The following is a 65951-nucleotide window of genomic DNA, read 5'->3' on the forward strand; positions in this document are numbered from 1 at the left end:
CCCGAGAAATACCTGCCCGGCCAGTGTAAAAAGTATCCCCAGTGCTGTCGTCCGCATAGCAATGAATGTTGCTAAGCTGCAACATATCATTGATATGCAGAATAAACAGGGTCGGGGATAGGACACAGCCTTGTGGGACACCAGCATTCACAGGTTTCAGGTCGGAGCATGCTCCGTCGATGACGACTTTGATGCTCCGATCAGCGAGAAAGCTGGAAATCCAGTTGCATAATTTCTCAGGGAGCCCGTAGGCTGGAAGCTTCGAGAGCAGTGCTCTGTGCCACACCCGATCGAAGGCTTTCGCTATGTCCAAACTTACCGCCAGCGCCTCCCCCTTGGACTCAATTGCCTCTGCCCACCTATGTGTAAGGTATACAAGGAGGTCACCAGCTGAGCGACCACGACGAAAGCCGTACTGAGAATCGCTGATCAGCTGGTGGCCCTCTAGATACCTCAGGAGCTGGCTGTTAATAATGGTTTCCATTATTTTGGAGAACAAGGAGGTTATAGCTATTGGCCGATAGTTGGACGGATCAGAGCGATCGCCTTTTTTAGGGATCGGATGTATCGAAGCGATCTTCCAGCACTTCGGAACAGTGCCGAGCGTGTAAAGGTACCGGAAAAGGCGCGTTAGGACCGGAGCCAACTCAGGAGCACAAGTACGCAGCACAATTGGAGGGATGCCATCGGGTCCGCTCGACTTATGGATGTCCAAGGAAGACAAAGCTTTACGGATAGCACGTTGCCGGAATATAACTTCGGGCATCGTAGTATCACACCGCAATAATGTCGGTGGTTCCTTCCCAGTTGCGGAACGACGGACGTCAAGGTGCGCGTGCGCTTTTGTGAATTTATTCTTGATATTAGAAGTATCGTGTTTTTATCTTTGCTCTATAATAAACAATCCAGTCGCGCTACAACCCTCTTATCTACAGATCTTAGGCTTGCGATATTTAATTAGTTTTTTAAAGAAATTCTAATTAGTTGACAAAAATTGATTTCTGGGAACATACATAAAATCTGTAAATAGCCGAGATTCAAACGCACGACCACAGAGTTGGAAATCACATACAACTCAGGTTTTTAATTTTTAAATTAATCCGGATACAAGTTTACATAATTAGGAATAATCATTAAAGCTTATAGCTAAATCGAAAATTAAATCAAAACCCAACAGCGAGCTTAATTCCAGTGAAACAATGCGGCATTATTGTGGTAAATTATAACTTGTTTAGATATGAGTCAAATTTTGGTTAAATAAATCTACATTTTGACTGCGGTTATCGGGTTAACATATAGTTTAAATACAGGCGAAAATATTAAATGCGGTGTATCTGGAAACAGGAAAAAGTTTTAAGCATCTTTAAGCATTGACAGATTTTACATGTATAGACAAATAGGGAAAAAAGTTCTCTTTCTCAGTTTCGCACTGAAGAATGTTTAATTTATTAGGTGTTAATTGATATACTGTAAGCATCGTAATTGTGTAGCTCCGTAATATTGAGTGCTAAAAAATAATTTCGTACACTGTTCTTGAGACTGCGACGTCACAAAACACAAATCGAAGTGTCGTCCGTGTAGTGGAACTACCGATTTCACACAATATCACGTAAGTTCTTGAATTTCAACAAAAGTATCTCCAAAAAGTGATAATTAGAGGTTAGAAATTCACCAATCATATTGAGCATAGACAAAAGATCAATGACATTGACACTTGTCACAGCAACAGCTAACTAGTGTTGCCAGAGCAAGTAAATAAAAACTACCACTAATTACGTTCCATAACACGCAGATTTAGTTTACAAGAATGGAAGATCAGTTTCAACTATTGTTTGATAAAATGAAGAATGAAATCTTGAACCAAACAATAGAATTGAAAGATTCGATAACAAATAATATAATGGAGAGATTAGACGAAAAACTTCAACCTATTATAACAGAAAATAGAAACTTAAAAATAAAAGTAGAAAATCTCGAAAAGGAAGTAGAAAGTTTAAAAAGAGGAAAGAAGCAAAACAATTTGATAATGTTTGGAGTAAATGAAGGCGAAAGGTCTACACAAGAATTAATACAAAATACAATACATATTTTCAAAACTGACCTTGACATACAATTACAAGAACATGAGATAAACAAAATATATCGTCTAGGAAAGGGAAAGTCTTCTGGAAAACCAAGACCAATTCTGATTTCCTTTACGAGCGAATGGAAGAAGAATGAAGTTATGGGAAAGAAGAAAAACTTCAAAAATGTATATGTTACAGAAGACTACACAAAGGAAGTAATAGAGAAAAGGAAAACGTTGCAGGCGCAGCTAAAAGAGGAGAGAGAAAAGGGAAATATCGCGTACCTGAAATTTGACAAACTAGTAGTAAAAGAAAAAATACTAACATAAATAAGGAAAAGCGCAAAAGAGAAACGTCATCATCCCCACAAAACAATGCTCAATCAAGGAAACAACAAACTCTAATGCCGCCGATTAACAATAGACCAAATGCTTTCGACGTAATGAGGATTAGAGCTAATTCTCTTTCGTCTTTTCCCGCTAAGACAACAACTAACAAAGAATAACAATTAACTGTCGGTAAACGGAAAAATAAACAGCTCAACATGAACCAACATAAAATAACAAAACAAAATACTTCCCCAAGCCGACTGGTCATCGTGGGGAAAAATGACCACGACCCTCTAAAGGAAAAAAATAACACTAACATGAAAAATAACACTAACATGAAAAACAAAGTAAATGACATCCACATAGCAACTATTAACTGTCGATCTCTTAGAACACCTGAAAAACTCCAAGAACTAGAGCTGGCAATAGAAGAGTTAAAGTGGGATATTATAGGTATTAGCGAAATGCGCAGATTTGGAGAAGGTATAGAAAACCATGGCAAATACGTACTACATTATAAAGGGGAGACGCCCGGGCTGTATGGAGTTGGATTCATGGTGAAAGCAAATCTAGTCAACAACATAGAAGAACTTAGTGGATTCTCGGAACGTATTGCAATCCTTAATATAAAACTGCCCGTGAACGGAGATAAAGAAGAGAGATGGTCTATTATACAGGCATATTCACCAACTGAATCTGATAAAAAAGAGGACGTAAAAACAATTGAGGAATTCTATGAAAATCTCCAAAACGCTATTGATAACGCACACAAAAACGTCATCGTGATGGGAGACTTTAATGGACAAATTGGGATTCAAAATAGTGGGGAAGAAAATACCATAGGAAACTATGGGTATGGAAATAGAAGCAAAAACGGAACAAGACTAGTAAACTTTGCACTGGAAAACAGATTAAGTATTCTAAACAGTTTTTATAAAAGGAAACCATCAAAAAAATGGACATGGATCTCACCCAATGGACAATATAGGAATGAAATCGATTTTATTATGTCTAATAATAGAAAAGCCTTCAAGAACATTTCGATCATAAACAATTTAAACTTCCACACAGACCATAGGATGGTTCGAGTTGCGATGTCAGGAATGTTCAAGAAAACAAGACGATTTCAAAATAAACAATTAGCGGTACAATACTCAGGTGACCCTAAACTATTACTTAATAATCTTCAAACATCTCTAGATGCCGCGGAATTAGAGAAGAAAGAATATCCATCGATACAAGAAAAATACAACCTATTACTAAATCAACTAAAAACAGTAACCAGAAAAACAAACAAAAGTATCAAGAAAGAAGTCTCACTTACAATCAAACAATTATTACAAGAACGAAAAGAACTTTTACGACAAAAGGAAATTAAAGGAAACCGCCAAAGAGTAACAGAAGTAAGCAAAAAGATCAGTGAACAACTTAGGAAAGAAAGAAAAACTAAAAGATCTAATACAATGAAAAGTTACATAGAAAAGACAGGAGGAATAAAAAAGGCATTGAAGGAGTTAAACTACAAAAAGGACTGGATACCAAGTATGAGAAAGAAAGATGGCAATAATACAGGTAAAAGACTCGAAATATTAAAAATCGCTACAGAATTCTACCGAAACTTATACCGAAGTCAAAAAGAGAAAGACACTATAAAAGAAAACGACGAAATAACTAATGAAGAATATATACCGGAAATAATGAAGGAAGAAACCATAAAAGCAATAAATACACAAAAACTCGATAAAGCCCCTGGATCTGATCTTGTTACAAACGAACTTCTAAAAGCAACGTTACCAGTAATCGCTCCAAGACTTACAGATATATTTAATGAAATTATCAAAACGGAAAACATTCCAGAGGATTGGACAAAATCTACAATTATACTACTACATAAAAAAGGTGACAAAGGAGATATAGCAAATTACAGACCAATCAGTTTAATGTCCAATATTTACAAAGTGTTTTCAAAAATAATATTATCTAGAATCACAAACACACTTGAAGAAAATCAACCCAAAGAACAAGCTGGATTCCGTAGACATTTTTCAACAATAGACCACATACACGCCCTTAGACAAATACTCCAGAAATTTAAAGAATATAACAAAATTTACTACATAGGGTTCGTGGATTTCAACAAAGCATTCGACACACTTGAACATAGATTTATCTGGGACGCATTAAAAGATCAAGGCGTACATGCAAAATACATACGGATACTGAAAAACGTATACACAAAAAGCACCGCACAAGTAAAACTAGAATCTATAGGCGAAGAATTTCCGGTTGAGAGAGGTGTACGCCAGGGAGACCCAATTTCACCAAAAATATTTGCAGCAGTTCTGGAAATGATATTCAGAAATCTGGATTGGACGAATAAAGGACTAAATATAAATGGCGAAAATCTGAGTCACCTACGCTTTGCAGACGACCTAATCTTATTTTCGGAAAACCCGAAAACCCTAAAGGAAATGTTGCAACAGTTAGCGGAAGAAAGTAAGAAGGCAGGCCTGTCAATGAACTTAACGAAAACAAAAGTAATGTCTAACTCCTCACAAACAGAGTCCATAACAGTAAATGATGAAGAAATAGAGTATGTAAAGGAGTATGTGTATTTGGGACAGTTAATATCTACTGAGGAATGTATGCAAAAAGAAATAGAAAGAAGAATAACTAATACTTGGAAGAGATATTGGTCACTCAGTGAAGTCATGAAGAACCAGGATATGTCTATGAGGAACAAGAGGAGAATATACAATATGTGTATCTTACCATGCTTACTATATGGGTGCCAAACATGGGCATTGACAGAAGAACAAGCAAGGAAAATAAAAGTTTGTCAGAATGGAATGGAGAGAAGCACAATAGGAATTAAAAGAAAAGACCGAGTTAAACTAAAATGTATCAAAAACAAAACAAAATTTAAGAATGCATACACAACATACAGGTGCTTAAAGTGGAGGTGGGCTGGACATATGATAAGAGAGAAGAAGGAGAAATGGACGAGAATAATAACAGAATGGCAACCACGAGATAGTAAAAGAAACAGAGGCAGACAGACTAGAAGATGGGAGGACGACATCAAAAAAGTGGCGGGCCCAATATGGACGCGCATAGCGAAAAATAGAACAGAGTGGAAATCTTTAGAGGAGGCCTATGTCGAAAGACAAGCTGAAATGTAGAAACGACCGTTTACCGATACCGGATTTATGAAAAGAAAAGAAACTGTTAAAAGTTATAAACGTATTTGTAAGAAAAATTACTGTAAAAATAAGTTCAGCAATAAAGGCTATTTTATTTTATTTTATTTTTTTATTTTTATTATCTGGAAACAATTATCTCTTATTTCGGCCAGAGGCAATAAGAAATTGCGCATTTTTGGTGGCGGCTGTTGACGGGATGTTCAACTTTCAACTGTTTTTTTTTTTTAGACAATTCACACCAATTGACCTAGTCCCATGCTAAGCTGGTGAAGTGAAGTTGTATTATGGGTACTAGGCAACGGATATGCATACATATTATAGATAGATAGACATATAAATACATAATTAAACACCCAAGACCTAAGCACAACACCAAATGCTCATCACATCGATGTTCGTCTCAGCCGGGGCTCGAACCCGGGACCCATGGTTTCGCAGTCAGGGGTACTAACCACTAGACCAATGAGTCGTTGATCGTGACTTGAGCTTTTAACTAAAATAAATTTAGGGTTAGTGGGGTTACGACTTAATGAAGGGTTCTTAAATCTAAGTGACACTTATGTTACCTATAAATAACTTAAGTGTAGGTCGATTAAACTTATCGGAAACGAGAATGTGATATTACAATTTATGAGTGTGAGAAAAGGTAAAGGGCTCATTTTGGCTTCATGTGTGCGATGATTGCTAACATTTGGTTTGCGCTACTAATTATTAACTAAAATATAATATGTATTTAACATAACGAATGTTGGGTTACATAACTCGCGATTCTTTATAATATTAATAGTTTCATAAAACTTCAGTTAATATGAAAACGTTTGGAGTTTGAAGTAAGCTAACATCGGGTATCCAATTATCTTTTTATAATCTTCAGGTGATTTGTTCCAATATACTAGGATTCATTAAAATACAAAGCTGGCGTTTAAATAAAATATTATCTAAACAACGTAAAACGCATGCAGTTCACTTATTCTTTTGCATGTACATATCTGTTTCATGATCATTTGTCAATCTAATAGGCAAGTTAGATCAGCCTCCTGTGCCTGACACACCGTCGATTTTTTGGGTCTAAGGCAAGCCGGTTCCTCACGATATTTTCCTTCGCCGTTCGAGTGAATGTTAAATGCGCAGATAGAAAGAAAGTCCAAGAAAGTATTTCTAAGATTAATTGGTCGATAGAGAAGAAAATTGTTGATAAAAAAAATTTTCAAGTTTAATTTAGGTATTGAATATTGCAGTACTTTTACATTAGGCTAAATCTCATGTCTTAGCTATCGTAATGATGCTGACACCCTAAATGCTCTGTTCGCCGACGTAAGATAAGTCCTAACTAGCAAAGCTTCGCATTCTTTGAAGACTATGTCTATATGTATACTTTCCTCAAACTATCAACATCACACGATGACAGGATATGATTTTGCCAACATTCAGTGTTTTCGTCAAAAATGCATCGCTTTTCTGCCGTGTGAACAGGACTTTTGCCTTTAAAGTAAAACAGCAGCGCACTAAAACCTATGTCTGAACCTAGCTTTAATTAAGTACCTGATGAGATTTTAAATCATGGTTTTCTTTTATAGAACTATTTCCATGAATAAAATCTTGATAATTTCTAATTCCTGGTAGATAGTACCGGTGACCCCAGAGCTGGTGCTTTCCTCGCTCAACGAATAAGTATCGCACTACAGCGAGGAAATGCTGCCAGCTTTAAAGGTACACTGCCACAGACACCAAACTTAATAAATTTGTTATATTTTTCTTTTTATTATTTTTTAATTATTTCTATTAATACTTTGTAGATTAAATTGTAAATACTGTATATTTGATGGTTATGATTACTAATAAACATATAGTATGACAAAAAAATAATAATTCCTAAACGATACATTGCTAAGTAGGACATAAATTCTGGCAACGCTTCATAGAGCCTCAAACGCTCACATTAGGTAATCCCACATTATTGTTAGGATTTAAGCTAATCACTTACTCCATGGCAATCAAGTATTGCAAATATAATTTGCCACAAAGGATTTGTTTAATAAACAAAATGTCAAACGATTGTATCTTTATTAAGCTCGTGTGTGGAGTATAGTCAACTCTGGGTCGGTGCTGCCAAATGTTTTGGAAGGTACTGAGAGGCGAGATAAACAGATGACCGAGAACAAATGACATTGACGAATCTTGACCATCGCCATTCCGTTGTCTGCCTTCTTCTATAGATTGCACAGCAAAGAATCCTCCTACACTCGTCTAGAAGTTCGCTGGAGTTTCTCCCCTTCATTGTTGGGAACACCAATTGCGATGCACGATTTGGATTCGCATTTCACTTAACATCAGGCAAAATGCAGGCAAACATCTGCCTAGTATAAAATAATTTAGAATAAATAACAAAAGAGCAAAACCAATCTACGGCATTTGCTGTTAAAATTTTGTGATCTAATAAACATGATAACCAACTATATAGATATATTTACTACGATTTGATTGCAATATAAGTTGAAGTGTAACTTTCCTTAGATAGTTTAAAAAAGTTAACAATAACATTTCCAAAACTTAATTATGAACATTGAAGTTTCATTTATATATATCCTAAAAATTTACATTAAAAATTAGGTAAAATACAATGTAACATTAAGGAACTATCATATGCTTGCATTGTCAGGTTTTAGTTTGTCCACCGTTGGACATAGGCCTCTTCCATCCGGTTCCACGTGTCTGTCGTGAGCCAGGCGCGGCCAGGTGACTCTGATGATGTGATAAAAAAGCTAGTTCAAGATAAAAATAACATATGTCTAAATAAAACTTCATTAACGGAAGTTATTTCATTATTTAACTCGAGGTTTGGAGTGAGTTAAAGAGTAGCATCAAGAGCATTGTGATATAAAAAATTTTCTAATAAATTTCCATTTTAATACTCTAATAAGACAGATGTTTTATTTTTTTCAGTTAACAGCAATTTCAAATCACACGTCCTATTTTCAGTGAAACATGTTTCATCTCACGATCGGACCGTCGTCAAAGTTGGAACCCAACTCAAAGGTACGTGATTTGGTAATATTCGTCCTGATATACACAGCTTTTACTAAAACATAAATATCCTTATATTTTGTCGATCTGATGCCGCTACATCGTCTGCCGCAATATATGACCCACTTTTGACAAATGGACAGCTTATATAGTATAAACAAATGAATATATTTTGGTTACACCTATATTTTATTTCCTTGTTACATTATTTTGCACTATTTAATTTATTTTTGGTAGATTTGTCGAATCGCGGCTCCACTTCCTATTTCACTTTTATATGCCGAATTTATCTAAATAGCTTAAGAAACTATGAACCTTTTATGCTAACTGATAAATTTAATTAAACAAATTCAATCAAACTAGTATTGTCACAATAAATCTTCCGTTTTCGTATTTATTTGTAGTTATTATTGTAATTTAATTCAACGATACGGTGGATATGGTCAGTATATAGTAAATCGAACCGTACGATTTTTATTGATTTTTCTTGATAAAGGAAGCAGAAAATTTACCACATCCTAATAAGGAGAATTGCTGCAAAAGCAGTGTGGCCTAGTAGCTTATGTTGGAGAAGCGGATAAGGCTCTGCTGTTACCGCATCCCGCCTAAGGCGATTGTTGGTGGCACCTTAGGGTTTTAGTGGTATGCACAATCGCGAGTCCCACATAACCCTCCCGCACTAAGCAGTCGCGCCGCGATAGGGTATTCGCAATGCATTTGCACAAGTAAAAAAAGTAGCATAATTGGCTTCAACCTCTGGAGCTTTGAGGTCGTAGGTTCGACCACGGCTATTCACCAATGGAGTTGCTGTCTATGTGCGCACTTAACACTCGCTCGTACTGTGAAGGAAAACATATCTCAAATCCAAAAATCGACGACTCAACTGATATCAACTTGTCTAGTAAAGTACCAAATAAAAATAATCAAAGAAACGGATTTTGCAAGACCTATGTAGAGATGTAGCCACTGGATTATTATAATGATTACCAAAGAAAAATTATCAATGAAATAGACACTGAAAAGTGTCTATTTATTATCCCATAAGGTAGTACGAAAGTTGTTTATTTTATTAGGGTTTAATTCAAAGTCGCGACTTAGCGCAGCTTAACTTCTGTATGTCAATAACGATTTTGACATAGGCAGGGGACAGACGGTCAATACGTATATATATAGTGATCCTCGAGATCTCCTCAATATTTATTGATGTGTAAACGCAAATTAAGTTTGGTGGCGGTTGTTCTATGGATATGTTGAGATATATGTTAAATCAAACACTTTGTTTGAAGCTGGGTAAGAACTGGCTGTTTTAAATTATTATATAAAGACAGGTCGTGATATTGAATGGCGATATTTATTGACCGTCTGACCCCGCCATATAGAATCAAGATTTATTTCGTATGGCAACATTCAGTAGTACGATTTAGACATATTTAGGACTAAGTACCCTGAACCAAGTTCATGATAATAAGTTTAACCGCTGCGTATAATGCTCGCATCACGCGTAAGTGTCTGTAATAAAGCGCAGGCGAAAGTTATTGCTGTTGTATAAAACTAGGAATGTCTTAAATTACCATATTATTGTTATAATAAATACGGCTTTTATTCTATGATTTTTCTTAATTTTTTGGTTATTTATAGAAATGTGGACAGCATTTTTACTCGTATTTTTTTATAGAACAGAGGGGTGAGTTCGTCCATGATACCTCTTCATATTACATGTGCAGGAGCTCATGTAATATTAAGAGGTATCTATTAGAGGAAACTCTTTGGTAATTTGCATACATATTATATCGTCATAGTTCGTTATTTAAAGTTGGCGTTGCTATGGTCTTGTTATGTTTTTATATTGTCACTTATTAATAAACTGGACTGCTGCACGCGACTACCGCTGCACACTTATAACCCAACAAAGGTTATGGGCCCAGTCATAGTCTAGTAAATTAATTAAAAAAAAAGGGGGAACTAGAGTGCTTAACCTAGTAACGATGGCGAGTGTGCGGATAGAATTACTAAGCCGTGATAATTACGACTCATGGCGAATCCAGGCCCATGCTCTATTGATCAAGAGCGATGTGTGGGGCTATGTGGATGGTAGCATTAAGAAGCCAGCTGAGCCAGCAGAGGCGTTGCTTTGGGAAGCGGCGGATGCAAAGGCGAGAGCGGAGATTATTCTCTCAATTAGTCCAGGTGAGCTACGACACATTAAGGGGACGAGTACGTCGCGAGAATGTTGGTTCAAATTAGAAAGCATCTTCGCGTCTTCGGGTCCCGCTAAGAAAGCGACACTGTTAAAGCAGCTCATATTACACAAGATGTGTGAGGAGGACGACATGCGTGAATATCTGTTAAGCTTCTTTGAAGCCAAAGAAAAGTTACTAGACATGGACATAAATATAAATAATGATCTTGCATCTATTATTTTACTCTATAGTCTGCCCCCAAGTTATGAGAACTTTAGATGTGCGATGGAGACTAGAGATTCATTGCCAGACCCCAATTCTTTGAAAGTTAAAATTCTTGAAGAAGATGCCTCTAGGCGACAGCAAAGGAAGGAGACAGAGAGGGGGTCGTCAGCAATGTTCGCTAGGAGAAAAACCACGAAGAGTTCTACATCTAAAAATCCGCAGAATTATAAACCGGATCAAGCGTTTAAATTTAAATGTTACAGATGTCATAAATTTGGGCATAAAGCTTCGGAATGCCCGTGTAAAGGAACAAGGCAGGACTCAAAATGTGTTAGTGAGTTAGGTGCTAGTGAGAATTTTAACTCATGTGTTCTATCTGTTTCAGAGTGTAACGGAGTGATTGGTTCGGGATGTGGAGGAAACTGGCTCATAGATAGTGGGTGTACATCGCACCTTTGTAGATCGAAAGGAAAATTTGACACCTTGACAAATTGCAGTAGTAAGTTAAGTTTGGCCACCAATGTGAGTACATTTGCAAAAGGTAAAGGAACTGTGAGTTTGAATGGGGAGGTTCCGATAAAACTATCAGACACTTTATATGTTCCCGATTTGCGATGCAACTTAATTTCCGTATCTAAAATTACAAGCAAAGGTTTTAATGTAACTTTTAAGAAAGATTCAGCTTATGTAACCGATTCTGAAGGGAATATTAAGTTCATAGCAGATCGAAAAAACAACCTTTATTATATGCGGGAGGGCCATGCTTCTGTTTCTGCGATTTCCGAAACTAAGAACGATTTACTATCCTGGCACGAACGTTTAGGTCACTTAAATGTGAAGGATTTAATAAAAGTATTAGGTCATGTGGGCATTAAAGTTGATATGTCAAATATAAATATTTTATACGACTGTAAGTATTGTGTGCAGGGTAAGATGACTTCTTTCCCATTTTCCAAGTCGAGTGGACCATGTGACGAAAAACTGTCCATCATCCATTCCGATGTAGTTGGGCCAATTCGAAATGAAACTGTCGGTGGTGCAAAATATTTTGTCACGTTTATTGACGATTGTACTAGATGGTGCGAAGTTTACTTACTGAAGAGTAAGAGTGGTGTTCTGGAATGTTTCAAAGAATACAAGAGCTATGTTGAGAACCTTACCGCTAAGAGAATAAAGTATTTACAAACTGATAACGGTGGAGAATACTGTAATAATAAGTTTGATCAATTCCTGAAACAAGAGGGGATAATAAGAACACTGACTATACCTCAAACCCCACAGCAGAATGGCGTAGCAGAACGAATGAACAGGACATTAGTTGAAATGGCTAGGTGTATGTTACTTTCATCTAATCTCTCAGCAGGTTTTTGGGGAGATGCTGTATTGGTGGCATGTCATATTAGGAATCGTTGTCCCACGAGTAGTTTGGGTGGTACAATTCCGTACGAGAAGTGGTTTGGCTCTCCAGTGAAGATTGAGTATCTTCAGAAGTTTGGAGCTGAAGTTTATGTTCTAGACAAGAGTCCAACCAAGGACAAATTTGCTGCCAGAAGTGTCAATGGAATATTTATTGGATATCCAATGAATCAAAAGGGATATAAGGTATGGATACCAGTAGACCATAAAACCATTATAGCTAGGGATGTGAAATTCTGCAAGACGAGGCTCGATACTAATGATGACAGGAAATCGGCAATTACTCATGATCCTTTTCAGCTAGATCAATTTTCTGCTGATGTTGATACACCGAAGCCGAAATATGTAGAGGTGGACGTAATACCAAGTACATCTTATTCAGGAACTCGAGAAATGATCGTGGAGACGACTGATTCACCCCTTGGTTCACCTTCTCTATGTCATGAGGAAGATAGTGAAATAGCGCAAGCTGATACAGAGGTAACGTATAAGAGAGGTCCCGGAAGACCAAAACTTCAGAAAGGCCAAGTTGGCCGACCTAAGAAGGTCTATAAAATGATACCCAATGATAATAATGGCCGTGCAGAAGAAACTTTACCTGAGGATGTTGCGTTGACTGTGGAAACTTCCTTAGGGGATGCCCTAAGTAGCGCTGAACGTGCTCTATGGGAGGAAGCAATATTGTCTGAGGTCAAAAGTCTTGTAAAAAATGAAACATGGGAAATTGTTCAAAAGCCGAGAAATCGAAAAGCGGTAGGATGCCGATATGTATTGACAACGAAGCTTAACGTTGACAAAACCGAGAAGAAGAAAGCACGGTTGGTAGCCAAGGGCTACAGTCAACGATATGGCATCGATTACCGAAACACTTTTTCACCTGTCGTCCGACTAGACACGGTAAGACTGCTTACAGCGCTCGCGGTTGAATTAGACATGGAGATACACCAGTTGGATATCAATACTGCATATCTGAATGGATATCTTGACGAGGAAATTTATATGGAGGTTCCAGAATTGTTGACAGAGTGCTTAGGTAGAATTATTAAAGAAGAAAGAGACGAAAGCTTAAAAGAGCAGGCTCGTAAGATGTTAAATGATCTGAAGACAGGTGGAGATGTATGTCGATTGAAGAAATCACTGTATGGCTTGAAACAAGCTGGACGTCAATGGAACAAAAGACTTGACAATAAATTGAAGTCAATGCATTTTAAACAGTCTTTGAAGGAACCGTGTCTCTACTATTTGGACGGTAACTCCATTGATACGTCTATATACTTAGCGGTTTATGTTGATGATTTACTGATAGTTTCACGCAATAAAGGTCTCATACAATCTTTCAAAGATGAACTTTCCAAAGAGTTTGATTTAAAAGACTATGGACTGGCGAAATATATTTTAGGCATTGACATTGTCAAAAATGAGTATGCCACGAAACTGTCACAACAAAAATATATTAATGATTTGATGATAAAATTCGGCATGGAGAATTGTAAAGAAACAGTGACCACGCGGATGGAGGTGAATTTTAGACCCGATGGTTCACAAATTCCGCTGGAGAAGGAATGTCCATATAGAGAATTAATCGGAAGCTTGATTTATCTTTCAGCAGGAACTCGTCCGGATATCACACACGCCGTGACAAGATTAGCAGCGTTTTGTGATAATCCTGGACAGATACAGTGGAATGCGGTGAAAAGATTACTTCGTTATCTTAAGAGGACAGCCGATTATGGACTGATTTATCGAAAAACAGGTAAGAGCTTAATTGGTTATTCGGATGCTGACTGGGCAAATTGTCCTATAGATAGGAAGTCATACTCCGGGTATGCTTTTTTGTTAGGAGGGGCTGCGATTTCATGGAAATCCCAGAAACAGAAACGCGTAGCAACTTCAACGTGCGAAGCCGAATATATTAGTTTAAATTTGGCGATAAAAGAGGCAGTTTACCTGAATAGTCTTATGAAAGAGATAGGGTTGCGCGATTTCGGGAACATAGTGTTGTACTGCGATAATCAAGGTGCCTTATTTCTATCGGAGGATCCAGTCTTCCACGCCCGAACTAAACATTTCGATATTCAATATTATTTTATAAGAAGTGTTTTAAGGGAGAATACTGACATACAATTATCGTATGTGTCTACCGAGGAGATGGCGGCGGATGTGCTAACAAAAGCTTTACAAAGACAGAAACATTACCGCTGCATCTCAATGTTAGGTGTAGATTAAGATTGCATGTCTGTATATTTTTGTAATGACTATTTAGTACATATTTGTTGTTAAATGTGTATGCAAATCAAGGGGGTGTATTAGAGGAAACTCTTTGGTAATTTGCATACATATTATATCGTCATAGTTCGTTATTTAAAGTTGGCGTTGCTATGGTCTTGTTATGTTTTTATATTGTCACTTATTAATAAACTGGACTGCTGCACGCGACTACCGCTGCACACTTATAACCCAACAGTATCATGGATTCACACTAGCAGAAATCTCGCTATTGCGTTATCGGCCTTTTAGGAATTGGTACACTCTTTTCTAGAAGGTGTCCTAAGTTGAATTGGTTTGGTAAAGGGTCTGTGACGCCTCAAGTCATCAAGCTCTTTCCCGATTTTGTTTTATTTGTATTCCACTTCTATTGGAACATTCAGAACCGAGACTTAACTATAACTCCCACATAACACACAGGAAATAAAAACCAGTCTACAAATTTATTATCATCCAATTCTTAAACTTCAAACGTAAACACGTAGGAAATGTTTTGACCTACTAGGGAACTTTTTGGATGAAAGCCAGTGAAAATCAATACGAAATTCTATATAAGGATTCCTTCAGAGCGCATTTATAACCTATATGAATAGTTATAGAATAGCGATATGTTATGAAGTGCGTTTGAATCCCTAGCTGAACCAAAGCGTAGTAGTAAGCGTAGTAGCTGAACCGTCGTGACGCGCAAGCGTAAATTATTGATTATTGATTAATTATTGATTATTGATTATTGATTATTGATTATTGATTATTGATTATTTATTATTTATTATTTATTATTTATTATTTATTATTTATTATTTATTATTTATTATTTATTATTTATTATTTATTATTTATTATTTATTATTTATTATTTATTATTTATTATTTATTATTTATTATTTATTATTTATTATTTATTATTTATTATTTATTATTTATTATTTATTATTTATTATTTATTATTTATTATTTATTATTTATTATTTATTATTTATTATTTATTATTTATTATTTATTATTTATTATTTATATTTATTATTTATTATTTATTATTTATTATTTATTATTTATTATTTATTATTTATTATTTATTATTTATTATTTATTATTTATTATTTATTATTTATTATTTATTATTTATTATTTATTATTTATTATTTATTATTTATTATTTATTATTTATTATTTATTATTTATTATTTATTATTTATTATTTATTATTTATTATTTATTATTTATTATTTATTATTTATTATTTATTATTTATTATTTATTATTTATTATTTATTATTTATTATTTATTATTTATTATTTATTATTTATTATTTATTATTTATTATTTATTATTTATTATTTATTATTTATTATTTATTATTTATTATTTATTATTTATTATTTATTATTTATTATTTATTATTTATTATTTATTATTTATTATTTATTATTTATTATTTATTATTTATTATTTATTATTTATTACTTATTATTTAATTATGTCAGCATTGGTACGATTACGATCCGGACTTAAATGGTAAGGTTGTATCAGCGCAACTTGGGGTCCAATAAACATTGGAACTTACAAAGTACAAATAAAGAGTACTAGCGTACTAGATTTAAAAATAGAGCGTTAAACCTACTAAAGTTAATATTAAAGAAATTGTATAAACAATTAGTAGTCCTAAAGATCTAACGAAAGAATAAAGTAATAATTCTTAATGGGTGGATAGATAGTCCCTATTTGCTGTAGATAATTTCTCTAAGAATCTCTCCACCGTATGCGACAAGAAACTCACAATAATTGTTCCATGTGACTCGTGTGAACATGAATTACCTGCATAATTCGCCAGTATTTCGGGTTTTATCTAACTATGACGCTAATTATGAGGGTATGATATTTTCTACCTTACCAAAGGCGATGTGATGAAATATTTGGAGAGGCGGGAAGACCTTGACTTTGTTTAGCAGTAACAATTTAGTTTTTTCTTTGAAATATTAAGTATTAACTGTCGTTTGTTTAATGTTAAAAATCAGTTTTGTACTTATGTGTTCTGTGAAATATATTGTTTATCTATGTAATCTTTTTGGGCTTTGTATATTGTCTAAATGTATTATTTTATAATTTGTATATTAGCTGTAAGATGACTAATAAAAAATAAATAAACAATGATTGCTTATAGAGAATACATACTCTTTTAATACTCTATTAATGAAAGCTGCAAAGAAAGCATCCAAGTTTAAAAGTTGTAATGAGTTACACATTGAATTGTAAATCATCTTTGGAAAATAGGGAAATTAAATCGTTTCGTAATATCATAATTATACCAGACTATGATAACTTTTTGATAATTGGATATGTATAACAACTTTCCACCAAATCATGAAAACTTCTACTGAGCTTTTCGGTGCGTACTAATTACTATATTATTTAAATGAAGGATTATATTATTCAAGAATTGATTAACATAAGTTAGAGTACTTGAAATAAATTTGGTAAACCAAATTATAACTGTATTCAAAAAAGGAGGTTATTGGTTTGACTTTCTTGCTGGATTTTGATAATATTTATTATATAAAATATTTCGTTATGTATGTATGATTTTTAAAATAAGTAACATTTCTCTTCACTTGTGTAGATCGTGTTAGCGGCGCAGTACAACTTCGTACCCTGTCTTCGGCCAGATGATGGTAAGACCTGTAAGGGACTTGATCGGTCCTGAGGGTAGGGGATCGGCCTCGAGATCTGGTGCCATTCACTCTGCTAGTCACTATAAACTTTTCTAAACTTCAAATTCATATTCGCAATACACGGACCGCACAACCAGTTCCTGAGCAGTCGGTCTAGACTGCAACATGCGGTTCGTCTATGGCCAGTTTAACACGCTGAGATCCAGAAAGTTTAGAAATATTCAAAAAAGGGATGCTTTGGTTACGAAGTGAAAGACGATTTTTTACCTGTAACTATCTAAATATGTACAACATGCGGTTCGTCTATGGCCAGTTTAACACGCTGAGATCCAGAAAGTTTAGAAATATTCAAAAAAGGGATGCTTTGGTTACGAAGTGAAAGACGATTTTTTACCTGTAACTATCTAAATATGTACAACATGCGGTTCGTCTATGGCCAGTTTAACACGCTGAGATCCAGAAAGTTTAGAAATATTCAAAAAAGGGATGCTTTGGTTACGAAGTGAAAGACGATTTTTTACCTGTAACTATCTAAATATGTACAACATGCGGTTCGTCTATGGCCAGTTTAACACGCTGAGATCCAGAAAGTTTAGAAATATTCAAAAAAGGGATGCTTTGGTTACGAAGTGAAAGACGATTTTTTACCTGTAACTATCTAAATACGTTCATAAGTGTACATTGTGTTACCTATATGATTAAATGATTTTCGACTTTTGACTTTTGTTTGTTTCCTTAGCTGTCCCGGGATTCCTAAGAATCCGTCTCCAATACCTCATTTCTAGAGCATCTCGCCTTTCTTTTCGCGCCTTAATTAGCCATACGCCAACTTCTTTTCAGTCGGGAACAGTACAAGTTTTATCAAAATCCTTTCAGTAATTCGTTACTTGAGATATCCACACATTTCTGGATAAATGAAATACCTAGGTAAAAAATGTTGACACGAATTCGAAGTCGATTTAATTTTTCTAAGTAAATAACAATAGATCGGCTTAAAAAGGTCACGAACTAGCCTAGTATGCTTGAAGATTATTTTATTATTATTATTTCAATAATCGGGCATTACATTTCTATGAGTTGCAATCTTAATTATACATTTATATCTACTTAATAATAAATTTATGACCTTATATATTGCGAGTATATAAGGGCAATAATATACATTATTTAAAAAAAATACATTTCGGATGCTTTGGTAATAATTTCTTAATAATTACCTAAACTGAATTGTTTTGTCGAGTTTTATTGATATTATAAAGTTCAGTAAGCCCGGATATAAACAAATATTTTACTTTATCCGGATTAATTCAACCCAAACGACCTTTGCATATAAATTCGACATCGAAAGGGTTCGAATGTTGTATTGAACTTTGTGATATTATAAGGGTATATTTTCTTAACTGACCACTTTTTGTTAATCTAAATCTACAATTTTGTATGTTTATGTATGTGATCTACCTGAGGCATTCTTGGACATAATTTTGGACTAAAAGGCAAGTTATTTTAATTATACTCTGATTTTAATTCCGTAGAATTCTGACAGCTATTATTTTTTGACATGTCAGAGATTACAAAACTTTTCGGCCGGGCTCATTCTTCAATTTTAATACGAGTCTGAACATCTGAGTCTTTACATACATTGTATTTGTTAGTGAATGTATCAATTTTATTATGTGCGGTGCTCCACATTAAACGTGGTTTTACGGCGAGTGATAATTACGTCCCTTTTCATCACAAACAGTAAAAAACGCACAAGTAAAGATAACATTTTATTTTTTTTAAAAGGTTTACTAAACCTGGAATTAGTAGGCAGTGATGGCAGCAAAAGAATTTAGTAAAGTTAATTCGATATATTGAAATATATGTTATTTTTGTATTAGATCACTTGAGTAAGTAAATATTTAGATTTACCTTTTTGTAGGTTAAACATAAAAAATACGTAGCATGTTATTTTTTATTGCCCTCAAGTGGATCAAATTTGTCCCTTTTTTGGTGATATTATTATTATTGTAATTAGCTTGCTTACAATAGAAGTATCTATTGAACATCGTGTTCTATAAGAGGTGTCATATAATCAAGCACTTATTTTTAATAAATTTTATTATGTCCCGTTTTCTTTAACGGGAAATTAGCTCAGATATACATGTCTATTGTTGCAGTTTAATTAGGCATTTTACTGTATTCATGACTCCTAGGCTTGAGATGAAAGATAGATGAAGTGTCCCGAATGAAGACAAAGGCTTAAGGATCTTGGCAATTTACTCTTTTGTTCTAACGGACAGCTGATTAATTATATATGTATTATTATGAAACTCCAAGGAAATAGTTTAATATTACTGTTTTTCTATAGATAAGGGAGTGTGGGTCCCATGGGACCATTTCAGTGGGTGCGTTGTCGGGCTCTGAGTGAGGAGTATACTCTTTCTTAAAACAATTGGAGGTCGTATTGGGCAAGTCTGTAATCATAAGTATGCCAAATGAAACAGCCCTGCCCTGTGGGCAGCTAGTTTGTTCCATTTGGCATTTCCACCCGTATCACCTCGACGTCTGCCATTCCACACCGGGTTTCAAAAGCAGTTTCTGCCGCGCACCACCACTATGTGAAACCAGCTGCCCACTGAAGTATTTCCGAACCAATTCGATTTAGGGTCCTTTAAGAAAAGAGTGTATCAATTCTTAAAAGGCCGGCAAAGCACTCGCGAAACCGCATTGAGAGTGTCCATGGGCGGCGGTATGACTTAACATTAGATCCTGCCCGTATGCCCCCTGTTCTATATAAAAAAAGTCTAATCAGACTGTTTTAACTAAAGTAACTATGCATATCCTTCTCTATCCATCACAGAGGAAACGTAGATTAATGGATGGAGATGGAGTAATTTAGTTGAAAAAATCCAAAGAGTTTTAGTTTTTATGAATAACTTTTAAATATTACGTTATGTGGATTCGAAACGGTACTGTTTGGGTCTAATCATTGCTATGCAAATAAAAAATTAATTAAACACACATACAACAATTAAGGTTAAGTTACTAAAGTGCAGTTTTCTATAAAAAATATATTCGAAAAAAAAATGGTGATTTCGGTTCCAAAAGATACTTTATTTCTCTATAAGTTACATTCACTTAGTAAGAAAATTTAGAGTAGGTTAGTTATGTACATCATATTATGAAATTATTTGATAATGAGCTATATAAAATAAAAGTATTAGTTGCTAACAATATATACAATATTCAATATTTTTTACAAAAGTTCGGGTAGATCGATTTAAGGGCGAGTCCCTTAAATCGACCTACCCGCACCCATTTATTTATTTAGTTATTAAGCTTACGACATCACACACAGTACTAAATCTACTAATTATTTTACAAAATCTTACATCTAAAATGTGTGACAATTAAAGTAAACATAAGTTTCACAACAAAAAAAAATAGAAATTAAAAAATACAAGTAAAAAATATACAAGATAATACAAGCACAATAAAGTTATAGATATTTGTTGGCACTTAAAGCAAAAAAAAATAATTCATCAGTAAAACAGCGAATTAGGTTCTAGAAAGGCACCCCACAATGCTTTCTCTAAAACCGATCAGCCCACTACCGAATATATCCAGCTCCGGATAAGCTGTGTTCAATCCGTTAAAATCGCGAAGAATTCGAACGAGTGGTGCCTGAACTCCTAGGTTGGTTTTGGCAGAAGATAAGATAATGTAAATCGGCCTTTAGACCCAAAAAGTCGACGGCGTGTGTCAGGCACTGGAGGCTGATCACCTACTTGCCTATTACATTTAAAAATGATCATGAAACAGATTCAGAAATCTGAGGCCAAGACTTAAAGAGGTTGTAGCGCCATTGATCTTTTTATATTGAGAGAAAAAGACATTAAATAAATCTATGGATTTTAGATGATCAAAGTAAATTTCAAGTTAAAACTTCAATATGGCTTACTTTCTTCGTATATTTTTGTTTCTGGTATAAAACTACTCTCATAAAATGGGTTTATGTTGACAATTCACTGAATAAATTGAATTAACTTAGCTCCGCCGTTTCTGTAGAGCTGTTACATAGCTCTAAATTATATTACCTCAAAGTTTGTTACACTGAGCAGTTACCTACGGTCAGTTGGGGACAGGTCAAGTCTAGTCGAAAACATTAGTGGGGTACACTGTAACTCCAAAAGCTATCCAGACTTCTGCACTTAGTTATTGTGCAACGCGATTACATGATTATGAAAGCGCTACGCATCAAAAATTTCGAAATCGGGTACAAAACCTCTATATTAAAGTCGGGATCGCTATAGGAATTTACAGAGACCTGTGTTTGTCTTTGTCCGTCAATAATAACTAATATAGGTAATAACTGAAATGTCAAAAATCTAAAATGCACCAAGATCGGAATGTTATACCTACTACTTGAATATATTTTGGTTGCATATTTGAAATTACCCTTCAAAACAAGTGCTTAACAAAAACTTAAGGGGTTTTGAATCAATATTTATAGTTGGGTATTTAAAGTTGCTAGGAGGAACATTCTAGGAGTTGACATCACTGTTTTAACCCCCTATCTCTAGTCCTACACAATTTAATCGTTCAATTTTCCACACGAAAATTACTTGTGAGTACGTAGTGCAGCTGAATTAGGTGTCCCAATACCAATAATTAATTTTGAAATAGGTAGAAGGTGCGTCTGTGTTTTACATTAAAGTTTTTAAAATAGGTATTTATAATCTGAATATACGTTTAGAGTAAGTGCTTTGGTTCAGGGAGTTGACAATAAAACAGGAGGTATATCGGTTGATTATTGTAAGCATAATTTTAACTATTCCGGAAATATTTTTTTTTATAAAATGGGGCAACCGGGCAGGAGGCACAACAGATGTTGAGTAATACCGCCCATGGACACTCGACTTGCTAGAAGGCTCGCAAGTGTGTTGCCGGCCTTTGAGTTTTGTCTAGAATGTCTTAAGCTATCATTAGTAAAGCATCCTCTTTGGGTTAGTGGTTAGTATATTACGCCATGAGATCTCAAGTTCAGTGAGATGTTTGACTCTTTTTTTGCCTCTAATGAGTACGTAAAATTGTCCAGTCTTGTCTCTTGGGTCAGTTTCACTATAAGTATGGAATAGGCTGTGCACTTTCACACGCTGTGGGGATAGCAAGTACAGCAATCTGTGAAGAATTATATATGACGGAGTGAGTAGAATAAGAGATCTAAGTATGGTATAGATGATCGATGGAAAAACAGGGAAAGATTGGCAAAGGACTCGGAAGGAGAATTATAACAAAAACGAGAAAGCAAGACCTGAATTTTAACAAAAACCGCCGATTAAATTTCAACATTAGAACCTATTTTGTGAAGGTTTCTGCTTGATCGAACCGCTCAATCGTACTAACCGTACCAACTTGTACATTTAATTAAATTGGCAGCTGATAGTAATGCTATTGCTTCGACATATTATAATAAAAATATAAACATTTAAGCTATTTTTTTCAACTTGGAAATTCCTTAATTGCCTCTTTTATTTTTATTTCTAAAAATTTCCGCTCTAATTTCAAGTTGGCTTAGCGCCAAAGTTTTTTAATTAATTCATGTGGTAAATTGGTAATCTTATTTTGGTCAATCAAAACTGCTTATAAATTCTTCTTTATTAACAAAACCACTTTTCTTTGCTGACTTGGGAATTTAGGAGTGGTGGTTTCCCGTTGCCACTCCCAGACATTTAAAAAGTTATTTAAGCCTACCTCTTCGATGTCTCTTTGCCGACTGACATCACATCCCACAAAACAATTGTCAAAATTTAAGGAAGCTTACCACGAAACTTCATCAGCAATTAAAGAAAAAGCTTTTTAACCGGATTATGTATTATTATAAATTTACAATTATTTAACATAATTTTAAATTTATCCGACGTTTCGCGTGCTTTACAGCGTGTGTGGTCACGGTGACTGAAGACAAAAGGTGTTGGATGTCAAAAAGTATCACAGCTGTAAAGAAAGTTGCATTATCTGTATTTATTTCCCAGGAGTTGGTATCGACTAAAAGATGGAGAGTTTTGGCAAAAATGGCTCACGGTGTCCTGTATTTTCGCGGATTGTTTTTCTTCAGATTTTAATTTGGATATTGTGTTTGACAATTTTAGGCCGTCTTCTCTATTGAAATTGGGGTGTTTTTTGATTTCAATGGCTTCGCGTACCAATCTTGAGAAGAATCTTTTTTCTTTCGCAAGTACTTTCGGTTGGTCAAAGCGTATAGGTATAGTGATTAGGCCTATCTAGTATGTGTTCACAGACTGCTGATTTTGTGTGTCGTCTATGTTTTAAAAGTTTTTTCTTTAAATGTGTAAAGGTTATGTTAATCAAAGACAATACTATATTTCTAACTATCTGACCCTGCTAACTTCGCTCCGCCTAACAGTCTAATAATATCGTGTTAGCTTTAGTTAAACTTAATTTAGGATTTCATTAAGGTAATAACATTACTACAACTGTTTTACAAATACAGAAATGTTTTATTGCTTGCCATTGCGAAAGAAGAATGGCAGTTTTACACATTAGGCCTCTTCTCTCTAGCGCCAATATTGCGGTACTGCATGTTAAAGCACTTTCTGATAAACAACATTTTTTGATGAGGTCACACATGGCTTCGATCAAGATCAAACCCTGTTTATGCATCTCCTCATTTACCTCAAGATCAGAATATATTGAACTGACGCGAATTCAATGTAAAATTATGCGTAGTTTTGTCAACAGATGGCACCACATGCTGTTTGCATTCGTAAAATTTATTTATTTATTGTTTTTCGATAACTTTCCAATATTTTATTACTTATTTTGCTATTCGGAAAATAGATTCCACGAAAAAAAGAGATAACTAACATCGGTCCAGCCGATCTTGAGTTATAAGTGGTGTAACTAACATGAATTTGTTTTATATATTTATATTAAGAGCCTGTCAATCGTAACGTGTTAAAAATTTATAATTATAAATAACTGCTTCAAAATGTCATGAGGATAATAGTTACTGTTGGTAAATATAATAAAAGAAAATTTGATCACAACTAAGTATAAATAAAATAAAGCCTGTAATATTAAGAGTCATTTTAATGTATCACAAATTTCTTATAATTATCTAAGAGGTGACTCACGTAAGCAACGCAGTTACAGCAAAGTTTTTTCTCATCATTTGGTATTCTCTTAAAATTTGTTCGTTTTATGTTTGCGTGAATTTTTTTTTTTTTAAAGACAATTCACACCAATTGACCTAGTCCCATGCTAAGCTGGTGAAGCTTGTGTTATGGGTACTAGGCAACGGATATACATACATATTATAGATAGATAGACATATAAATACATATTTAAGCACCCAAGACCTAAGCACAAATGCTCATCACATCGATGTTCGTCTCAGCCGGGGATCGAACCCAGGACCCATGGATTCTCAGTCAGGGGTACTAACCACTAGACCAATGAGTCGTCAATTAAGCACTTTGTTAGGTAATCTTAAAATTATGAGAAGAATCTTAAGAGTATGGCAATAAGTGAGATGCCTTGACGTTATTAAAATCATTCTCCAGCGCCGGTATTATGTAACTATCAACAGCGACAGCGATTGGGATCCTGTCATCAATGTTGAGTTTCATCGCAAGGACCATCGGTGAAGTTACAGAGTATCGGCACAGGTAATTTTTATAACAAACCACATATTAACAATTTAATTAAAATAATATACAGAAATAGGAAAAAAACATTGATTGCCAATCGTGCAGTTTGTACCGTCGTACGTGAGTCAATAGTTCCCGATTTTGCCTTATAGTATATACAATAATGCAAAATTTAATATATTTATATTATAGTTAAATCCTAAAAATAATTTATAAAGCCTTAAGACACTAGATAATATATAATGATGAGCACAATATTTGGTAAGACTAAATTGCTGCTAGCACTATTAAAGATTATGATTTCTCCTTTATAATATAAAGACCAGTCACCACTCCACCAGTACATACAATCTGCTAACCAAAATAATACCAGTAGTATAAGATCCTGATATACAACGACCTTCACCGAGATGCTTATTTAATTAAACGTATTTTATATTTAATTTAATATGTCAATAAATATAATCCATATGGGTTGCCTAGCAAATTTCAGTCCAGAGTATGTTTAATTAATATATAATTTTTTTTTTTTTTTTTATAATTTGCATGTAGTAAATTTTTTGAATTTTTTCAATCAATATTTTTAATCAGCGTAGTATTATATATGTATCACTATAACCTTCTTTTTTACTAAAGATGTATATACTTTAGTGTCACATAAAAATATACACAGAAATAATTAATTGATTAAAAACTACCTAACGTTTGCATATTCTATGGGCTTCATACTTTCGATTGGTATAGAATTTATCTAATAATCATACCGGTGAAATGTTTAAAAAATTTTTTTTTTTAAATTAATTAAACATACTCTGGACTGAAATTTGCTAGGCAACCCATATGGATTATATTTATTGACATATTAAATTAAATATAAAATACGTCTCTTTAAATAAGCATCTCGGTGAAGGTCGTTGTATATCGGGATCTTAGACCACACGTTTTACATGCAACAACCGCCATCTAGTGATCGGCATGAAAATTAACTAATTCATTAAACACCATTCATCCATCCAGGGATACAATTTACATTCCATTTTATAAATTAATGTATATTACAACGAGATATTCTTATTATTTCATTATTTCCTTGACGTATTTGATTATGTATTTTTAGTCACTCTTCTTTTTCATTGTTCGCGTCACCTATTACTTTTGGCCTGTTTAGCTTTTCTAATGTCTTGTCCTTAACAAGGTTACGACTTCTGTAGTTTTGGAAATAGAAGTTGAGGAAGAGAAAAGCAAAGAAGAGTGTATTTCCGCCAATGAAAATTGCAACTCCCTTCGTCGGCGGGCATTCAGTCTTGTTGACTGCCACAATGTAGTGAGCTATTATGCAGAAGAACTGCAGCTGTAAAAAAAAAACAGGTATTTAATTTTGCGATACAGTGGGAATAAGAATGGATAAGGAACAATATTTTATTCATGTATCAGTCTGCAATCAAAAAGTTTTTTTTTAATTTCAGGTCAAACGTACAAACCTACATTTTACGAATATTAACTTTATTTTATTGTATCACACATGTTTGCACAGATTTTAAGTAGAATAACAGATCTTTAATTTACTGAAGTCTTGTTTTTAGCAACATTATTTATTATTGTCTGTTTATACCATTTTATGAAAATGGCTAAATATCATTCAAGCCGCTAGTTAAACGGCGCTGTTTAGTAAAGAGGCTAAGCTGTTGATTGAACGGCTACTTAAGCTAGTTGGCTGCGACATAGTCTATAAACATTATATGAAGGAACAGATGTAATCTGAGTTCAAGGTGAAAATAGTGCTGTAGCGCCACAGGATTATGCATTATTATTTAAATACTAGTAGACTCGGCCAAGCGTTGCTGTGGCTAAGATTTTTGTTATATTACATAGTAGTAAACTATTCAAGAGAAACGGCAAGAGAACACCAATCCACCATGCTTTTTTGGTGGTTATGCCATTAAATTGTAGCTTATGTGAAACGTTGGTATTTATTTTGATAAGGATCAATACCTCTAGGTACAAATAAAGAGCCTTTTCTAGCGGTGGTGTTTTAATAAAAAAAATTAATAAAAGGGCGCTTATTGTGACGTAACTATAAAAGATAGAGACACGCTGTGGCATTTTTTATAGATAGTGATGTGTCCTGAAAAATTGTGCTACATTTTTTTGTTCTATCATTAATAGTTTTCGCAGCGCACTCTATTGAAGGAAGTTTTTTGTTTATTTTTTTACACCTTGGGTTAGATTATTCAAGTTTTAGTAAGCATCCCCAATTTTTGAATGAAACCTAGCCTATGTAACTCGGGAATAGTGTAGCTTGTCAACGGTGAAAGAATTTTTGAAATCGGTCCAGTAGTTTCGGAGCCTATTCATTTCAAATAAACAAAAAATCAAATCTTTTCTCTTTATAATATTAGTATAGATGAATCTATCTCAAAAAGCGAGCAATATAAACATATTGAAAAACCTTACCAATTGAAATTTTGTCATATACTTCTTCCAAAAGATGTATTTGGTGACTTTAGGGCCTAAAGCTGCTAATCCATAGTACGTATACATAAATACGTGTACTAGCGCGTTCATAAATCCAATGAAAAACAATGTGTATGATGGCCAGTATTTTAAGTACATCCATGTTCCGATCATCATCACAGAATGATGGTACAGATGTAGAAACGTCACTTGGCTATCTTTCTTTCGTAGAACGAAGAATATTGTGTCCAGTAATTCCGTAACCTTTGCAGCGAAGTAAATCCAAATATCTAATAATATCTGTAAAAAATTGCGTGTTTTATAGCAATAACTCTTAAAATCCAAGTTTACGCAAGTTGTATGGATATATTAATGAATATTTATACTTTTTGAATTGTAACATCTGTTCTAACAGTGCAAAATTTTAAACCCATATTTATCGGTCGATAGTTTTTTTGTGATCAGGTAAGTTTTTCACGTATAAAGATGTTTAAAAATAATGTATTTCTTCGTCTGTGTGTTGCATGTCGCGTGACGGTCGGCCGCGGAGTAGGGATAAAGGGATAAGGCGGCGCCTATAGTTCGCAGCAGCTGACTGTGTAGTGTATAGACTATTATTTAATATGTGTATATAATCTAAATAATAGTTAAGTATTATGTATGTCGTACTCTCTAAGACACAGAGTTCAATAAATATATTAGTTGGAGACTTAGTCTACTTTTATTATTTCCCATTATCATTCTAATTTTATAAGTATAAAATTAAGATTGATAATATGATATAAATGATATTAATTATGATTGATTTTATACCCTTAATGGAATATTATTCCTAAATTTTTTAGTTAAATGTCTATAATGTGAAAAAAAGTTTCATTTTTACCGTGTGTACGAGCCAAGGCTGTACATTTTGCTCTTTTGTCTGGGGAAGTATGTACGAGCCAAGGCTGTACATTTTACTCGCTCAGGCTTCCTTAGTTTTATAAGCTTAATTATTCCCTATGTAAGTACGTGCCAGGGCTCGTACATTCCGATCATCTACAACCGTGATGATTTCCTATATAAGTACGTGCCAGGGCTCGTACATTCCAATCATCTACAAGCGTGATGTTTGTCTGATGTAAGTACGTGTCCTGGCTGTACAGTTTGTTCACATATAAGCATGACGATTTCCTACATCGTCGGAGTCACGCCCCGAGAGTATAGCCCGACGCAGGCACTCTCTTCGACTGTTACTATGCAGTCATTCGTAATTAACTAAGTCGTAGGAGTTTCAACCCGGGAGCATAGCCAGACGTAGGCACTCTCTCTGTTTGTTAGATTGCACTTATTATATAGCAATTAACATAATAGTTATTAATCCGCTCATATTCTATTGTATAACGCGAGTGATAAATATAGAGTAAGTTCAATTTATTCTATTATTTCGAACCCCTGATGATCCAGGAACCGTACACCGTGGTTTCATAAAACCACACAATCCTTTTTTTACAATAAGTATATTATGTATATAATGTACCTAATTACTTTTAATGCCATACTCCTAACTAAAGTGCTCATTTGTCTTGTCTTGCTTGATGTAATTAGAGTAACTTGGATGTTATAGGGATGGGGCTGGTTACTTTTAACTGTATTTTTTATTGATGCTCTCTAAGACTTAAGAATTTATTTTTATGAAAATTAACGAATTTTCAATGCCCTAAATTATTAATAAGTTATTACGACACACCGTGAAAATTCAGAAAAGTTAACTAACCAATGTATGTATGGATTCATTACTAAAGCTTAATTAAATTAATTAATAAAAAAATATTGACAGAAAAAATTTAAAACTGTCATGGGTAAATAACAATTATTTTATGATTTTTTTGTCATATTTGTAAAAATACAGATAATATTTAGACAAGTTGACGTCAAAATCAGTCAAATATACGTTTGCCCTTGGTTATGTGTGCTTTTCTCATTTGTGGGATGACGCGATTAGCTTAGATTAAATGGCGTTAATAACTATGTAAAAATGTTTGCCCATTTAAGTGTCGAATTCTCTACCAGTTTTTTCAGTCCAAAATGAAAGTTAATTCATCTTTTTAAGCTCAACATAGAACTCCACGCCAGTATCAATATAAGGATAGCTTTACCGCCCAAAAGAGCAGTGTTGGCCTTGTGGCTTCAGCATGCGACTCTCATCCCGGAGGTCTTAGGTTCGATCCCTGGCTGGACTTTCTTTCTATGCGCGCATTTAACATTCGCTCGAACGGTAAAGGAAAACATCGTGAGGAAACCGACATGTCATAGACCCAAAAAATCGACGGCGTGTGTCAGGCACAGGAGGCTGATCACTTACTTGCCGATTAGATTAAAAAAATGATCATGAAACAGATTCAAAAATCTGAGGCCCAGACCTAAAAGAGGATAAAGCGATATACATTAGTGTAGTTAAAATATTAAGTATGATTTTTAAAGGAACTCCGATTCGAGGCCCGGTACGAACACCAAAGGACATTTCTGTCTTTGTATTTAATTATGCTCATACAGGGAAGGAAAATATCTTGAGGAAATAAGCGCGTCAAACTGCTGAACACATATTTGCCAACAAAGAAAAAATATTAAGCCTAAGGCAGTTGTTCCACCGCCGACGATGAACGAGAAGCTAGTCGAGCTAGAATTAGAAACGAGTTGTTCAATCGGATTAATTATAAAAATCCGCACAATCAGCCATATATAAATAGGCATACAAATGTCATATTAATTTTTATAATGTCATATAATAAGACCATTAGAATGTCGTAATAATAAGTTATTTAGAATTAGTGTCAAACTTATGGTCATATACTCGCCCACGCTATTTTTTTTTTTTTTTAGACTATTCACACCAATTGACCTAGTCCCATGCTAAGCTGGTGAAGCTTGTGTTATGGGTACTAGGCAACGGATATACATACATATTATAGATAGATAGACATATAAATACATATTTAAACACCCAAGACCTAAGAACAACACCAAATGCTCATCACATCGATGTTCGCCTCAGCCGGGGATCGAACCCGGGACCCATGGATTCGCAGTCAGGGGTACTAACCACTAGACTAATGAGTCGTCAATAAAGGGTCCTTGCCGTTAAAAATTAAATCACCTTCCCCTTGAAAGAATTACACGGTAGTGATCTGTTACTAGCAACAACTATAGCAGCGCAAAGCGAGTAGTTCCGATAGTTTGTCGCTGGGCTATAAGTGTACGAGTGAGACGGGCGATTACTCGCGCTACTCGCTACTACACTAATGCTATCATAAAACACATCATCATCGTCTGAACTAGACAACAATGATTCAAATAATTGTTTGATATTCATAATAAATTAAAAATACGTGTACTACAGAAATAACTGCTGCCGCTGTTTGGTCTCTCGGCGTGAGTTCTGATTTATCTTGATATTAGTTCTCAGTTCTGATTAATTTTCTTTGATAGCCAGCGACGGCAGTATGAACAGTCAGCGATCAACTATTTATATATGCATCTCTTTTTTTTACACGGAATGTATATTTATTGTTTCTTGAGCGAGAAAATAGCCGGTGTGACAACTGCCTCAAGGTTGGCATGACTCTGAGTTGCCAAAAGCTAATACAGACACAGCGCACGCTAATAACTACTCTTAGCTACCCTCTCAAATACATGCGCACACACACCAATTCACACACACACATCCATGTCTTATAATACTTGTGTTTGATTATTTGTAACACTAAACCTACTTTTTCTCAAAAAAATGTTTTAAATACCATGTATGATTGACTAATTGTTATCTAGTTACACACAACGGACTCCCTAGTGTGGGCACTAGCGATATATGAATTGTGTCACAACCTATTTGTGATGAATAAAGTTTTTATTATTATTAATAGATAGGCCAAGTTTTATAGAAAGTTTCAGAAACTTTGCGCTAATAATATAACTGATTTTATCAACTGTGAAACATTACATACCGTTTCTCTTGTAGATTTATCATGCATGTGACATGTAGTTGGTGCAATCCCATATTCAGACATCATAGTTGCGTACTGAAACATTAAATTACATATTATATACTTATTTTATTTTTTCTCTCAAACTCAATGTTAAAATGCAGACAAACAGATACTTTTGAAAATTTGTTATAGAAAGGATTCATGTGGGAAAATGACATGAGAACTCAAGAAGGCGCACCGTTAACCAGATCTAATACAACTTCCTCACAATCGAGTAGCCCATAATATCGCAGAACACAACTCAAGAGGGGGACCCTTTGTATCGAAGTCGCATAGGCCCGCCAAGTATCCGCGAATAAACGATGTAAATACATAATTATTAGTTTTAATTAATTAATTGTTAGTTCTAGTTATCTTAACTAGAACTAACACAGCAAGGTTTCTAAACCGTCTAGAAGAGAAATGGAGTTGCTGAAAATATCAACCGTTCAGTCTTTTTGTTAATATGAACTTAATACCGCTTCTACTGAAAAGAAGCTGTCGATAAGCATGTGAACAACATGAATAAAAAACAGTGGTGCTACAACCTCTTTAGGTCTTGGCTTCAGATTTCTAAATCAGTTACATTATCATTTTTAAATCTAATAGGCAAGTAGGTGATCAGCCTCCAGTGCCTGACACACGCCGTCGACTTTTTGGGTCTAAGCCATGTCGGTTTCCTCACGATGTTTTCCTTCAATTGGGCAAATGTGAAATGCACACCAGAAAGTCCATTGGTGCAATGAAGGAGATCGAACCTACACCTCAGGTATGAGAGTCGCACGCTGAAGCCACTAGGCCAACACTTCTCGGAACAACATGAATGCCATAACAAATATAAAACGTTATATTGTAAAACGTATGGACAATGCGTTCCGTTTGTTATTACATATACAAATGACCAATCACAATTACGGGCTCATATTCCACATCATAATCTATAGATACAACCTAATTGACGATATTATCAGCCTCAGTAAATAAATGACACTCTATTCATATGCACTGAAGGTTATAAAAAAGTAAGTTATGAAAAAGGTTAAATCATTATAATTTCTGTGTTTTAACTAAATTACATTTTCTATATATCTACAAAGTATTTTTTATGATGGATAATCTTAAAGCGCAATACACACTGAGCCCGCCGGGCCGCCAATCAGTCCGGCGACACAACCCGGCGGCCTGAATGAAAAGAATCATGTCGGCAACATGCGCCTGCGCGTGTTACCCGCCGAAATGTTGGCGGCTTGGGTGCGCCTGCGCTCAGTTGCCCGGCAAAACCCTTTATCGACACGCGGCAATCACTAACTGCCAAATAAATTTCTCATCTCAAGCCGCCGACATGCCGCCGACCAAATTTTCCGACTTGTAATAAGTGAAGCCGCCAACTAGACCGCCGACAAAAAGTTGCTAATATATGTCGGCGGCCCGGCGGGCTCAATGTGTATTGCGCTTAATGCTAGAGGGCCGCGACTGCATTGTCGGCCTTAATTCGAAATACTTAAGTGGGGGTTGGTTCACAGTTTGTTGGAGCGCGGCTGAAACTGCCTTGCGGCTCAGTTGCGAAACGACGGACGTGGTGGAATTTCGTATTATGCCTTGACGTCCGATGATGAAGTTCAACTGCAGGTCCGAACAACTCTTCTGAGTAACACACTTATAGATCACATTTAAACAAAGTACAGTTCCTCTATGTGTACTAGGTTGAGGTGAGACAATTAAGGGAAAGAGGAAGTGACGGTGCGCTTCGTGTAATTCTGATTGGTCAAATAGAATGAATCATGTCGCGTATCTGTGATTGGTTAGCGGTTAACCAATTAAACGAAACGCGCTTTAGCATATTAGTTATAATAATATTAGCAGCGCTACAACCCTAAAAAAAGTGAGGTTCAGATGCGCAAATAGATCTCTAATGGTGCACAGTCCAGGATCAAACGACTTCGATACTAAAAGTCGCAAGCCAATCAGTCACTATGTCAATACTGCTTCTAACTGCTTAGACGCCTTAGACGAATTTGTGTTTATTTAGAACAATTTCAACTTACCCTGTATACCATGAACGCGGACAATACGACTTGGAAGAAGTTATATAGCACAAGGACGGCTGTCAACTTGTAAGGTTCTCGCTTGGTCATAAGTGCTGGTCCTACTTTCAATACGAAGAGAAGATACGCTGCCAGGATCATAAGAATCGGGCCTGGAGTTCTCATTAAAGGTAGTTCGTCTAATTCTTTGACTGTAATATAACAAATATTTTTGTAAACAAATGTAAATAATAAGTTTTATTAAAAGAAAGCGGAAGTTTGTATATTATTACTAATCGATGTTATACCTATATATAAAACATATTTTTTTTATATATTTACTAGCAGACCGGTCAAGCGTTGCTGTGGCTAAGGTTTTTGTTATATTACATAGTAGCAAACTATTCAAGGGAAACGGTAGGAGAACATCAGTCATGGGGACCACCATGCTTTTTTGGTGGTTATGCCATTAAATTTTAGCTTATGTGAAACGTTGGTACTTTCAACTCAGCCCCATCTGTTAGAATTGTGACTATCAAATAATAAACAAATATTTTGCAATATTATATATTGCGGGTATAAATTGCGTTGGATAAAACTACAGACGGTGTGCAAATTTGATTGATTCGGTAGTTTAGGAGTCCATAGCGGACAAACAACGTGACACGTAATTTATATATATTAAAATTAGTAATGTTACAGCTTACATACATATTATAGAACAATACACTTAGAAAATATAGAAAGCCAAAACATATTACATAGATAAACAATATATGTGAAAAATAAAAGAAAAAAAAGAAAACTGATATTTAACATTAATAATACTTAATAAGTAATTATAATATTTTCGAATAATTAAATGCATTTTATTTCCACCTTCCGAGCTAAAACAAAATACATTTCTAGTATTCTAATGTTAACGACACAATAAATTTAACTGTATAGGATAACATAAATAATAATTATCCTATACCAATACCTGTTGTGAACATATATTGACCCAACATTGTATGCAAAATAAACAGCATAATGTGTGAAAGACACTGCCATAATTGTTTATACTTCTTAGAAAAATGATTCACGGTCGTGGTTATAAAGCTACTAGAATATTAGCGGTTTAACGATAAAAAATAATTAAGTTTAAAATGTCAATTGATTATAATAATTTTACAAGAAACCAACGCCTTTGCGAATAGCATTTTCACTTTTATTGGCAGATATTTAAGATGCAATGCGATAATGAAAGGGTAATAACATTTATAACAGTATAAAGATTGTCTACTACTATTATAAAGAGGAATACTTAATTGTTTGATGTATTGAATAGGCTCCAAACTAGTGGACTGATTTTAAAAATTATTTCATAATTGTAATCCTACATTATCAGAATATAAACATTGTATAAAATTATTTTTAATAAAGTTAATGACCTGTGTGAAATCTTCGATAAGGTGTGAATAAATAAAAATCCCTATATCGCGTACGCTGTGGAAACTATTGGCAATATAGCAAAGTGATACACAACAGTTTTGTAGAAGTTATCAATGTCTACATAAATGATTGACTATTACAGTTTGTTAAAAACATATTATCTAATGTTATGTTAATCATCCTAATACAAATGAATCACTTCGTATTCAATATAAATTTCTTTTTGAATTTTTCAAATCGAACATACGAATTAATGTTACCATGAGTGTTACACAATATTTAAATTGACATAACAGCTCTAAGTGAATTCATCTATTCGAGGATAAACACGAAATATTTGGTGAACGATTCCGCTATGGAATATGATGATGTAGTTTAAAATATAACGATTATTGTTGTAGAGTTTTAGCAACTAAGTATTTTAGTTGCACATACTCCATTAAAACTTGTTCGTTATAAGGCTATACTTTAAAACAAATACTCACATTGGCTTTTTGTGAGATCCCATTCGGGAAATCTTAAGCCAAACACAGAAGTCATTTTGTTGGATCTGAAATAAAATATAGATTTAATACGTAAAAGTGAATATTGTAAACCATTAACGCCACTTACAAACGGTGAAAACTGACCCTCTTATTCATAAAATCAATTTCACAATTTCAAATAAATAAATATTTTGTTCTGTCTGTCAAAGTGGGTCTACGCTGTGATAAAAAAGACTTAAGAACAGAGCAGTTAAACTGATTTAGTTTTTATGAATAAGGGAGTTATTGTGGATTATATATTATGGACTAATAATTGAGGAAACTATTGTCCTAATACCTTAGTAGTAGCAGCTATTTCATCACTAAAGCACAATTTTATGTAACACTTTTTAGTCACAGTTTTTTCATTAAAGCAACAGGTATTTTATCACTTAATACATCTTGCTAGCACTAGCTAGATATTCTAAAAACAATATAATAATTATATTTAACACTGTGTACAGTTTGAAACTTTCCATTACAGTAATGAACACCAAGTGACAGTTATAGCTTAGTAATTAATTAATTTGGTACTAATTCGTTGGGTAATTATTGCGTACTTTAAACATTCATCTAAACATTCCTTTTAAACCAGTTTTTATATTAAGAATTAATTTGATTAATATTTTTGTCCTACGCCTAATGTTGTGTGGAAGGTTTAGACAAGATGTGTTTTTGGGTATTTAATATCAATGGCGCTTTTAAGTCTGGGCCTCAGATTTATCTGTTCCGTGATCATTTCTAAAACTAGATGATCAACCTTCTGTGCACACACACATCGTCGATTTTTTTGTTTTAAGGCAGGGTTTCCCAACGGGGGGCCCACGCCCCACAAGGGGCAATTCGAAAATGGACTCGACGTTTTTTGTTTTGAAAATTTACTCACAGTGTTACTTTAACAATTCCCTTGTGATTTTTAAAACCTATCTTTTAAGTTGCTTAAGTAAACAATTCAGATTTTTTTATCATAACATTTTTTTTATATAATAGGGGGGAAAACGACACCCATTTTTAGTGGGTCCGTTGCCTTTGAGAGAGAAGTAGACTCTAAATTTGGATAATTGAAGGTCGTATCTGTCAGGGAAGAGCCCTAACGGGAGTCGATTCCACAGTTCGCTAGTTCGCAAAAGAAAATGCCTTTTGAAACGGACTGTGGAAGAATTTTATAAAGGCTACGGTGGGTTGTGGCACAATAAAGGTAGGGAAACACTGGTCTAAGGCTTGCCGGTTTCGGTGTTCGGTTTCGGACAGAGTGTTAAATGCGCACAAAGACAGAAACTCCATTGGTGAATAGTCGGGGATCGAACCTACGACCCCAGGGATGAGAGTCCGAACAAAAAGGCCAATAAAAGGCACCATAATATGTTACGAGATATCACGATAGTACGTTAGACTGACGGCTTTGCAGTGATTATCATGAGTGAATAATGTACATGAGGCGAGAGTTTGTCCAAAAAATATTAAAGAAAGTTTTTTTCTGATAACCGAGTTAACCAGGAACGACACAATCACGATGAATTTTTATATAGTTGTCCAATGCACATTACGTTAGAAATTAATTTTCAAACAACTTTGTAAATCGCGTTGAGTGACGGCGACAACCAATCTGCCTTATTATCAAAAAACTTATCACGAATTTTCCTAATCTGTAAAATACTACACGGTTTTTACGAAGTTTATGTTTGAAGTCGTGTATTTCGATAAACAATGATGTTAAGGAAAATCTTCACTGACATTTATAACTTGCAGACATAATAATATATATAGTATATAACTGTCACTTGTTTATGTCCTAAGTTTTTGTGAGAAATAAAAAAAGATTATTATTATTATTGTATTTCTTATATATAGCTGTCGTTTCTACAATTATTTTTTAATGTATATTAATTCTATTACTGTCAAGTTTATTTAATTTTCATCTAAAAATTAAGATTATTATTTATTACAGCGATCCTGATAATAAATAATAGGACCTATCTAATTACCAAAATAATAAATATTATCTCTTCCTACTTATCAATAAAAATACAGTTGACTGAAATGATATAATGGAATATTATCGATATTTCTGATAAGGTTTTATTTGAACGATAGTCATGGATTGGATATTGAATAGAATGTGGGGACTTCGCCGCTTAAATATAAGAAAATTACATTTTTCAATTCGTTTTCAATTCGACAATTCGGCCACGGCGGCATATTTATACGTAATATGTCAACAACAGCGCCATTGATATTGAAAGAACCACATCGAAATTGCTTAAAAAAACATAGGAATTGACATCGTACACATCCGTAACACGGTAAAAACGATTTATTAATTTTAGTTAGAAAAATGAACAATGACAAAATTTGTTAAGTTTTGGCCCCGCCCGGTATTCTAACTGGCGACGCAATTTAATCACATTCATTAATGTCATTACAATCACTTTAATTCATTACTACGTCAACAAAAACATGGGTTGGTTGAAGAGCTGCTTCAAGAAAAGAGCGTATCAATTCTTAAAAGGCCGGCAACGCACTCGCGAGCCCTCAGGCATTGAGAGTGTCCATGGGCGGCGGTATCACACACACTTATTACGAGGCTAATTAATAACCTTTCAGAGTCCAAACTTAACGCCAAAATCTAACGCTATTTCTTTCACATATATTAAGACACTAAAACTACTAATGTACATTAAATATAAAAAATAATCCCACAATTCTTATTTAAAAAAACGTACTTACTTTAACACAATCACATTGAGAAATAAATATGTTACATGCGCTTCCTTTCGCGTCTAGTACAGGTTTGTAGTCGTTTTATGAAAAGATTCTTATTTATGTAAAGCTGTTAGTTCAAGATGGATTTGCATATCTCATTGTTTGATATCATAAGGTCACATTTGTACAGCGCTGAAATACAGTTCTAGCCTAGATATACTCCTGTGGGATTTGCAAAAAAAACATTTGATATTTCGTTTTTATAATAATAACAATTAAATACCATATAAAAAAAAAACATAAACAGAGCTGCTAATATAGTAAGAACTGTGTTTTGAGGCCTGTGAGTACTGAGTTGTCAGAATACATTAATTACGTTTTATGTGAAGCAAAATACACATTAAATATCAATTATTTCGTGTGTCGTGATTTAAAAAAAAGTGACGTAATAATATTTAAACTTTTTTTTAATTAAGTAATAATAGGGATTATTTAAATTTTGCTATTATTCAATTACAAACCTTAAAAACAGATATTTTTTATTTACCCCACACAAATATATAGAATTGACTTATAGACCAGTGCAGATAGCCTTTAAAATAAATAAAAAGTGAAAAAAATTACAGTAGGATGAAACCCATTAGAAAAGCAGGGGAATATGATCAAAATGAAAGGAAAAATAAATTACGGTCGATCTGAGGTCGGGAAAGGGTCGGGGGGGGAGTTTTAAGGGTAAAAAACGGTTTATCTCGATTTCCGGCAAAACTAAAAGTCCTATCGAAGAAAGTTAAATGGCAAAGTTGTAGGTAATAAAAAGATCTAAAACTTTTGTATTCACACATTTTTCACATAACCTCAAAATTTATGTGAAAAATTCAAAAAACCAAGTTTTTGGTTTTTTATTTTTATCTTTAACAAAAATATTTTTTTTTTAACGAAATTTGGTCAAAACTTACCTTTCTATGTCCCAAATACACTGTAATTTATTTGATTAAAAATATTTATTTGTTCACCTTATTTTGAATTAATATCGAAAAAACACCCTAATTTTCAATCGAAAATTCTGACGTCAAAATTTCAGCTTTTTTCAAAAAGTTGGTGTCCTTTCAGTTCGTTGAAATCTCTACTTTCCTATGGTAAAAAAATATATATATATTACCATAGTAAATCTTCTCAGAAAACGCAAAAAATCGTATGCAGTAACGCCCAGACCTGTCAACCCCTTCCTTACTTCTCTATGAAATACGAAAATTTTAGCCCATCTAAAGGCTAAATTTTTTTTTTAAGTCACTCAGGTATATATAAGTTATCTTAAAATAGTAATAAATAGGCATCTGATTATAATTTAAAGAAGATTCATAGAGAAGTAGGGAAGGGGATGACGGGTCTGGGCGTTACTGCATACGATTTTTTGCATTTTCTGAGAAGATTTACTATGGTAATATATATATATTTTTTTACCATAGGAAAGTAGAGATTTCAACGAACTGAAAGGACACCAACTTTTTGAAAAAAGCTGAAATTTTGACGTCAGAATTTTCGATTGAAAATTAGGGTGTTTTTTCGATATTAATTCAAAATAAGGTGAACAAATAAATATTTTTAATCAAATAAATTACAGTGTATTTGGGACATAGAAAGGTAAGTTTTGACCAAGTTTCGTTAAAAAAAAAATATTTTTGTTAAAGATAAAAATAAAAAACTAAAAACTTGGTTTTTTGAATTTTTCACATAAATTTTGAGGTTATGTGAAAAATGTGTAAATACAAAAGTTTTAGATCTTTTTATTACCTACAACTTTGCCATTTAACTTTCTTCGATAGGACTTTTAGTTTTGCCGGAAATCGAGATAAACCGTTTTTTACCCTTAAAACTCCCCCCCCCCGACCCCTTCCAGACCTCAGATCGACCGTAATTTATTTTTCCTTTCATTTTGATCATATTCCCCTGCTTTTCTAATGGGTTTCATCCTACTGTAATTTTTTTAGGTTTCAAAAATTATCGGCACTGGTCTATTACAAATATAAACTTTAATGTATATAATATTTAAATTCTGAAAAAATATAAATAAGTATAAAATAGGTTAAGTATTTCGTTAGGTCTTTAGTGTAGGGTTAGAACCACTTCTGGAGTATAAGCCTCCTCCAACTTAATTTAATAATACATACATACTTCCTTATATACATATTGGTATAGCTCTAATATCTTCTGACCAGCCCTGCGATTCTGTAACTCACTTTTCGAACTCACACAGCGGTTTTCGCATCGGCGGTCGCTCTCAAATCAGTCGTGAAGCAGTCATTTTATGATTTGGCATTCAGAAAAGGTGGGAGCTTGTAGTTTATTGTTTATTAGAATGAAAAATCATAAAATGACTGCTTCACGACTGATTTGAGAGCGACCGCCGATGCAAAAACCGCTGTGTGAGTTCGAAAAGTGAGTTACAGAATCGCACTGCTGAGTATTCCGGTCTATTTGTGTGGTTTACTGATTCGGCCGGGTTATTTCGTCACTTTACACGTCTATCTATTGTCTGAATAATGTGCTAAGTTTCCTGCACAAGGCCATTTTATCGTGGCCTCTAACTTTATGCACTTTTAAAATTTAGTAGACTTTTTCTATCATATTTTGGCCTTTTGCTAGTTTAGATTTTATTTTTGAGCTATAGGGCCACGATTGGTCCACGGTGTCTATTTCTAATATTTAATATTTGAGTTTTTCGTTATAATTTTACATTTGTGTACAATTAGTTTGTGACTTTGTCTTGTGATTTATATTGCAATAAATAGTAAGCGTTGTTCTATTTTAAGTGTATTTTTATAAAGTAAAAAAAGAATGAATTTCTAATTAGAAAAAGAAAAATTTCTTTGTCTTTATATATTAGTTTTTTGTCTAAACCTGTTTTCTTCAACGTACTAATGTATTTTAATTGCGCACACATAATTAATTATTGACGCACAACCAAATTTTCAATATGGTGTGATATTGGAACATGACAAACTTAAGCTAATTTCTCAAACACAAAAGGAACTTATATTTAGAAAGTTTTTAAGTGTTTTACTTATAAAGAATTTGTACCTATTTTTGAGAAGCAGTACGTATAGAAGAATACAATTAGTTCGGTATTTGGAATCGTAATTATCTAGGGGCAGTGCGCTCGCCATGTCGAGCAAAATAGCGACACAGCCGTACCAACCTTTTCTCGAAGCAGTTCACGCCGACCCCCCTTATAACTTTGTTGTTGATAAAATTAGAAGCCTAATTTTAAATTCATTCAATTTGAACAAATTATAACTAGTCAAATTTCTTAATATTGTCAATCACTCATTCAGAATTCAGAAGCTTCAAATTTTGAATACAATTACTGTTTATTGTATAAATAAATAAATGTTTTAATTTTTTTCCAATATTTTGCAATTTCTGTCTGGTTTTCTAGATACCTATGTTATCATATATATTAAACAGAATTATTATTGATGCAGTTAATATATCACTGTACCTGTGTATAGTATAATAAAGGAATAATAGATAAAAAAATATCAGTCAGTATTTTATCAATTAAAGAAAATTTTGAGGGCGACAGTGAGTGTCGTACATTAGTTCAAGTTAAGCTTGTTAAGCTGTTACATTGAGATTATTTAAAGTGAATGAGAGATAACCATTTATGATTAACTTTAATTGATGTTTAGGAGTGCGGCCCTAAATAATACTTACTAATGCGAAAAAATATAAAGAACACAACGCGCGCGCTCGTCGCTTAACTTTTAAGTCTAATTTAAATAAATAAATATTCAAAATTAAAATATTTTTACTTAAGTCACGAGGTCCCTTAAGTAGGGACTGAATAAATTAGTCGACATTACGTGGATCTAATTGTTTACTATAGAAGAACTGAGTTGCTAGACTGTTTTTTTTTACAAGTTATGTTTTTGATGGCATCATAATACTTATATGAACTGTAACTATGCTAACGCATGTTATATTGAGTCCATGATTATAAACATCATGTACGACTCTTGCTTTCTTAGATTTTACATATAAATTAACCCATTTATTCTTAAAAGCTAAATCAGTTTTCACTATCTTTTCGCAACAGTGTAAACAAAATTCGATAGCAAGAGACAAAAGAGTAGAATAAAAGTTTGCAGGCTGCTTAAGCTGTTGTTAACAATGGAGCATAGTTTGATTAATATATATTTATAGTTCCCATACTCCTCCGAAACGGCTCGACCTAATCTTATGAATTTTTTTATGTATATTCAGTGTGTCTGAGAAACGGCTACTATCAATCTTTCAAACCCCTAAGTGATAAAGGGTGTGCACCCCAAATTTTTTAGTTTTTTTTCGTTTTTATATTTTTATGATACATACAAAAATACATACAACCCCTAATTTTCACCCCTCTACGATCAAGCCCTATGTTTTATTATTGTAGATAGTCATTTTTATTGAACTAAAAATATGTTTCCTAGAAATAATATAGATGGCAAAACAAACGTTTGCCGAGTAAGCTAGTATTAATATATAATATATACATATATTAATACTACCTTGAAACAACTTGTCCAATGCATTCCAAATCCAAATATGAAAATCAATAATATTATCCGCTGTTTACCAAAATCCGCTTGTTACGCACGGTACGATGACATCCTTCTAAACATACTAATACTAAGCAAACCAATATTTATTTCACGTAATTCTGTAAACATCAAAGAGTTGTTGATACAAGGCGAAATATCTGTTAATAAGATATAGTACATCCGCGCTCAGAGTAATGTATACGGGTTTGCGGTTAATTAAATTTAGATTTAAATATTTTCTTAAGTATGTGATAATAAATCTGCTATTAAAGTACCCAATACAGAGTATATGAAGAGACTGAAACATATTGATATGTTACCACATGTTAGAGAGTTAATTAATAAAGGAAAAGTTGTTGTGAAGTATGTTAACACTGAGAATCAGTTAGCATTAACAACACCTGTAAATACAATATCATAGTAAAAATTCGTTAATATATGTATGTGTAACTTAAAAGAGTAATCTTAATGATTCATATTACATTGAAAAGAGGTGTTGTCGGTAATAGACAATAAATAAATTAAGTTGGCAACACTACTTTTCAAGATGGCTACTTTCTCTTTACTTTCGTAAATATATGTTATTTATATAACAACATAACCTGTTGCTAGGTGATTTGATTATTAAAATTGGTCTCTACAGAAGACTTCATGCAATATAATTTTGTCAGTCTAATTGGTTTTATAAAAAAATACATTTGTTATATTTGCCTCCAAAAAGTCACCATCAACAACAACAAGCCACCACCACCAAAACCCATGGGTTACTCATATTTAAAAGGCATCGCCGAGTTTTTAAAGACGTATTACAACAAATTAACTTAAATTATTAGGAAAGATTGACAAAAGGCAAAACTACCTTTTTCTTTGTTAATAGACCAAGCTGGCTGGACATAGCTGGAAATAGCTGGTTATTAGTAGCTGTGATAATCGAATTTACGATTAATGAATTTTTCAACATTCGTTTCAATATCTTAATTATCGTGTCCATATTATCCATAATTACAAAAACGAAATGTTAAAAAACATTGTTTTGATTTATAATTGTATAACAAAATGGCAGCAAAACAGAGCAGTGTTGGCCTAGTGGCTTCAGCGTGCGACTCTCATCCCTAAGGTCGTAGGTTCGATCCCCGGCTGTGCACCAATGGATTTTCTTTGTGCGCACTTAACATTCGCTCGAACGGTGAAGGAAACCGGCTTGCCTTAGACCCAAAAAGTCGACGGCATGTGTCAGGCACAAGAGGCTGATCACCTACTTGCCTATTGGATTGAATAATGATAATGAAACAGATTCAGAAATCTGAGGCCCAGACCTATAAAGGTTGTAGCGCCACTGATTTATTTTTATTTAAACAAAACATTTGGTATAATATATCCTTTCTGCGTAAAATAAACAAATATCTACGACCTTGCCCTGTAAGGGGTAATGACATTGGTGTCAAAGTAATTCGATGTAAATGTCTCAAATTGGGCCAATGACGTGTGAACAATAGAGAATTGTTGATGCAATGTATTCTCAAATCTTTTAGCCAATCAATATTATGATGTGTTTTATTTTTATACAAACCTTACAACTGAAATAAAGTATCCGAGCGTCAGTGGCGTAACTATACCATCTGGGGCCCGTGGCACATATTTTTTCGTGGCAATTCTTTTGTACTCAGTTTAATTTTAATAAAGAGATTTTCAGCGTACTCAATTACACGTTGTATATGTCCGACTAATGGGCATAGGCCTCCTCTCTTAGGCGAGAGGGAATGGTCTGTAGTCCCCACGCTAGCCCAATGCGTATTGGAGACTTCACATTCATCCATAGAACATAATATCTCTTGGGCAGTGGCCCTCTTGGGTCGAGGGCCCGTGGCATTTTGCTAGTTCTGCCACTCTATTGTTACGCCACTGCCCAGCGTATGTCTGTCTGTAAGATAAGACTCAAAATCCATAAAATCTGTGGTACGAATTCCACCAATAGCGTGATTCCTGAGGAACGTTTTGTTCTATAATTTACTAGCAGACTCGGCCAGGCGTTGCTGCAGCTAAGATTTTAGTTATATTACATAGTAGTAAACTATTTAAGGGAAACGGTGGGAGAACAACAGTCATGGGAACAGCCATGCTTTTTTTTGTGGTTATGCCATTAAATTGTAGCATTAATGTGAAACGTTGTTACTTTCAACACAGCGCCATCTGTTAGTATTGTGACTGTCAAATAATTTGCAATAACATATAATTGCGGGTATAAATTGAGATGTAAGCTATGCTATCTTTTAGATAAGAAGTTAGATCAAACTGCACACGGTGTGCACATTTGATTGAAATCGGTTAAGTAGTTTAGCAATCCGTAACAGACAAACAACGTGAGGCGTAATTTATTTATATTAAGATTATAGTTTTATATTAATTAGCTGAAATATAACGCTTATTGTTGAAGAGGTCTACGCGGGCGAAATGTATAAAATTTAACTTCACTGAAGAGGTTTTTTGAAAGGAAATGCACTACTAAACATACCAATATGTATTATGTATTATATATGTGAAGAATTGATTTTTGTGACTACCAATAACTGCCGATAGATTCATTCCTATTTCCTTCAATATATTTCTTTAGACTGAGCCCCACACACTTCTGGTACCGGTCGATTTCCTTAATTATACGAGAAACTATTAGGTGGGCTGAAAAGTTCGTAGGCTGACACATAGATGGCGCTTGAAGTAATAAATTAATATGATTTTTAGTTAGCCCTAACCTTCAAAAAACACGTAAATAAACTTAAAAACTGTCGTACCATTAGATTGTGAGACATAGTATTTTGAGACAATGAACTTTTGTTTGTTTAAAAAAACTGATAAAAAGGAATTTCGTGTGTTAATATTAATTTGCACATAGAACGATGCGATTTATTTGTATTAAGTATTAGTATCTTAAAAGTGACAAAAAAATAATGCGTGTTTTAAGTGTTTTCGTCGTTTAATTGAATAACATTTTATTCTAGTTATGGAGGTTATAATGTAATTATTTCAGATATTGTTTATTAATTTTTTTATATTAAAATATTCTGAGGACTCTTTTAACACCACTAAACAGATCCCATATATAATAAAATATTGGAGAAGATTTTCCGTTTCGGGTAATAAACCTTTTTGGGGCCCCCAAATAAACTTAAGAATTTAAGCTTGTAATTTCAAATGTGCCAGTAGAATAGCAAACAAATAAACGTATTACATTTTTCTAATTTAGCATCCCTTTCCTTCATAGTAAATCATCCCTTTGTTGAATAAAAGTCGTCACCGACTCTTATTGTAGCTAACAACATTTGTGGACCTGAGTGAAGAAGGCGTATATAGGCCTAGTGTTTAATCCTTGGAACAAAATATATAGTCTTCATCTTCTTCAAATGGATGGCTCGTTCTTCTTACTTCTGCCAACCCGAGTATACATATTGGTATGCAGAGACATCAGACTTTTCCCTCGATGTATGTAAACTAGAACATTAAGTAACTTTCCATGCCTCGGGAAAGTTTCCAGTAGAGAGCGATTTTTTAAACGGGATACAAAATATTTGTCAAAAATAAACACTGTAAATTTTTAAAGATGGAATAGTCTGGTCTGGCCCTTTTCTAGGATCTAGTTATGTATTTAAAAATATTGTTAACTTCAACTGTTCTAACTTTTAAATAATTAGGTAATCACACATAAGGCCGTTTATCCTCCGCCGCCGCGGCCGTCACAGGGACGTCACCGAGAACGAGATGACGGCGCCGATTTAGCGATACATACATTTAATATGGCCGTGTATCCACCGCACGCCCGTCACCCGAGCGCCGTCATCCAGGCCGCCGATATTTCGAGTAGTTCGGCGTGATCGCTAGAACTCGGCCCGGTTTTATGACGGGCCGATGTGTGTGCTATACAAAACACGTTTGTTTTTGTCCACTCCTGTTGTTCACACTTGTTTGCGTGTTGTTCCCACGAAAATGTAAGAGTAATTCACCCTGCCTCCGGCTGATCCGGCAAATCTTTGTTTTTAATTTATTTTATTATTATTTATTACTTAAGATGTCATGTGGAACATGATGTAATGGTTGCAACTCCTTACAAACTGAACTGAACCACATACATATCTATAATTTACTTAGAACTGAGCCACCGATATATCGGCGCGATGAACAAACGGCCTAAGACATCAAAAATATAAAAAACGATAAAAAGAAGTTTGACAAGACATTTTCATCATTTTCGAAAAGGATCGTCAATTAAATACTTGTAGGTACTCTGACGTATAACAGTTATGGTTTAATGAACCGTTTAAGTCCATGGAACTACACTCGCGAACAAACAAATCGACTCAAGCGTTACCTCTGCATTCAAACATTGTTTTAAGTGAAAGTATACAACATTTTAATGAAAATCATATGTACATTATAATAGCTTTTATGAGATATCATCAAAATGGGATTTTGGGTAAAGGAGTTGTGTTCAGAATTGACACAAATAAAACACGTTATTTTCTTAAGAAGTATAAAATTTATTGGTTCAGTATTTGGTATTGCCGACGTTTTCATCGACCTTATTAATTTTTTGACGGTGTCTTGAGGAATACCTTCCCACTCCTCTAACAAAGCTGCCTTCAATTCTTGCTTGTACCCTTCGTTTGAGCTCATCCCATAAATGCTCGACTGGATTTTTGTCTGGACTGAGCGCAGGCCAGTCCATTGTGCGCAAATCGACTTCTCGACGAAACTGCTGAGTAACGCGCGCTGTGTGGCATCGAGCATTGTACAAATCCTGCGTAGGGCACAACATGTTCCAGGAGAATATTTGTGATGTACTCATCAGCTGTCAGTCCTGCTCCTCGGCCTCCAGGCACGAAAACGAGCTGGGTTTTACCCTCCAACGAGATACCCGCCCACATCATGCAAGAACCGCCTCCATAGGCAACGGTTTCTTCGAAGCAACATTGGGAAAATCGCTTTCCCGGACGCCTGAAGACCCGGCCTCTCCTGTCACAGCCATGCAGACACATCTTGCATTCGTCAGTGAACACCGCCGGACCGACCGCCAATGCCCGATGCTCCAGTTAAGATGATAATAATTATGCATATTAAAAATCAACATGTCATTTTATTCATGGACACTTATAAATGTCAGAAAAAAAATGCTTCTAAATTAACATTTACTGACAGATCTCAAATCAAGGAAAGGACGAGAAGAGTTGGCAATAAACACTTTGGTGAATTTATTTACAAAATGTGTCAACATCACTGATCCATATCTAGTTGTTTTAATAAGACGAAATAGCTGTTAGTAGTAGTACATATATCTCAGCCTCAATAATAAGGGCTTACGGTTGTTTAAGTAAATATTTAAGTAACTCTGCTAATGATTTATTCATTACTTTTAAGATGTCATATAAATATTTAATAAGCATTCTTTATTTATCTGTATAATAAATTATGTTTACTAAAATATAAAAAATAACCTGTGACAAAGGTTATTTCAACAGTGCTAACAGTCAATCCCTTTCCTAGTGGGAGTTGCCATGCTTTTGCTTTCGCGCTTCAGGCAAATGGGCAAGCACTACCGGGGAAGTACCACTGTCTCATAGATACCGGCGTGAAGTGATTCAATGGGATCGTCTAATGTTACTCGCGTTTCGTGCGGTAAGTGAGATACCAGGGGGCTTAGTCAAGATGTTTGTATAAAAGTGACAGTTCGTGTCGACAAATTTTCATACAAATTTGGTTTTAGACTTTCTACAAACACTACTGTTAAGGCGTCTTATCTAAGCCCCCCGGACCCCATATAATACCTATAATCTAAGCTGTTTGAGCCTTCGCATTAGGCAATGTATAAGTATAATAATCAGTAGTTCTTACATTGAAAAGTATTTAAAATAAAATCACATTATGTATGAAAAATGTAGTTGTTAGTGAAAATATTTTTTAAAAACTCATGATAGATTCTTTCGGCATTTATACTTAGTATCTCATATATTTGCGTGTTGTTCTCACGAGAATGTAAGTGCGTGCTCCTATTTAACCATGCGTCCTCCCGATAGAGGACCAATCTTTGTGTTTAATTTATTTTATTATTACTAATTACTTAAGAAGTCATGTGGAACATGGTGTAATGGTTGCAGCAGCAACAAACATTGTGTAAAACAAAAAACTTGGCGTTAAAAAGAGTGGCGGAGAGTTTATTGCCAGTTGGTGTCTTCCGTTCTATTAACTGGCAGTAAATCTAAAATTAGAAGCATTTAATGTGTATTTTATAACTGACTTTATAACTAAGTTATTTTCTATCCATAAGGGTAATCAAGTATGTCTAAAGAAGTAAAAAAAACTGATTAGGTTTATAAGGAGTACGAGTATATTTTTTAGAATCCAAACCTTTATATGTAAATTGACGACAATGAAAGACAAATATGTTTTAGCCCTAATTAAATACATGTACACGCCATTGCCTCGTGCACGGTAATAATAACAATAAAGCCACTTTTATTCCATACGATTAAAAATTGCATATCAAATGGGTTATATTTTTGTTATTATACCTACTCTTAGGCTACGTTTGTTAATTGTTATTTCTATAACTTCGTGTTCTGCAGTATGGTCGCCTTTTGGCATTCTGAAAAGGAGGGAGCTTATAGTTTATCAGAATGCCAAATCATAAAATGACTGCTTCACGACTGATTTGAGAGCGACCGCCGATGCGAAAACCGCTGTGTGAGTTCGAAAAGTGAGTTACAGAATCGCAAAGCAGTTATTTGATACTTTTTTTTGTTGTTTGGATCTTTTCTTATGATAATTTACTGAACATCTTATCTGCCGTGCGATTCTGTTAATGCGTGAGTTCACCTCGCACTAACAACGCTCCCTTCGTCACTCACGTCATTTTCGGAATGTCATGGTATTCTGTTAAGCAATTTCACATTACGTCTTGACAAGCGGAGGGAGCTTGTAGTTTATTGTTTATCAGAATGCCAAATCGTAAAATGACTGCTTCATGACTGATTTGAGCGCGACCGCCGCTGCGAAAACCGCTGTGAGAGATCGAAAAGTGAGTTACAGAATCGCAAGGCTGAGCTAACGCGAGTATCTAAATCTAGCTTTGTAACGTGGAATAAAATATTTGTATCACCTCTACTACACTACAATCAACGGTTCTTGAATTTTATTAATTTGCGATTCATATTTATTACAAACACATATCATTAATCATTATATTTCTTCACTAAATCCCAAATTTAAATTTAATAAGTTCATAAGAATAAATATTGAACTATTCTAATCAGACATCCATCAATGAAAAATACAGACAATAGATCAAACATCTGTATTCTCAGACCTAAGTTTAATGTATATCCAAAAAAGGAAAAATTACGTCACTAAATGTAAAATTTAAATTGCAAAAGAGCATTAGAAAAATAAATATTGAACTATACTAATCAGACTTCCATCGACGATAAAAAAATATAAATCAAATTATTTAAAAACCTAACCTTACTAAGTCCATAATTTGAAGCGCAAATCTCACAAACTAAGATCAAATTTTATGTTTCCTATTTAAATTCATTTTCATAACTTTTTATAAGAACAGAAAAGCAATAAAATTAATAATAATTAACTATCAACATTAGGACATTTGATAGCTAATAAACAATGCATGGGTAAATAACGGGACCGTAGAGTTGCAAACACTTGGAAAAGATACTGGTCACTGTAAGAAATAATGAAAAACAGAAACTACCTGATCGCTCACTGATAAACAAGAAAACAAACTAAGAGTATGTCAGAATAGTATCGAAAGGAGTGTTCTAGGTCTGAAATTGAAAGATAGAGTAAAACTAAAAGAAATAAAGGACATGACAAAGTTTAGAAATGCTGTTACTTCTAGTAAAAGATTGAAATGGAAATGGACAGGACACATTATGAGAGACGAAACATAAATGGACGAAGAAAGTGACGGAATGGCTTCCTCGTTATGACAATAGAAAACGAGGAAGACAAATAAAAAGATGGGAAGATGATGTGCGAAGGGTAGCTGGCCCTATGTGGCTACGTAAAGCTAGAAACAGAGAAGAGTGGAAGGCCTTAGAGGAGGCCTATGTCCAAAGACAAAATCAACCGGCTTGCCGATTAGTAATAATAATAATAATAAAGCTGCTATAATAATCATGACAAAAACAAATTATAATACACAGCTTAGATTATTTTACATTATTAAACATATTTTTTTTTTGGCTTGTTATTATATATTCTAGCTTCCTTCAGTACCGTCGATCGGAACCCCTTCACGGGTAAAGGCCCCCTCCAGCTTTTTCCAACTGTTTCTGTCTATGGCTCTCTTTCTTCATTCGTTTCCTACTGCTACTTTCCTTCTATTTCTTCTATCCACCTTTTTTTTCTTTGTTTTGCTTGCCGATTAATTATTAGTATTTATTTTTATTTTATGTGTTAAATTTTTTGTATGTCTCATTTTTATGTACTAATAATTTATGTAGTAATTACAGCAATAAAGGCTTTTATTATTATTATTATTAATGAATTATAATTAACTTATGACAATCTTGTGAGCTGTAGAACTGGTTCGGCGCGTGCTAGGTTTTTGGCCGTGGGTACGCCTGAGACCGGCTACTGACGCTTAAATAAATAAATATAGCCTTTATTGACAATCTTGTAAGTCACATTTTATCTTATTTCTTACTAGGTATACTTAGTTATTAACGAAATGTAGATAAAGTAAATGTAAATATTTTTAAATTATTTCCTATTAGACACCGGTTTACACAAGCTTTTATAGTAATGACCGTTGGAAACCTTTTTTTTTAAATTAACAATTATAGTATCCCTCGTAATTAGCTACTACTTTAATATATTAATTGTGACTCAATTAACCCTTGGATTATTATTATTTATTATTATTATTTACTAAACACACTGGCAGCTTTTAATAAGCTGATGCGCGTGTATTATGAGATTTGGAGAAACTTATCCAATCTGTTTTTAAAGGTGTTCACAGATGGTGCACTGATCACGCTTTCCGGAAGCCTATTCCAGTCTGCCACTACTCGGTTTGGGAGAAAGTTTTTTAGGGAATTTGTGTTGTGTTGAGTGGTCTTAAGTTTTAAAGAACTGCCCCTCAAATGTGTATTTTCACTTAAAATAAAGAGCTTCTCAATTCCTGGAACATTATAGTGGCCAGTGAGGATTTTATAGGTTTCAATGAGATTTCCTCGTAATCTCCTACTTCCTAAATCAGTAAGGTCAAGTGCTTTCAGACGCTCATTATAAGATTTCTTCCTGAATGACCTGATCATTTTCGTGGCTTTTCTTTGAACCCTTTCAAGCATACCAATATCCTTTATGAAATGATTAGCTTTTACATTTTTGTTTATTTTTTGTTTTTTCTTTAGATTTTACTTTATATTTTTGTGTTAGGTATATGTTATTTTGAGTTTTTGTTAATTATTTATGTACTTCTTGTACTTTACCCTCTGTAGATTCTTTTTTTATTGTTCCATACAAGGTTTGTCTGGAACTTGCTTGTTAGCGATTAGGCCGCCCGTTGCGTAATAACTTATGTAACCTGCTTTTTTTGTGTGTATGTTTTTGTATAAGGTAACGAAGTGTAAATAAATAAATCATAATATACTTTGTTGTGTATAAAATTCTCTGAACCGAACTGAATTGGAGGATTAAAATAATTGAGTACAGCTGTGAAATTGTCCGACATTGAATCATTAGAAAGGGTTTTTACGTCTTCGAATAGTTTTATGAATATTACCTGAAATTTTGCATCGTCATCCAACAATTAGCCTTATAACAAACATTTTATACTTTTAATTATTTATTTATTAGCATAATAAAACATAAATGAAAAGGAGGGCAACAACCACTGTGATAAATAATGTATTAAATTAGATAAGATAAGCAAGAAGTGCACAAAAACATAATACATATTAAGAAAGCTGCTGCTGTAATCAGCCTTGGCTTTGAGCGAACCTGTTCTGTGGTGCTGTCATGTGAAGTGACTTCCTATTGGAAGCATCTACTCGCCTTCTGCCTAGAGCTACTGCTGGTCTTCTAGCTCTAGAATATTATGGTGACGTTTTAGTCGACTCACATACCGTTCAATGGTGAGTTGGCGAGTAAGTTCGTTCGGGTGACAGGTTAACTCCGGATTTCCTCTTTAATACTTCTCATTTTAAGGTGTTCGTGAATTTCGTTGTGTTTATTACCATGGTACTTTTGCAATTGCTCTTAGGATCTTGTTCTGTTGTCGCAGGAGTATATTTATGTTGGTATCACTTGCGCTGCCCTACAGTTGGAGGCCATGGGCTATAGGATGACTTTATATATAAGGATTTTGTAAAAAAAAAGTTGTGACTAACCCTAGATTATATTGTTCATTGCATGGAGGAAAGGTAATGTCTTAATAGACAGTAAATCTTCACTGTGTCTTCACTTCATGATTTTTTAAATCTTATGCGATATGATCCGATGCAAAAAAACCGCACATTGTATGAAAAATCCATTGATCCATAGCCGCATGAGAATCGGTTGAACATAAGCTAAAGGTAAAAAAGACAATTTATGATGTGTCTATACTTTAAAGCTTTATTATCTATGCTTAATCTACATTCTTTGTTTTTCCATTAGCTACTACATTCGCTTCTTTATATGTTTTTGAATAAAAATTACTAAATAGATACAGAAAAAATGCTAAATTAAACAGCATTATTGACATTATAACGTAGGACGGTTTGCATTTTGTAACATTATACTCTATTAATAAGTGCACTATCATCACGGCGAATTGTACCTGAAAAAGATAAAAAAAATATTATAAAATTAACATAACATAATCATGAAAAATTCCTTCAAGTTGACATCTGACATCCATGAATTACAATAGTGAATACACTTTGACCTTTTATTTAGACTTTGGTTAGTTGCGTTTACGTAGAAGACCGATCCATTTAGTTCCAAAATACACCCTTAAATGTCTAAATCTTGATGGTATTTTAAACAAATACTTCACATAATTGTACAAGAGCGAATACTATATCAAACAACAGCTACCAATTATTGTACCTTATTTGATTTTTTGTTTGTAGTAGTTGATTTTAATCCTAAGAATAATATTATTATTACTAATGAAAGTAGAATCTTCGGTGGACATAGAAATTGTAACAAGTTTATGTTTCATCGCCTCATAATTTTTTTTTTTTATTTTTTTACATAAATATCTATCATGCTGACTCTTTAGAAAGTAAACGTTTTCACAGAAATTCATATAAATATCTATTTAGTACGTACTATTTTATTTATATGTTACTGTAAAAGCTCGAACTGCAGTAAATCCTAAGATATTCCAGTAAAACCTAAGATCTACCAATTCCTAATGGTAAATGTCCCAAAAGGTTTGCGATTCGAACTCTTACCACCTTTCCGTTGGTAAATCTTAGGATTTACATGAATGGCACGGTAAATGTTGGAAAACAAAAATAATTATTTAGACTAGCTTATGTAAGCATTATGTTTGTATTTCGTTGTTAAATTCCAAATAGAGAACTAGTGATTCAGTTAGATAGATATGATAGAGATTGAGATATTCAGAGACATACGTTATGTGTTTTTTCAAAATAATTTAAATAAGTTAGTTTGTACTTATTACTATCATATGATACCTTTATAATAGTATGTACCTGTTTTGTCTAATAGTACATTAAAGTAAATAATTAAGAATTACTCATTGTTTTATTCCTAAAACCAACATCTACCAGCTGACAGTGGTAAAACCTAGCATATACTGAATTCGAATGGTAAAAGCTCGAAAAAATCGTCGTATTTTCAGAAATACTTACATTTACCAACTCATGTCGGTAAATCCTAAGACTTACACTTAAATCTAAAGATTAACCGTAGTTCGAACTTTTACAGTAACATATATACATACATTCTTTCAAACTAGGGCTTGGTGTTTAGCGTATCCTAAAGCTCCAAATGCTTAATGAATTGGAATTGTAATAAAAGCAGCGTTGCCTCACGATTTAGAAATATTGTATTTGTATATATTATGTAGCTTTAAACTAGCTTAATAAGCCGTTCGATTAACAGCTTAGCCTCTTAACTAAACAGCACCGCTTAACCAGCGGCCTGAAACATATTTAGCCTTATTGAACGGCCTGAAACATATTTGAACAGCTTATTAAGCTAGTTGGCTGCGACATATAAATCGAATTCAAGAAAATTTTTAGATACTTTTATGACTTCGCGACACGATTCATTGACGATGAATAATATTCTTTACGAATTTTCCACAATAAATATAGTATAATATGTAACCTAATTACAATTATAAAAACAAATTACCAGTTGCAATTTCGTTATATACTTCTTCCACCACAGATATTTTGTCAATTGTGGATATGCAGACAACGCATAATAGGTGTACATTATTATATGTACAAATGAATTCAAAGTTCCCACGAACAGTGTGGAGTTGGTATTGGGCTCGTATTTTAAGGCTATCCAAGTGCTTAATACTGTAATAGAGTGATGGTATATGTGAAGGAAACTCGCTTGGTTATACTTTTTACGTAATATGAAGAACACTGTGTCCAGTAGCTCGGTGATTTTTGTTATAAGGTACAAATAGACGCCGTTCGTTACCTGAAAATGAATATGATATTACTCTGCCTGCTGATAGATGATTATTCTTACAAGCGTTAAAAACTATATGAATCAAGGTTATTTAGTGTCTATACAACCTACCAGCGAGCCGTGTTCGCCTAGTTACTTCTGAGGTCGTAGGTTCGATCCCTGTGCATCAATGGACTTACTCTCTATGTGCGCATTTATCATTCGCTAGAACGGAGAAGGAAACATCGTGAGGAAACCGGCTTGCCTTAGACGCAAAAAGTCAACGGCGTGTTTCAGGCACAGGAGTGATCACTTGCTTATTAGATTGACAAATGATCATGAAACAGATACAGAAATCTGAGGCCCAGACCTAAGCAGGTTGTAGCGCCACTGATTTATATATTTATACAACCTACAAATGGAAATTTACAATGATGTTAGGTATTGCCTTTAAAAATTCAAATTAAACATGAATAATTCCAAGAACACGCCAATACCTCTAGTGTCGCACCAGGTCCTATGACGTACTATACGTAAACAAACATCAAGTTTTTACGTCTTAATAATTATTATTAAATTACACAAATACACGTTTATTATTTTTCGATCACAAACATTCGTCGAAGTTAATCTCCAGGCTTGAGGGACAATCACGATTATTTTAATAAAAATTTTTTTGGAACTAATCAATATTTACAGGCATATTTTATACATACTACTCTCTCTTCAGCCTTGCGATTCTGTAACTCACTTTTCGAACTCTCACTGCAGTCACTTATCAGAATGCCAAATCGTAAAATGACGGCTTTACGACTGATTTGAGCGCGACCGCCGCTGCAAAAACCGCAGTGAGAGATCGAAAAGTGAGTTACAGAATCGCAAGGCTGATTTCATTTGAAAATTGACCAACTGCTGACACTGCTGCTACCCGTAGGGCTCCGTCTGTTACCTTAGGTCTCTTGGTGCAACCCGTACTTATTTATATATTCACTATTTATGTGTTGGTACGTCTGTAGAGCTTAGGGATCCGTAGGCTTGTAAGGTTCTTACATCTCACCCTCGCATATATTTAGTTATCCGGTGCAGCTTGCTCATACATAAATTACATATACTATACAGATATTTTAATTTTTTAACACACATTTCGCAGTCCACTGGCTAGCAAGCTGTACACTTTAAATACTTAAATACACTTAACACATCCATTATGCATTATGATTATAGGATTTACATACAATTAGTCTACAATATTAATGTATCGTTATTGAATATACTTACAGAATGTTTTAATTCAATATTTTCCATTATACATTCGGTTTGTATAAATCCATTTTTCCACATAAAAACAGCACCCTAAAATATAAATGTTTTAATTCAATAATACATTCAATTAACGCAGTGGTTAACGCACAAGTACGATACGTGTTCACGTACGTTGTGAACAAGGTTCAATTCTCGGCGCAGAATGATGTTTTGGTTCATTCATTTTTCAAACTTATTTTTTGTTATTTATATTATCATACTAACCTTGGAGAAAATGGCAAATGCTAGTATTATTTGTGCAAAATTATAGGCAGCCATGATATTTCTTAGAGTTAATGGTGAACGTTTACTCATCACCGATGGCCCCACTTTAATCACAAACATCCAGTAAGTCGCCATAATTAATAAAACTGGTGCTGGCGATCCCATGAGGAACCATTCGTTGATATCTACATCTGAAACAATTACCTGTTTATATACAACCTTCAAAAGGTTGGACCTTCTTGGAGGTTTTGAGTTTGACCTGTGTCTTTGTGGGAACACATGCTCGCACAGTAAAGTAAAAACATCGTGAACAACCGGCATTCCTCCATAAAAAAATAAATCAATGGACAACCTTTTTAGGTCTGGACCTCAGATTTCTGAATCTGTTTCATGATCATTTGGTAATCTAAGCCAAGTAGGTGATCAGCCTTCAGTGCCTGACGCACGCCGTTGACTTTTTGGGTCTAAGGCAAGCCGGTTTCCTCGCGATTTTTTCCTTCACCGTTCGAACGAATGTTAAATACGCACATAGAAAGTCCATTGGTGCACAGTCGGGGATCGAACCTACGACCTCAGGGATGAGAGTTGCACGCTGAAGCCACTAGGCCAACACTGCTCTATCTGCTGCTGCTATCTACATGCTTGTTTAAAAAAGTGATCATGATACAGATACAAATAACCGGAAGTCAAAACCAATGGATGTTGCCACTTTTAAACGAAAAAAATGAATTGGTACTCACTTTTTGAATCTGGCTGCCACTCTGCTTTTGTTTTGTTAAGAATATCCATTTTCGTTTAACTGTTATTCACACTTTACACTCATAAAATATTATGTCTTTATGAAACTAACGAAATGCATTCGTTAGCCTCGACGTTCCAGTTTGCAATGGCAAAATTAGCTTTGTATTGATATGACATTACCATAATATAATTACGCAATTTATTTAAATTTTTGTATAACCCACGATGTTATAATGATTTAATTTACGCAAAAATAACACTTCAAACGGTTGAATTACACCGTCAACATTAATAGAATCATCTAGTTGATTAATTGTTATGATTTTTATTATTTAAGAAAATCAGTCCGTCTAACATTGCTGTCTTTATATGCATTGAGACTGATTTATATTATATTATTATATTATAGCCTCTTTTCGGACATGACAGTATTTTTTTCTTTATTTTTCGTAGATTGTTCTTTTGTTCCACTTTTGCGTGTCCGTTTGCCAGGTGGCAAAGGCCTCCTCCAATCTTCTCCATTCTTTTTAATGTTTTCTTCATTATGTTGTTGTTGGTTTAATATTGAAGGGTTTCGGTCTAGTTCCCCACGGGGACCAGCCGGCTGATTTAGGTTTTTGATATCTAAAAGGATCATATTAGTATGAAGAGAAATTATATGAATATCCTCGTATTAAAGGCAAGCGTTATTCAATAATTATTATTTTACTTTCTATATTATTTATGATAAATTTCTATATATCTGTGAACGAGCGTACACAATTACTACCTTAAATTTTCTTACTAAGTGATTGTAATTTGTAACTCTTTGTGAAATAAAGTATAGTTGAACAGAATATAATTAATCGGTTCAACGATTCGGAAGAACACAATAATTTGTGTTCTTCAAGCATCACCAAGATTTAAGCATAATTTGATTAAAGGAAATAAAAATGCAGTTATTATTAACAGAACATTGAACCTCCACTTCTGTAAATGATTTTAATTATTGATACAATAATCTACTTCATTGTTGAGTTTTATTAGTTTTTTATATTTTATATTTTACATTACTTATAGGGTACTCTTGCAATTATATTTTAAACAAAATAATTTAATTAAAAACACACTGAACTCGCAATTCTAACGTCATTGGACCTTACCCCTCTAATAGCACACATTTAAATATGGGTTATATGTTAATTATTCTAACCAATGCGTGTAACATATGCACCTAAAGTGAATATGTTTTATATTTTACCATTAAAAAAACTTCCATGGACTTTGGATCCGCAAAGCACTTTGTTTTTTAAAACAAGCAAACTTTAATGGCGACATTGATTCACAGCAGGCTTACAATCACTTTTACGGAATACTTGGCCACCGAAAGGTGATCAACTTTGCACAGCCTCTCTTAAAGAAATACGATTTTATGTAATTTCATCGCCACAGTCTATATCTGAGAACTGCAACTGTTGCTGTGAAACACAAGAAGTAGGAATAGACTTGATTTTCCAGCTTTCAGACTTCATAAAACTGCTCACTCATTTATGGGGAAATGTATACAGATATTTAACAAGATTCCGGACCGTGTAACCAAACTTCCGACACATGAGTTTAAGCTTTGCATCAAGAAAACCCTAACAAAGGGAGGATATTACACTGTTCGGGAATTTATAGACGATGACAATGTGTGGGCACTAGTGCCGCTGTAAGATGGGGAGTTGACATGCATAAGAGTACAAATTGTACCTAAATGATTAAATGACTTTATTATTATTATTATATTATTATTATTATTATTATAAAACCAGTTTTTAATAGTGCAATACTTAGTATTAACTTAATGAACGCCGTTTCTTATATCAATAATTTTCCCTTGAATATTTTTCATGTCCAAGGCCGGCGATGCACTTTGGGAATGCTTACCAAACACTAACGTAGGCATTTTTTCTTTGTACGCTTCTTCTCTCACAGAATTTATATCCTGTTCAACCTGACACATAACAAACACCACTTTAGATCCAAAACCCTCTGTATATGCCCTCTATATCGAAGTGAATTCCTATGAAATAACCCTTTAAAAAAGATACCTGTAAAAATATATAATTTATACATTAACATTAGATAACGAATTATCATATAATATAATTTTTTTATTTATAAATTTTTATTATTTTTATTATTTAATAATTATATTATCTTTATAGCTTAAGCTTGACTAACTAGCTGTATTGAGAGACATATTGGCGAAGAAGAGCCCCAATAAAATACCCATATAAATATATGCTTATAGCCAATTGAAAATTGCCTGAAGACATCTCTTTCTATATTGATGGCGTCATCCAAACTAAATGAAGACTGGTATTCGAATATTTTCAAATGACTCATTATAAATTTGGAAAAATACCTATGTTAATAAAAAAGAAACAAAATATCATAATACAATTCATGAACTAATGAAATAAAAAGTAATGATATAGCATTGTTGTTTATTGTAAAATGAAGAACCAGGCGGCGGAAATTTTTGTAGTTTTGACCTATAATGCTTTTTTAAACTCGTATTTTAATACACGAAATCAATGCGTTCGGAAGCTGGTATAAAATAATATATGATATTTTAGGAAATAATGATTTGTTATTTTTGTGTTAATGAATATGTATTTTAGGTATGTACCTAATTAATTAATTAAATATTATTAAACATAGTTTTTGCAATTGTGTATTGATACACTGAAATCTTCAACGAATCAAAGTCGTTGTATAGCTATAAACTCGACATCTTCGAAGTCGGTAGAAGGGGGATATTTGTCAAATTGTTTTGCATAGCTACATTAAATATGTATCATATTACTGGTGAGGTTTATACAATTCCAATACTTCAGAAGCAGCTTCTTTCATGAACTTTAATTAAATTTATTGGTCAAAAGAAACTATATGCAGCTACGACAATTGTCGGAAAATAAAATTTTAATAACTCTTTTCTAGCTTTAATTAGAGAAGTAGAACACGTAGCATACTTTATAGAGAAGTAGGGAAGGGTATGACGGGTCTGGGCGTTACTGCATACGATGTTTTGCATTTTCTGAGAAGATTTACTATGGTAATATATATATTTTTTTTTACCATAGGAAAGTAGAGATTTCAACGAACTGAAAGCACACCAACTTTTTGAAAAAAGCTGAAATTTTGACGTCAGAATTTTCGATTGAAAATTAGGGTGTTTTTTCGATATTAATTCAAAATAAGGTGAAAAAATAAATATTTTTAATAAAATAAATTACAGTATATTTGGGACATAATAAGGTAAGTTTTCACCAAATTTCGTTTAAAAAAATAAATTTTTGTAAAAGATAAAAATTAAAAACCAAAAACTTGGTTTTTTGAATTTTTCACATAAATTTTGAGGTTATGTGAAAAATGTGTGAATACAAAAGTTTTAGATCTTTTTATTACCTACAACTTTGCCATTTAACTTTCTTCGATAGGACTTTTAGTTTTGCCGGAAATCGAGATAAACCGTTTTTTACCCTTAAAACTCCCCCCACCCGACCTGAGATCGACCGTAATTTATTTTTCCTTTCATTTTGATCATATTCCCCTGCTTTTGTAATGGGTTTCATCCTACTGTAATTTTTTTTGGTTTCAAAAATTATCGGCACTGGTCTAAAAAACCACAGAGCGATCGATTTAATCGTTCACTATAATATGTTTTGGCAAATTTAAGAAATGTCTCAGCTAAGACAATTACTCATACAGATGAGTAATCTAATATATAAAATTCTCGTGTCGCGGTGTTTGTTAAACTCCTCCGAAACGGCTTGACCGATTCTCATGAAATTTTGTGTGCATATTGGGTATGTCTGAGAATCCCCCTAAATGTTAAGGGTAGTCCACCACTAATTTTTTTTTAATTTTTAGATAAAAATTTTTTTATGATACAGCATTAAAAAATACATACAACCCCTAATTTTCACCCCTCTACGATCAACCCCTATTTTTTTATTATAAATGATTTACATGGCAAAACGACGTTTGCCAGGTCAGCTAGTATAGGTACTCGTAATAATAAAAAGACAGCTTTTTAGTCTTAAAAATTTCTTTACGAGACATTCCTATGATTACATTGTCATTGTCACTGTACCAACTCAATAGTTGGTGCAGACATTATATTATATTCACTATTTATTGGGGCTACAACCCTCACATATATTGGTCATTAAAGTAGATTCAGATTTAACAGCGGTATTTGGCTTACAACTCTTAACCAGAAAGTGTCTAGACATCAATATTTGTATGTGTATTTACATTAGGACATTGAATGAAGGAATTCTTGGCGGGCCACCCAAAACTGAATTGCATGTTTTAGGCAAAGCAGGCTCACTTCTAAAAAACAGTTGCAATCTGAGGGCAAGATGGGGGATGTAATAAAACACATAACTCAATAATAATATTTATTTCACAGAAAACTCAGATGTCGGGAAGACAGAGTCCTCAGCATACCTTATCTAAATTATTTCACTAATATAAATTTATTGTGCGATTTACATATATAAAGCGTTTCTTCTCACTGGCATATTTCGATTCGTATAATTTTGTACTACTTTTTATAAAACTTCAAGTTAACCTATTGCAGAAGAGATTATCTACAAGGATTTGAAGCATTTTGAATGCAAGGTCTACTGTATTAGCACCTTCCGGAATAAATAACGTCGTGGCAAAATGCGCTTTTGAAGATAGACAGTAGTACACTTTTTGGATGAAATTTTGAAATAATTGATGTTTATTATATTAATACAATGTTGTCTATTGAGTTGACTGAACCAAAACAAATATTTAATATAGTGAAGGCAATTTTTTAACCAATAGTAATTTAAACGGTTGACTGCTGCCAAAATTTGTGACCTAGAAGGCTAATGGGTAATCAAAAAAATCTGGCCAATTCTTAAGGCCTGTATTCACTTTGATTAGTGCGAGTGCAAGTGGAAGTAGTGTCCAATTATTGTTGTGGCTCTGTTAAGTAAATTCAGTTGTCATAATATAGTTTACAGGCCCGCTGCGAGTGAGGGGGAAGGGAGGGCGCACGCGACGTCACAATCACTACTCGCAGTTCACTCGCAAAATAATAAAACACGCTTCTAATCACTTTACTACGCAGACAACTAATCCCTTGCACTTATCAGTCGCAGTCCACACTTGTTTTCTCCTACTCAGTAATCACCTGCACTAATCACTAATCAAAGTGTATACAGGCCTTTAGTTTGAAAGGCGAGAAGTAAAAATTACTCCTGTACTTCAAAAAAGTATTTAGCATAATTGACATGTGGCTCGAATGTGAATCTAACCCGTGACCTCGGAACACTTATCGTTAAAATCATTAAAGATTAAAATTATTCATCCAATAAAAGTATCTTAAATAAGACACTTAAACAACACTAAACTAACCATCAAAAGCGCATTTGCTAAGTTTACGAAAAATTACAAAGCAAACTTAAAAGCTAATCTCAACCGAGAAAATAAAAACTATCTGCTAGGCAGTATATTCAATATATTCTGGAGTTTTTTGGAGACGTATTAAATTTACTAACAATATTATATACAACGAAAAATTGCAAAAGTTTTACTATGCTGAATAATGATTTTGTACAGCCCTACCAACTATGTACAATGGTGGAAGAGGCAGACAATAAAAAATAAAAGATTTACCATTTTTTAGTAGTTCCGTAAAAGGGTTCGCGATTGTCTCATGTCTCATGTCAAAAATGATTTCTTTTATTAACAACTACAGACTGCCTAGCGGTCTTATTAAGTGGCAGCTAGGTGAGGGGTACCGGGCTCGATTCCCGGTTCGAGGGCATGTTTTGATTTAATTTAAATTTGTTCTCGGCCTTTGGGAGGGTTGTGCGGTACCGGGCGAGTGCCTAAACCGTACATGGAGGACATGGTCGAATTTCTAAGGCAAAAAACACGAATTATAAAAATCTTATACGTGACGCTGGCTACTGCACAAACCGGATGCCAGAGCCATAAAAATAAACCTATAGACTGCCATGACGTTGACATTTGGGTATATGCATGCTAAGAATACTTGTTTCTTAATTTGACGAGAGAAGTTTTTATTGCTTACAAAGATTTTTTTTTTATAAACATGCAGATTTTATAATCTGAATATTTATTTCCGTTTCTGAAACTAATACTGAATTTCTTTAATATAAGAACAAAAATAATCAATCAAGTAACGCATTCCTTTTAAATCTAAAATCTACAAGCAGAAAATGTAGGTTTTTCTAACAAGTTAAAAAGTTCATATTGGTAAGGCTGTACTAGTAATAACGTTATGATCCCCTTAAAATTATTCATTTGTCTTAAGTTTTCTGTTTTGTATATTGGCTATATATTTTTGTAATGATTTGTAAATTTTCATTGGTTCGTAAAAAAACAAAACAGTGTAGTTTAAACTTGACCTAAAAACTTTAATACAGTGCGTATGTTACCATGGTAACGATACATTCGCGGAAGAAATATTGTAACCATAGTAACTAAAAACACCTAAGTAAGAAAGAGACGAAAGTACAGAACTTATTCGTTTCTTATATTATGTATAGAGGGCGCTAATGTACTATTGTTTATCGCTATTGAAAGGTTATAATAGGGGTTAAGCTTTTTATATACAAATTTTTAGTTCAACTAAAGAGTATTTGCAATAATATACCTAATTAATTGCAACGTAGCTACTTATTTAAAAATATATTTTGGCCGGAATCCTCATAGTCAGATTGTAGTTTATTTTGTTAAATATCATAAGAATCGGAGGTGCAATATTAATATTATGACCGAACCCATTGACATTTGACATATTTATTCATATTGTGGCCAAGCTTAAACTTTTCGACCATAACCCGTGTTTTTTTTCGCTATCAAGTAAAAGCTACTTCGTGAGACTAAAGTAATTTGTACTAGCAAAATGCAATGGATAATTATTAACTTAGCCCGCCATTTTAGTCAAATTCCAATTTAATGTCAATTGTCAAAATCACCGCTAATCTTTATTTTGTCCAACCAAAGCTTACGTTACTACGCAGGTTATTTATATTCCATTAATTTTAATGAACTTAATTTGTATTTTTAAACCTATTTTAATTGGCAAAATACATATAAACTCATTAGCAAAGGTGGCTTATCGCAAAATTGCTCTTCCAGTCTTAACATAATAAATTCTTTCTGGACCATACATTATTCGTACCTACCTTAAAGAAAAGTTAAGCACACATTACAACTTAGAAATTATTGTCTAAAATTTTTCATTCTATTAGTCCATTGAAAATTAGATACAATCGAAACGATATGTATTTACCATTATTTTCTACTCTTTACTTATTATATTGTTTTCTCAAACAGGCATTTACTTACTTGTACTTATCTAATGTTTAACTGCGAAAGGCAACCATATCTATATTTACATTGAACTTAGATACAAACCCTCTGATTTCAACAAAGCCATTTAAATCACAATCATCAGTCTCAGAAGATTCAGGAAGTTCATGTTGGCACCACTAGATGGCGCTGATTTCAGTTTACGGGTTCTAACAGCACTGAAAGCGAATTAAGTGAGGGAAAACGAACGCCTGCTTTTATGGAATATCTTAAAATTATGTGCTTTAAAGGGTGCGAATGTTTTACATACTTTAAATTTTAATACTACATTAATTAACGTTATCGTTCCTTTGTTAAAAAGATCACGTCGCTGCCAAATTTAACTGCTGTGATACTATGTATCGCATTCATAAACAGCGCCATCTAGTGACGACCAACAATAACCACCATTATTCGTTACTGACACATCATTTTTCAAAGTTCCTAAAGTTAAAATCTGGTCCGCTGGATTCCTTTACTGATCTTCTTGTTACACCATTATCAGATTTTACTCCAAACTTATCATAAGGCACCTTTGTACCATTAATAGCCATCTTTGTATTTTTCATTTTATTATGCCCGTTCATTTTGTTGTGGCCATTTTGAATGCTCTCCTTTGCATCTTTCTTATAACTTTTTGAGTAAAAATTGACGAAAAGCAGCAAAAATACAATGACGTTGAAAGATATGAAGTAAGTGAATCCGGCCGCGTATTGACATTGCGGTGAGAAGTAGGTCCAGATGCAATACACAAGCATTAAAATGAACTGGCTCTGAAAGTCAAATTGCACAGTTTTAGTCCCGTCGAAGTCTAAAGAAGACTACGAGTATATTGCTATAAGTTTTAATCCAAAATATAACTTGATATTAATAAGAAAAAC

The 65951-nt window shown here is 33.8% G+C and overlaps 3 protein-coding genes across 8 annotated transcripts in view; all 3 read right to left on the minus strand.

The window, feature by feature from the left end:
* Positions 1–25851: 25851 nt before the first annotated feature.
* LOC125056940 (elongation of very long chain fatty acids protein-like) lies at positions 25852–38324 on the minus strand. 2 transcript variants are annotated; one of them, XM_047660311.1, is made up of 6 exons: positions 38201–38324; positions 35435–35499; positions 33537–33727; positions 31471–31545; positions 27488–27787; positions 25852–26384 (listed from the first exon to the last, which is right to left on the minus strand). In XM_047660311.1, the coding sequence occupies exons 2-6, from the start codon at positions 35487–35489 to the stop codon at positions 26151–26153; spliced, it is 855 nt and encodes a 284-aa protein (XP_047516267.1). In that variant the 5' UTR covers positions 35490–35499; positions 38201–38324; the 3' UTR covers positions 25852–26150. The 2 variants fall into 2 exon arrangements, with proteins under 2 accessions (XP_047516267.1, XP_047516268.1); XM_047660312.1 differs by lacking the exon at positions 38201–38324 and adding an exon at positions 35772–35874.
* Positions 38325–53153: 14829 nt separating this feature from the next.
* LOC125056792 (elongation of very long chain fatty acids protein-like) lies at positions 53154–59088 on the minus strand. Of its 3 annotated transcripts, XM_047660080.1 has the most exons (6): positions 58919–59060; positions 57678–58302; positions 56938–57128; positions 56689–56763; positions 55141–55440; positions 53163–53587 (listed from the first exon to the last, which is right to left on the minus strand). In XM_047660080.1, exons 2-6 carry the CDS (start codon positions 57724–57726, stop codon positions 53396–53398), a joined length of 807 nt encoding a protein of 268 aa, XP_047516036.1. In that variant the 5' UTR covers positions 57727–58302; positions 58919–59060; the 3' UTR covers positions 53163–53395. The 3 variants fall into 3 exon arrangements, with proteins under 3 accessions (XP_047516038.1, XP_047516036.1, XP_047516037.1); XM_047660082.1 differs by lacking the exon at positions 55141–55440 and having other exon boundaries at positions 53154–53587; positions 58919–59088; XM_047660081.1 differs by lacking the exon at positions 58919–59060 and having other exon boundaries at positions 57678–58492.
* Positions 59089–65004: 5916 nt separating this feature from the next.
* Positions 65005–65951, minus strand: part of LOC125056670 (elongation of very long chain fatty acids protein 7-like) — an 18970-nt gene continuing 18023 nt past the window's right edge. For all 3 annotated transcript variants that reach the window (XM_047659920.1, XM_047659919.1, XM_047659922.1), the window contains exon 7: positions 65005–65843. In XM_047659920.1, the coding sequence (XP_047515876.1) occupies positions 65499–65843 (345 nt within the window). In that variant the 3' untranslated portion in view covers positions 65005–65498. The remainder of the gene's footprint in view (positions 65844–65951) is intronic.

Source organism: Pieris napi, chromosome 15 (genome assembly GCF_905475465.1).
Source record: "Pieris napi chromosome 15, ilPieNapi1.2, whole genome shotgun sequence".
NCBI lineage: Eukaryota > Metazoa > Arthropoda > Insecta > Lepidoptera > Pieridae > Pieris > Pieris napi.

Coding starts and splice junctions, on each gene's coding strand:
- LOC125056792 (XM_047660080.1), bottom strand. CDS start 57,726: ATGGATATTCTTAACAAAACAAAAGCAGAGTGGCAGCCAGATTCAAAA. Junction 57,129..57,677: donor GTGGCAGCCAGATTCAAAAA/GTGAGTACCAAT, acceptor TAATTGTTTCAG/ATGTAGATATCAACGAATGG. Junction 53,588..55,140: donor ATATAACGAAATTGCAACTG/GTAATTTGTTTT, acceptor TATCTTTTTCAG/GTACAATTCGCCGTGATGAT.
- LOC125056940 (XM_047660311.1), bottom strand. CDS start 35,489: ATGACTTCTGTGTTTGGCTTAAGATTTCCCGAATGGGATCTCACAAAA. Junction 31,546..33,536: donor CCGCGTTCATGGTATACAGG/GTAAGTTGAAAT, acceptor TTAATGTTTCAG/TACGCAACTATGATGTCTGA. Junction 26,385..27,487: donor ATATGACAAAATTTCAATTG/GTAAGGTTTTTC, acceptor TTTTTTTTACAG/CTGCAGTTCTTCTGCATAAT.